The sequence below is a fragment of the Eriocheir sinensis genome, unplaced genomic scaffold (genome assembly GCF_024679095.1).
Source record: "Eriocheir sinensis breed Jianghai 21 unplaced genomic scaffold, ASM2467909v1 Scaffold564, whole genome shotgun sequence".
Taxonomy (NCBI): Eukaryota; Metazoa; Arthropoda; class Malacostraca; order Decapoda; family Varunidae; genus Eriocheir; species Eriocheir sinensis.
This window is the reverse complement of record NW_026111903.1, coordinates 42,703-95,000: the sequence shown is the minus strand read 5'-3', so window position 1 is coordinate 95,000 and position 52,298 is coordinate 42,703. Positions and strand designations below refer to the sequence as shown.

Below are 52,298 nucleotides of genomic sequence, written 5' to 3'. Positions count from 1 at the left end.
AAATGAGAAGAGAGAAGAGAAAGAGAGGAGGAAGAGGAGAAAGAAGAGGATGATAAAGAGATGAAGAGGAGGAGAAGGAGAAGCAAGAGAAGAGTTGAGGAATTATCGTCTAGTTATTTTATTCTTTAATTTCTTTATTTCTCTTTTTCTCTTTCTTTCTATTTTCTTTCTTCCCTTCATCCGTGTCTTTCTTCCATCTTCTTCCTCCCTCTCTCCTTTCCTCCCTTCCTCCCTCCCTCCCTTCCCTCCCTTCCTCCCTTCTCTGCAGGACGTAATGAGATCGGCTGCCACCCATTGTCCTCGCCCTCCTCCTCCTCCTCCTCCTCCTCCTCCTCCTCCTCTTCTTCTTCTTCCCTGTTGATGGTCTTCCGTGAGAGGTCCTCTTCTCGACTTTTCAAATTAGAGAGAGAGAGAGAGAGAGAGAGAGACAAAGGCTATACGGTTTTCAACATATATTATCTCTCTCTCTCTCTCTCTGTTTTTCCTCTTCATGTTGTTTTGATCCTCCCGGTGTGGAGAGAGAGAGAGAGAGAGAGAGAGTCAGCTGAAGAAACATAATTTTCGCGTTTAAGCTTGATCGTCACACTTCACACACACACACACACACACACACACACACACACACTAAGTAGAACACCAGTTATATACGTTTCATCTAAATAAAAAAATCTCTCTCTCTCTCTCTCTCTCTCTCTCTCTCTCTCTCTCTCTCTCTCTCTCTCTCTCTCTCAACTCCTTCTCTCCTTTCTCTCTCCTCCTTCGTGCCTGCCCAGGGATAGGAAACCACTGTGTGTAGTTATGAGGGTGTGACGAGGAGGAGGAGGAGGAGGAGGAGGAGGAGGAGGAGGAGGAGGAGGAGGGAAAGAAGTAGAGAGGGAAAAGAAAGATGAAAGGGAGAAGGGCGCAAAAGGATGAAGAAAGAAAGAAAGAAAGAAAAGGGAGTTGGAATTGATGGGGAAGGAAGGGGAAGGAAAGGGAAGAGAGGGGAAGGGAGGGAGGGGAAGGGAGGAGGAGGAGGAAAGAGGCAAAGAAAAATGAAAGGGAAAAGGGATGTGAAAAGACGAGGAAAGGAAGAGAGAGGGAAATGGGAGGGGAAGGGAAGAGGAAGGGAGGGAAAGGAAGTAGAAGGGAGGGGAAAGTAAGGGAAGGAATGGGAAGGGAGGGGAAGGGAGGAGGAGGAAAGAGGCAAAGAAAAATGAAAGGGAAAAGGGATGTGAAAAGACGAGGAAAGGAAGAGGAAAAGAGAGGGAGAGAAAGAGGAATGAAAGAGGAGAGAGAGAGAGGGGACTGAGAGGGGAAAGAAGGGAATGGAAGGAAAAGGGAAAGTAGGAAAACATTTTGAAAGGTGAAGAGAAAGGAAGGAAGTAAACAAAAGCGGGAATAAGAGGAAAAATAAATGGGGAAGAGGGAGAGGGAAGAGAAGAGGAAGATATGAAGAAGGTGATAAGGGTGAAGGAAAGAAAGGGAGGTGATGGGGAAGAGAAGGAAAGGAGATGGGAAATGGGGAAGGAAGAGAGAGGAGAGGGAGACTGACTGACTGCCTAACTAACCAACTAACTGACTGACTTACTGACTGACTGAATGACTGACTGAATGACTGACTGACTGCCTGCCTAACTTACTCACTGACTGACTTACTGACTGGATGACTGCCTAACTTACCAACTTACTGACTGACTGACTGACTGACGAACTAACTAACAAAAAACATGAACTCAACACGTCTCAAAAAAGTTGTTGTTGATGTTTTTGAGTTTAATTTCGGTCTTAAAGAAAAAAAGAAAAACACTGTCGGTGAGATCACATGTAGACACGCCTGCACACACACACACACACACACACACACACACACACACACACACACACACACACACACACAAAGAGGCAGTGTATTTGAAAGCCATTGACACCTCCTTCAGAAGTTTCCGACTCTACCTCCTCCTCCTCTTCCTCCTCCTCCTCCTCCTCCTGCTTGCCTTCTCACCTCCCCCGTCACTAGATCTTCTTCTCTCCCTCCTCCTCCTCCTCCTCTCCCCTCTTCTCTCCCTTCATTTGTACAGTTTCTTCCCCTCTTCCTTCTTCCTCTTCCTTTTTTTCTGCTCCTCCTCCTCTTCCATTTCTTCCTCCTTTTCTCCCTCTCTTGCTTTGGTTTACCGTTTCTTTTGATTATTCTCTCTCTCTCTCTCTCTCTCTCTCTCTCTCTCTCTCTCTCTCTCTCTCTCTCTCTCTCTCTCTCTCTCAACATACCTTTTTATGGTCCAATTTCTTCCTTTTTCTACCATTTCCAAATCTACAACTCTCCCTCTCCCTCCCTCTCTCTCTCCCTCCCTCCCTCCCTCCTTCTCTCTCTCCCTCCCTATTTCCCCTCCCTTCCCTCATATCCACTTACCCTTTGCTCTCCTCTCTCTCCCTCCTCTCACTTCACGCCTCATCTCGCCTCACTAACTCCTCCTCCTCCTCTTCCTCCTCCTCCTCCTCCTCCTTCTCGGTCTTTTCTTCAAATCTACCGCACACTACCCTCCACTCTATTCATATTTTCCTCCTCCTCCTCCTCCTCCTCCTCCTTCCCCTCCTTCATGGATAGTGAGGATAGGATATGATAGGATGGGTTGATATGTTTGCAGGAGCTGTCGTGTGATGTCCTTCCAGCCTCTTGCGGACTCCTTATGCTCCTTTGATCTTATTCCTTTACTCCTTCTTTTTTTACTCCTTTATCATTCTTTTTCATCTCCTTAATTCTTACCTTCCTCCTCCTCTTCCTCCTCCTTTTCCACCTCGTCATCGTCATTATCTATTCCTCTTCCTTCTTTTATCCTCCAATTTTATACTTGTCTTCCTAATCCTTCTTTTTCTTCTCCTCCTCCTCATCATCATCATCCTTATCCCTCCTTCTCTTCCTTCTGTCTATTTTTCACTCTCTCCTCCTCCACCTCTTCTTCTTCCTCCTCTTCTTCCACTCTCACCTCCTCATCATCATCCTCACCTTGTCATCCTCACTTCTATCCCTCCTCTCACCCTCCCTCTCCTCCTCCTCCTCCTCCTCCCCTGTATCGCGTGGCTTCCCTCCATTTGGCTTCATATTTCTTGGTGTAACGCCCAGAGCAGCGGCGTTAGTCTTTTGTCAGCCGCGTGTTCCCCGGGCTGCCTTTTGGCCCGCCGACGACACCCCCCCTACCCCCTTCACACTCCCTCACGCCCTTCACCCCTCATCCCCCCTTCTACTCCCCCTTCATCCCCTCTGCACCTCTCTTACCCTTCCTCCCCTTCCCCTTTTGGCCTGCCGACGACGACCCCCTCCCCTTGCATCTCGCTTACACCTCACACTTTCTCTTGCACCTCCTCCTACTCTCCTTCCTCCTCCACCTGCACCCTTTCCTCCCCTTCCCCTTTCCTCCAGTTCGCTTGCTCTCCTTCCCTTCACATCCTTCCTTCTTGTTCAACACCTCCCCTTCCCCTCTAATCCTACTCCTGCCCCCCCTGCACCTCCCCCTTCCCCTACCCCCCCTTCTACTCAGGGATGGAGTGAATACAAGAATTGTGTATTCGAATACGAATACTTCATATACCAACGAATACGAATACTCCATATACCAACGAATACGAATACGAATTCGAATACATTGAAATTGTTTTAATTCGAACACAAATACGGACACTTCTTGCAAGTCTTCATGAATACATTCATGAATACTTTTCATTGAAAAATACCTTCTCGACGCAACTGGGTGTAGAACTGTTCTGAAGTTATGCAACAGTAAAACGAGCTCATGAACACACACTCAGCGTCCAGTGACTCCAGTCTGAGTCAGCCGCGCTGTCACAGTCTGCGAACCCTGTACGATACACGACGATTACACGTCCGCCCAGCAGGCGGCTGGAGTTGTAAGGAACAACGGCTGTTATTTATGATAATAAATTTTGAAGTATTCGCCAGATATTCGCAGAATACGAATACTTCCCCGTTGTATTCGAATACGAATGAGAATACTTTGATCTCTATCAATATTTATTCTAATACGAATACGAATACACCCAAATACGGTATTCGAATGTATTCGGATACGAATACAGAATACGACTACTTCATCCCTGCTTCTACTCCCCGCTCCCTCCCTTTTTCCCTATCCAGACCCATTCTTCCTCTCCTCCCCTCTGTTTCCCCTTCCCCTTTATCCCCGTCCCTCATCTTCACCCTCTCCCCTTTCTTCTCAGGCCCACTCTTATATCTTACCCCCTTGCATTCCCTCCTACTCCCCCTTTCCTCCTGCATCTCCCCTTCACCCTGCACCCTTTGCTCCCCTTCCTCTTTCTCTTCCACCCCTTTCACTTCACCTCATCTTCCCTCTCGTTTTGCTCCCAACTCCCCTTCCCCTTTTCTTTCCCATTCCATTCACCTTCCATACCGCTTTCCCTCCCCCCCTCCTCTCTCTCTCTCTCTCTCTCTCTCTCTCTCTCTCTCTCTCTCTCTCTCAACTCCTTCCAGCTCTCCTTTTTCAGGGTTTTCTCCTCTCCTCCCTTTATGAGAGAGAGAGAGAGAGAGAGAGAGAGAGAGAATCACATACGCCACGTTCGCCATATGGTATATATTTCAGGGAAGGTGATCGGGAAATAATCTTATATAACTCTCTCTCTCTCTCTCTCTCTCTCTCTCTCTCTCTCTCTCTCTCTCTCTCTCTCTCTCTCTCTCAATACATTAGGAAGAAGGAAGGACACAAAGGAGGATGGAGGAAAATTAGGGAGGAAAGAGGAGGAGGAGGAAAAGGGAGGAAGAGAAAAAGGAGCAAAAAGAGGAGATGGAGAGAGAAAAAAAAGATGATTGGAAGAATTTTGACAGGAAGAGGAAACGGGAGGAAAGAACAAGATAGACAGATAGATAGATAGATAGACAGACAGATAGACAGATAGACAGATAGATAGATATAGATAGATATAGATAGATAAATAGATAGATAGATTGATTGACAGATAGGTAGATTCAGAGAGAGAGAGAGAGAGAGAGAGAGAGAGAGAAGAGAAGAATTAAGCAGCGCGTGGCCTCAGTGCTCTCATTCTCTCTCTCTCTCTCTCTCTCTCTCTTCATAGACTCTTACTTAACAACATAACCAATTTCTTTTACAATTTATTAACATCATCAATTCCAACTCTTAACATATATTATAATCACATTTGTATAATTATTTGATATATTTAAGATACGAAAATAGACCATATATATAATCCTATAAACTCGTAATAACAGATCATAGTATAGTTATAATTGTCACATATATGGATAGCAATGAAGGTATTAATATGTGTAATAATGATAGGTATTAATTTAAATATATATGTAAGTTAATTATGTTGTGATTTTGAGGTTTAGCGTAATTAGGAAGCTGCCATGGGATGTGTTAGTATTGCACACACACACACACACACACACACACACACACACACACACACTCTTCCTCCTCTTTTTCTCTCTTCTTCCTTTTCTTCCTCGTTTTCCTCCTCCTCTATTACCGTTTACTTCTCTCTCCTCCTTCTCTTCTTCCTTCTCCTTCTTCTCCTTTATGCTCCTTCACACACACACACACACACACACACACACACAAGCACCACCAGACCGTATCACCACCACGCCGTCAAGCCCTTTCATCATCTCCACTAAACTTTTATTGGTTTTTCACTTTGCCTTTTTTTACGTCAGTCATCCCCGCAAGGCACCAAGGTCGCTCCGTTTTCCTTCTCTCACTCTCGCTTTTTTTCTCTCTCATTCTCTCTCTCCTTGTAGCTTCTAGAAAGGTAATGGGATGACATGATCTGACAATATTATTTCTCTCTCATCTCCCCTTTTCTCCTCCTCCTCTTCCTCCTCTTCTTCGTTTTTTGCGGTTTCTGTTCTTCTTTTTCTCGTCTCCCTTCCTTCCTCCTCCTCCTTCTTGTTCTTGTTCTTGTTCTTCTTCCCCTCATTTCCTTTTCTCTCGCTCTCCGTCTGTCATCTTGTTTAAAACGTGTTGTCTTCCTCCTCTTCTTCCTCTTCTTCGCCTTTTCTTCTTTTTCTTGTCTTTTTCTTTCTTCTCCACCTTTTTTTTTCTTCTTTCACACATTTTCTTCTTTTTCCATCTCCTTTTATTTTTATTTTTACCTCCTTTTCTTCTTTTTTTTTCCTCTTCCTTTTCTTCTTCTTCTTCCTCCTCTCTTCTTTTCTTCTGTTTCGTATTATTTTCCGTCCTTTTTTTCAATTCTCTTACTCTACTACTACTACTACTACTACTACTACTACTACTACTACTACTACTACTACTACTTCTACTACTGCTGCTTCTGCTACTACTACTACTACTACTACTACTACTACTTCTGTCTATCAATTTCTCTTTCTCCTTTTCTCTCCATGTCTGTCTCTCCGATATCCTCTTCCTCCTCCACTTTTTTTCCTCCATATTTCTTGCTCTTCCTCCATACTTGTCTGCTTTTTTTCCTCCTCTTCCTCTTCCTCCTTGTTCTGTCTTATTTTACTGCGGACTTTTTTCTCTCCCTTTCTTTCTCTCGCTCTCTTTCTCTCTCTGTCTTTATATTGAGGTAAATTATTTTCCTCTATCAATTTTTTTATCTTCGTTTTTTTTCGTTTTTTGCTCTAATTTTAGTGATACTTTTGTGATCATTACATTTTCCATCTCCTTTTCTTCTTCCTCCTCTCTCTCGTCTTCCTTTTCCTCCTCCTCCTCCTCCTCCTCCTCCTCCTCCTCCTCTGTATTCCACCCGTGTCTTGTCTGTCTGTCTGTCTCCTCCTTTTTTTCATTTGTCTATCATATGTGTCTTTTCCTTTTCTTCCTTTTTCTTCCTCTTCTTCCTTGTCGTTTTTTCTTCCTTTTTCCTCTCCTTATCAAATAGTCATCCTCCAGTTTTCCTCCTCCTCCTCCTCCTCCTCCTTTCTTGAATTATTTCTATTTCACTACATAACACCACCATTACCCTTTTCCTCTTCCTCCTCCTTCTCTTTCTTGTCATCTTCCTCCTCCTCCTCCTCCTCCTCCTCCTCCTGTTCTTCCTCTTCTAATCGTTTTATATCACCAATATCACTCCCTCCTCCTTCTCCTCCTCCTCCTTCTCCTCCTCCTCCTCCTCGTTCTCTTCCTTCTCATATTACTTATCTTATCATCTTCTTGTATCACTTTTATCACTACCTTCTCCTCTTTCTTCTCTTCCTTAATTCCCTTTATCACCAACACTTCCTCCTCCTCCTCCTCCTCCTCCTCCTCACACGGAGAACCTGAAGGAGTGGATGAAGTCCGGGCACTTGGTCAGCAGGTGTTTGAACTCCTCCTCCGAGATGCCGCCGCCGTCCAGATCCGTGTCCTCCAGGAGCTGTGGGAGGGAGGGAGATGTGAGAGGGAGAGGGAGAGAAGGAGAGGGAGAGAGAGGAAGGGGGGAAAATTTGAGGAAGGAAAGGATAAAGATAGAAGGAGTAAAAAATAATGGAGAAATGAGAGGTATTGTTAGAGCTAAAAGGAGGGAAAATTGAAAGATGGAATGAGAGGGAGGAAGGCTTGGAGAGAGGTTGAGAGGGAGGGAGTGTGAGAGGGAGGGAGTGAGGGAGGGTTAGAGCTATACTAGAGGGGGAGGGAATGAAATGAATGAGTGAATGAGAGAGGGATATAGTGTGCAAGTGAGGCATTTTATTCATTTATTTATTTATTTATTTTTTTTTTTTTTGTGTGTGTACGCCTATAGCGCCAGTAGGCTTGCTTGAGGGGCCTGGATGGTAGTTGGCCCCAGCCCGTCATGGTGCAGGCAAGTGTTTATAGTGGCGCCATCATCTCTTGTATAAATATGCATGTATAATCTCAAAAGGATGAACGTGCTTGTGTCATCTTCACCACATTTTCACTGCATGTTCTTCCAAATTTCCTCACAGTAAAATACATCAAATACACAAATACATCAGCTCAATAATATTAATCGGAGTTACATTCACACACGATACATACTTATAGAGAGGGAGGGAGTGTGAGAGGAAGAGAAGGAGAAGAAGGGAGAGGAAAGGAGAAGAGAAGAGCATTGAGGCAGACAGACAGACAGGCAGACAGACGATACATACGTGTAGAGAGGGAGGGAGTGTGACTGGAAGAGGAGAAGAAGGGAGAGGAAAGGAGGGAGAAGAGCATTGAGGCAGACAGACAGACAGGCAGACAGACAGGCAGACAGACAGACAGGTGTATATGATTGAAAATAACGGAAAGAAAGAGAAAATTAGGGTGAAGGGAGGAAATGAGAGTGAAAGTCAGTGATGGAGAGAGAGAGAGAGAGAGAGAGAGAGAGAGAGAGAGAGAGAGAGAGAGAGAGAGAGAATAACCACTCAACCTCCTCTTCCATTTGTTCAAACCACATCCACCTCATGACTTCTTTTCCTCTTCCTCAAACAACCACCCAATCACCTCTTTTTTATTCCTATTCCTCATAAATTTCTAACTTCCATTGCATTACGTTTTCCTTATTTCCTCCTCTCGCTTCGTCCCCAACACCTTTTCTTTATATTCTTTCCTCTATTGCTATCATGTTTCTCACAGCTTCCATTTGTAACCCGCTCGTCAAACATCTCTGCCTCTTATATCTTCATCCTTCTCTACACGCACAGTAACATGTCATATCCATCTCATGCTAACCTCATATTCATCATCATACTCATCATTTCATCATCTGCATAGAGCTGATAACACATGAGTAGCCAAAGTAACAGAGTGGCAACCTGGTAACCGTTGAAATCGTGCCAGACTGAGAACTAGATGGAGAGATGAAATTAGAGCTTATGTCGGAGCAGGATGGAGTATAGACGGACATTGAGGTGGAGAACGTTGAAGGGAGAGGAATTTGTAATGCCTGGAGATAATGGTAATGATGGTGAACTTGTATATCATAACGTGTTCCCTTCTCTCCTTCTCACCGCATTTTCTTTCTTCCCTTCTTGAATTTGGATATCATAACGTTTTTTCTTTCCCGGAATATCATGACTTTTTTTTCCTCCTCCCCTCACCATCTTCTCCTCCCTCCTTCCCTTCCCTACTCACCCTCTCCACCACCGACTTCTCCCTTCCTTCTTTTTCCCTTCACCCCCTCTACCAGCATCTTCATCTCCCTTCCTCCTAACCCTATTCCCTCTCTCCAACCGCTTATTCTTCTCCCTTCTTCTCTACTCAACCCCTTCATCACCTCCTCCCTTCCCCTCTACTAACCCTCTTCACCACGTTTTCCTCCCTTCCTCTCCTGCATCATCTCCATTCTTAACCTCACCACCATCTTTTCAAAACTTTACCCTCCTCCTCCAATCACCCTCACTCACCCTTTCCGCATCTTTTTCCCTCCCTCTCTTTCCCCTCTCTACTCACCCTCTCCACCAGCTTCTTCTTCTCCTCCGGCAGCAGTCCTTGTTCCCCCGTCAACCGCTCCACAACCACGTCCAGGTCCTCGCTGTCAAGGATCTGGTCTTCGTTATAGTCTGCCATGAAAGAAACAGCTTCGCGTCATCAAGCCGCCATAGAAAACGAAGGTACGCCTGTTACTTATTATGGGAAACTAAGGTATGTGTCATTTATTTACCTATAATTTTATGTTTAGTTATTATTTTTGCATGTATAAGTGTTTTGTGAAGGTTAGTACTGAAGGTAAACAGGTATGATAGAGAAAAAAAATTTAACCGTTATCTCTCTCTCTCTCTCTCTCTCTCTCTCTCTCTCTCTCTCTCTCTCTCTCTCTCTCTCTCTCTCTCTCTCTCTCTCTCTCTCTCTCTCCCTCTCTTCCCTTCCCCCCTCCTCACCGAAGATGTGGAAGGCGTAATGAGCCTTGAGCTGCAGGGGCGCCTTGCTGCTCATGACGGAGAGCAGGTCCAGGAAGTCCTCGAAGCTTAGGTGAGAGTCCTTCAGGGAGGAGAAGACCCGGGTGATACGCTCGCGGAAAGGGTTGTGCTGCAGGAGGAGGAGGAGGAGTGAGGTGAGGTGGTGTGAGGAGGAAGCAGAGGAAGTCAGGAGGGGAAAAGGCATACGGTGTAGATAGGAAAGTCTTGAAGTGGATCAGGACGTGTCGAAAAGTACAAATCAATGGTAAAAAGTCTGACTGGGGCTGTGTTACGGGTGGGGTCATGCAGGGGTCGGTATTGGGTCCACTGCTGTTTATCATTTATATAACGATTTGGCCAGGGTGTTAAGGAAAGGGAAGGGAAGGGAAAACAGGAAACTAAATGGTAAAGGGAAGGAAAGGGGTAAGGAAAGGGAAAGAGAATAGAAGGAAAGCAATGAGAGAAACAGGAAAGAAAGGCGAGAGGAAAAAGGCAGGGAGTAGAGGGAGAAAAGCAAATACGAGGAAGGAAAGAGAATAAGAGAAATAAAGCTGGTGAGGAAAACGAACCAAGAGATAGAATGAAGGGAAGGGAATTAAGGGAGGGATGATGGGAGGCGCAGGGAGGAAAGGGGAAGGAAAAACATGAGGGAAAAGGAGGGAGGTGATACAGCTAACTAAACTAACTTACTAAAATAAAACAAGCAGGTTGACACACTTACCTGTAACTCCGGCAGCTTCTGAACCCTCGCCTCGGGATAGCGGGTCACTCTGTCCACGACCCCGCTGCCTCCCACCAGCCCCCGCCACTTGTCCCAGGCTCTGAAGGGGAAGGAAGGGTCGTGAGGGAAGGCACGGAGGGGAGGAAAGGGGGAAAGAAAAGAAGGCAAGACTTGAGGAAAAGGGAAGGGATTGAAGGGGAAGTAATGAGGTGAATAAGTAAGGAAGGCGTGAGGGAAAGGAAAATGAAGGAAGGGAAAGTAAAAATGATGAAAGGAAGGGAACGTGAAGAAGAATGATAGGAAAAGGAAGGAGAGACGTGAAGATAAGGGAAAGGAAGGAAGGGATAGCAAAGATGAGGAAGGGAAGGGAAGGGGGTGAGGGGAGGCACAAGGGAAGGGAGATGAGAGGAAAGAAAGGGAATGAAGGGGAGTGAGGAGAGCCAAGAAGGGGAGAAGGAAGGAAATACGTAAGGGAAAGGAAAGAGAAGTAAAGGAAAAGCGAATACGATGAGGAAAAAAGAATGACAGAGTTAGCGAAAATAAAGAAAGGAAAAGGAACATGAGGAAGAGTGAAGGGAAAGAAGAGGATGATGGGACGTACGGCAGGGAAAAAGGAAGGAAAGGCGAGGAAAAGGGAAGGGAATGAAGGGGAAATACAAAATACTAAATACAGAAGAGAAAAAAAGAAAGAAAAATGATAAGAAGAAAAATTTGCAGTGTGTGAGAGAATATATATCAAAGATTGTTCACATTTTCATCTATCAGAACTCCTCTTCTTCTTCCTCCTCCTCCTCCTCCTCCTTACAGCAGAATCTCCTTCCGTGTGAGGTAGGTCAGGTCCTCATAGTCCTCCAGCTCCTCCTCCGTGAAGCTTGTGTTCTTGTTACCCATCTTTGACCTCCTCTTCTTCCTTTTCTTCTTCTTCCTTCTTTTTTCCCTCTTGTTTATTCTTTCTTCCTTACTCCTTCTCTTATGGTTATTTCTTCTTCCCTCTTATCCTTATCTTTTTTGTTTTTCTTGTCTTCTTCCTTTCTTCTTCCTCCTTTTTTCTTCTTCTCTCTATTCCTTTTTCTTTACTCTTTCGTTTTCTAATTCTTCGTTGTTATTCTTTTCTTTACTTATTTTCTGTCATTCCACCTTCTGAAAACACGAAATAGATTAAAAAATAGCATGTAAATAAATGGTATGATAGACAACATGAGAGAGAGAGAGAGAGAGAGAGAGAGAGAGAGAGAGAGAGAGAGAGAGAGAGAGAGAGAGAGAGAGAGTCAGTGCAATATCCGTATAAGTAGAAAATGCTGATCGCCGAAGATATGAAGAGAATTTCACAGTATTATGATAAGATACACAAAAACTTGCATCACCTCTACACACACACACACACACACACACACACACACACACACACACCTGTTCATTAGTCAGCCAAGCAGGTGTTCTCAGCAGATAACCCGTGTAACCAACAACCAACACTACTACTACTACTACTACTACTACTACTACTACTACTACTACTACTACTGCTACTCTGATATATGCGCATTGACTACCTTGGTTTAGTATATTTACCACCATCATCTTGTAGTAGTAGTAGTAGTAGTAGCCTTCCCTCCCCCCCTTCTCCCCTCCAATATATATTCTCTCCCCTTCTTACCTGTTTTTCCCTCCATTTTCTCTCCGTTTTCCTTTCCTCCTTCTCTTCCTTCCATCCCCCCTTACTATTCCCCTTCATACCATCCTCATCTTCCCCTCACTATCCCTTATAACCTATTCTCTTCCCCCTCTTACCTTTTCTTTCCCTTCACTTTCCTTCCCTCTCCATCTCTTCTCTTCCATCCATCTTGGCGAAAAAACATTAACAAATATATGTCTTTAAATCACCTTACCTTAGCTTCCATCCAGGTGTAAACTATGCCTTGTGATGCGGAAGAGTGGCTTTCAAAATCAAAACAACACACAAAAAAAACACTCACCAAGAAAGTTATTGTATGTAAATGAAGAAATGGGGAAGAAATGGATAACCGAGGGAAGGAGAGTAAGGGAAAAAGTAAAGGAAGGGAATGGAGGAGGAGAAGCGAAATATTATGACCAGGATGTGTGTGTATGTGTGTAGAGGAGGGAGGTGGGCGCTAGACTGCTCTCTCTCCTGTGTGTGTGTGTGTGTGTGTGTGTGTGTGTGTGTGTAACGCCTGCCCGTATCTTATCAATGACGTGTGTGTGATATTTACATTATCACGCATTCCATTTTCCGGTGTGTGTGTGTGTGTGTGTGTGTGTGTGTGTGTGTGTGTGTGTGTGTGTGTGTGTGTGTGTTGCAGTTATTATCCTCTCATATCTTCACAGAGTCACGCACAGAAAATAATAATAAGTTAACTATGTCACTTATGATACACACACACACACACACACACACACCCCTTATCACGGCTCACAGGTAACTAGTCCACCAAATGAAACAGGTAAACCAATCACACCTCCTCCTCCTCCTCCTCCTCCTTTTCACCCCTCCACCCCAAGTCTCAGAAAAAGGTCTCGAGGCAAGCTTCATTGAGAGAGAGAGAGAGAGAGAGAGAGAGAGAGAGAGAGAGAGAGAGAGAGAGAGAGAGAGAGAGAGAGAGAGAGAGAGAAATAACTAATGAATACGTGAGAAAGACAAACAGAAAGAGAGAGAGAAAGAAAAAGGAAGAAATAAGAAATAAATAAAGTAGATGGGCTGTTAAGTAGAAGTACATATGCAGTAGAAGAGATTAGAAAGTGAGATAAAGATATGAAGAAAGAAGAAAGACAGAAAGAAAAAGAAAGAAAGGAAAGGAAAAAGAAATAGAGATAGCTAGCCTTTTTATCTTCCTTTCATTTTATTTATTTTTATTTTACTTGCCTTTAATTAACTTGCCTCCTATGCTATAAACAAACAAACAAACTAACTTCTTTTCTTTCTTGTTTTTTTTACTCTCCTTTAAGCTGCCTCCTATACCACAAACAAACGAACAAATGAGCTAACTATTAATAAAACAGACAAAAAATAACAGGTGCAATAGGACTGGTTAGGGAGAAGCTTGTATATTACGGTTAGGTGGTAGGTGGTATAGATCACAGTGGTATAGGAGAAGCGTGTATATAAGTTAGGTGGTAGGTGGTGTAGGTCACAGTGGTATAGGAGAAGCGTGTATATAAGGTAGGTGGTTGGTGGTATAGGTCACAGTGGTATAGGAGAAGCGTGTATACAAGTTAGGTGGTTGGTGGTATAGGTCACAGTGGTATAGGAGAAGCGTGTATATAAGTTAGGTGGTAGGTGGTATCGGTCACAGTGGTATAGGAGAAGCGTGTATATAAGTTAGGTGGTAGGTGGTATCGGTCACAGTGGTATAGGTTAGCAGTGTTTCTCCGTCACTTATACCTCGTGTGTGGCAGCAGCGGCCTTGATGCCTCGCCAAGGACGCCCGAAAGGTTACGAGCACGCGGACACAAGAGTAGAAAAAAAAGTTAAAAAGTATTGTATAAAAAGCATTGACTGAACATATTTTTTTATTATCGTCCTTTTGAATCTGGTTGTCGTAATAGTAGTAGTAGTAGTAGTAGTAGTAGGAGGAGGAGGAGGAGGAGGAGGAGGAGGAGGAGTTTTTGTTGTTGATATTGTTTGAGACGAAAGAGGAGGAGGAGGAGGAGGAGGAGGAGAAGGAGGAGGAGGAAGAAAAGAAGTAGCAGTTAGTACTCGTAATATGGTAGTAGGCGTAGCAGGAAGAGAAAAAATGAAAGAAGAGGAGGAGGGAGGAGGAGGAAAAGGAGGAGGAGGAGGAGGAGGAGGAAAACCAGGAGAGGGGCAAAACAGTAGGAGGAAAAGCAGGAGGAAGAGGAGAAGGAAAAGCAGCGGGAGGGGGAGGAAAAGCAGGAGGGAGGAGGGAGGAGGAGAAGGTACTCAGGTTATCTCTTACGTCCATTAAACGCGCTTAGATTGACGAGATAGCAGCGAGATGAGGCTGCGTTCAATATAGATAAGCAATCCATCAATATAACAAGCAAGGTTCTGTATAGATAAGCTACCCTTCAAACTAACAGGAAAAGTACAGTTCTCTTTATATTTGAATGGCAAACTCTTCTAATATCAAGGCTACAGAAGACCGCATTTTATTTTAACGACATATTGTTTAGCTTTGTAGAATGTAATGGAGACTTGCATAGCACGCTTAGTAAGAGAAATATGTGATGTTAGGAACATAAATGGTGACTATGCTAAAAAAAAGTAACGATAGAAGACCATTACTTAATATTAGACCTCATTTCATACTCGCTAACGACGTTGAATAATATCTAGTAATATCTAACTTCCCTACAGAGTGACAGTTTAAAATTGATGAGATTCTTATTATCATTATTGACATTTTTCTCTTATTATGGTTACCAAATACAAATAACAGCTGTCTTCTGTATTTAAAGGAGTCCTGATTCTAATTTATCTTATGCTTAGTTTTCTCAGCCATTCAGATGTCATTTATTTGCTACTTTTTCACCTCGTGTATACTGTTTTTCCACGTTTAAGGGAAGGAAAGATAGCATAACGCCCTTGTCTTTATTTTATCTTCATTGGTTTAATTCTACATTTCTTGACATACCTTTCATCAGTTTCTCACCTGATCAACTGCTTGCTACCTGGCCACAATACCTGTGCATAATATACCTTTCATTTAATTAGTACGTGAAGGTCTGTCTATGTAAATTTAAATTGTGTATGTGCATGTCTGTATGTCTGACGTCTGCGTGTGAGAAAGAAATATTTATGTATTACTTATTATTTGTATATTACTGAAACTATGGTAATTGTGAGATACATTTTATCATCATTATACATATCATGATAGATGCAAATGGAAGTTGTTTACACACACACACACACACACACAACAGGCTCGGCGCGCTGAGCAAGGAGGAGACAGGCAGCAGGGAGGAGAGGGAGAGGGAAGGAGGAAGGAGGAGGAGGAGGCCGAGACAGTGCCTCTGGGAGCGGCCTGGACACTGGCAAACATTTCAATCTTAATCATTTTTGCCCGGAGCTTGAAAGTCGACGCAAAGTGTATCAACCTGTTGCAGTGCGGTCCGATTCCACGCGGCAATCGCCAATGCAGTTGCCATACTTAATATGCAGGGATGCTTGCTCAAATAGGCCGTGTTTTGAGCCGTTTGCGAGGCTTGGCGGCGACGGCTGGCCTGTCCCAAGGTGGCCGAGGCCTCTGACTACGAGAAGGCGGCGGCGCTAAGTGTGAGCTGGCTTCTAGTGCCACGCAGAGGGGGACTAAAACTAGAGGAACAGGATTCTAGGACGACGAGAGTGGTAGCCTGTGACTGAGCCTGGCGATAGTGACGCATAAGCCCGCTGCGTTGTGTTGGGCTGGAGCGGAGTTTAGGCGAGCGTCGAGACGGGCTTGAGGGGAAGGGTGGCTGGGGACTTGAGTGGAAGGGAGGATAGCAGGCCGAGGGAGGGCTGACGGAGGGGAGATGCGAGGTGGTGCGGGTGTTGATGACGGGGGGAGAGCTATGAGATGGGTGGGAGAGGAGTGGAGGTTACGATACGGTAGGGAGGGAGAGACAAGGGTGAGGTAGAAGTCTAAAGAAGGAGGACGGGAGGGAGGAAAGGAAGGGGGAGAGAGAGCCAGGTGCAAGACCGGTATGTAGAGGGAGGGAAGGAGGGGTGAGTGAGGGGGTTAGAGGGAGGGAGGGAGGGAGGGAGGGAGAGATGAGAGGCAAGCTTTGTGAGGTCGTTATAATCTGTTATTTCACGCCTTATCTCCCGTCCTTACGCACATACACAGCAAGAGAGCGAGGCGAGAGAGGCGGGCTATAGGGGGTGCACGCAATGTCATTATATCTTGGGCCCTCGCTACTCCTCCTCCTCTCTCTCCCTCTCTCCCTCCTCCTCACCTCCTTCTTCCTTCTCTCTCTCTTTCTCTCTTGGCACGTGCCGACAACGTGCCAGAGCGTTCGCCCGTTTAGCTTCGAACTAAAGCCAAGAGGGAGCGCGCGACCAATAGCATAACATGAGGCGGGGTGTTCCTCAGGGCCCGACTCCGCGCCTCACGCCCTCCTTCCTCTCTCCACCTCCCTCCTCGCTCCGTTCCTTGCTCCCTTCCTCCCTCCCGTCCTCCCTCCGTCCCTCCCTCTCTCTTTCTGGAAGATCGGAGGGTGAAAGGGAGGGAGGAAGAGGGAGAGGGAGTGGAGGCGTGGGAAGGGACCGAGGGAGGTTGGAGGAAGCCTTGTGTGTGTGTGTTGTTATCGCGTCTCCCGCTTACCTACGCATTCCTCTCTAACACGCGCACACACACACACACACACACACACACACACACGTCAGTGATATTATACTTCCTTTGTCGTTTTTCCCATTCTTGTTTTTTTCTGCTTTTCCTTCCCTTGTTTTCTCAGAGGATAAACTTAACATTGAAAAAAGTAAAAGTACTAAAATTCTTAAAACGGAAAATGGAAGAAATGATAAAGGAAGTGAAAAGCGAAGAACGGGAGGAAAAGAAGGAAGGAAGGAAGGAGGGAAGAGTGAATACAAGAAGGATGAGAAAGTAGGGTAAAAGATGAGAAAGTAGAAATAGAGAGAGGGAGAGATAAAGATAGGTGATAACAGGGAGAGGGAAAAAAAGAGAATGGAAAAAAGACGAGAAATGGGAGGAAAGAGAGAGAGAGAGAGAGAGAGAGAGAGAGAGAGAGAGAGAGAGAGACCTTCGAAGATGGAGGAATAGGTGAGCGGAAGGTGGAGGAGAGGAGGAGGAGGGAGAGTATGGAAAGGTGGAGGAGAGTAGGGAGAGGTGGAGGAGAAGTGGAGGAGGAGTAGGAGTAGGAGTGGGGAGGAGGGAGAATAGGGAGAGGTGGATGTGGGTGTAAGGGAGGGAGTAGAGGAGGGGATGGAGGGAGAGTAGGGAGAGGTGGAGAAGGTGGAGTCGGAGGAGATGGGTGGTAGGGAGGGTAAGGGTGGGTAAGAGGGGGGTGGAAGGGGAAGGGGGGGTTGCCCTAGATCCCCCGGAGGCAGGTGTCACGCCCACCTGCCACTTTATGAGACCCTGTTCACTATACTCTGGTTTTAACCCTTCACCGCATCTGTCAGAGTGCTTGCCTGGCCCTGGGACCATATAAAGTACTTCACCGCTTATAGACTCACATTTGATAAGGTTTTCGTAGGAGTTTTGGCCATTTCCAGAGGTACTATTATGACCCTGGTGTTAGTTGGGCTCTTCATCTGTGCCGTGAACGTGAAAAATCAGTCATGAAAAGACGATTAATCACTTTTTCGGCCTTTGGAAATAGTTGACATGAGTGGTGGAAGTGAATACCTGGGTCTGCCCTCCCGCCCGCCTGCCTCGTCCGTCTGTCCGTCCGTCCGGCTGGGTTGGTTGGTATGCTCACTCTTCCGCCGCTCACATCAGCTATTTCCAAAGGCCAAAAAGAAGATCAATCGGGTTCTTTTGTGTGTTTTCTTAGGTTCATAGTACAGAAGAAGGGTCGAACTATCACCACGGTCAATAAACTACCCCTGGAAATGCCCCAAACTCCTACAAAAAGTGTCAAATATGTAAGTTTGAGAGACGAGATATTTTACGAATATTATCCCTGACTGGTCCCTTTTTCAATCCGTCATTTTCTTCGTAATTTTGTTTTCTTTATTGTTTTATTATTTATTTGTCCTGTCTGTCTGTATGCGTGTCTGTTCATGGGTCTGTCTACATGGGTGTGTGTGTTTGTTTTGGTGTGTGTGTGTGTGTGTGTGTGTGTGTGTGTGTGTGTGTGTGTGTGTGTGAAAACAACCTAAAATATGAAAACAGTAGGTAAAAAAAAAGTACAGGTAATCATAATACAAGCAGTCATAGTACTTTGACAGGGTTGAGCATAATAAAACCAGGACAGAAAGATAGAAATGCAGCATAATACATGGTCATTATATCTAAAAGTCAGCTGTTTAGGAAGGAGCAGAGTGGCGCAGTGGAAGCGTGCTGGGCCCATAACCCAGAGGTCCGTAGATCGAAACTACGCTCTGCTAACCTCGAATTTTTTCCATGTTTTTATTTACCTCTTACTCGCTTTCTGGTGTTTTAGCGAGTATGTTTAAGCATTGACGGAGCAGAGTGGCGCAGTGGAAGCGTGCTGGGCCCATAACCCAGAGGTCCGTAGATCGAAACTACGCTCTGCTAACCTCGAATTTTTTCCATATTTTTATTTACCTCTTACTCGCTCCCCCCTGTTTTAGCGAGTATCTTTGACCAACAATGGAGCAGAGTGGCGCAGTGGAAGCGTGCTGGGCCCATAACCCAGAGGTCCGTAGATCGAAACTACGCTCTGCTAACCTAACATTTTTTTCCATCTTTTTATCAACCTCTTACTCGCTTCCCCGTTTTAGCGAGTATCTTTGGCCAGTGAGAGGCCGAGAACATGCCTAGTTTACCTGTATGCTTGCCTCAAAGTGTAGTAATATTATGGTGTCTGGTTAAACAGCTATATTTTCACATCTTTTCATTTACCTCTAACTCGCTTCCCCGTGTTGAAGTGAGTCTCCTTGGCCAGTGCCTCTCCCTCCCTGCCAGCTGGCCATCACCACTCTGCCCTGCTTGCTAAAAGTGTGACAGATGTATAGGGACAGTCTTGTAGTCTAAATATATTCACATGTTTCTTTACCTCTTATAACTCCCTTCCCCGTGTTGTAGTGAGTCTCCTTGCAAGGCCAGTGAAGTCTCCCCGTCAAGCCATCCTCACTCGGTCATGCTTGCTAAGAGTCTGAGAGAGATATATATATATAGAGAGAGTCAATCTTGTAGTCATTTAACCGTCTTCTAAATCTGACAAATCAATGACAACGGTCTCCACTTTGCTGAGGTCCAAAGATGGTATTTTGACAGCTGAGTTTGGTTTGTTTACCGCCTTCCTCCCTTGGGGTATATCCCCAACGAAAAAAAAAAAGTTTGTGGCATTATTTCTTGTTCGGAACGTGCCATCGAAAAAAAAAAAGGGTTTGTCCGCATTCGTAAAACCATTGAGTATTTTGAAGAGAGAGAGAGAGAGAGAGAGAGAGAGAGAGAGAGAGAGAGAGAGAGAGAGAGAGAGAGAGAGAGCGTTCACCACCATCAAGTCCTTGTCATAACCAGTACAAAAAAAAAAAGAGAAATTCCCATCATAACAATAACAATGCCATTTTCTCTAGTCAAGGCGCGAGGAAAGCCTGGTGGAGTATCGACACGCTAAAGAATGTCAAGGTCCTAAAAAAGAGAATCACATCCTTTCAAGACCAACTATAGACGCGAGAATGTCAGGTTGGCGATGCTCTCCTGTCTTCATCTCCCTCGTCGGCCGTTGTAACTCGGCGTTGTCCGATTATCGTACTCAGAGCATCATATTTCTTGGTTTTCAGCTCCCAAACAGTCGCACCCACACACTCTTTTCCGTTCTTTATTTTGCAAACGTTATTTAATTATCTGCATAACATACTCCTTACAAATTTATTCATAACATTATTAAAGTATATGGGCGAGAGTCGGGTTGGACGTGAGAGAGACCGTCCGCTGCCTGTCTCATTCAAGTCTAATGTCTATAATGACTGTATATATATAATCAAGGTTGTTTCATTATTGTTTTATTCCCCGTACTCGTGTATTAGGGCGATCGACGTACTTTAATTACTTCAGTGGCTAGTTAATTTTGTTTTCTATCATATAGCACCCTATACAAGCCATTATTTTGAAGCTGTTTTACGATGTAGGTTTACTCATAACGTCTTCGCATTTGCCCGAAAGATGAGCAGAGGAGAGATGCGGGGTATAGCGGGATAAGGATATGCTGCAGATGGGTTAGACATGAGTGGAGGAGGAGAGATGCTGGGTATATCGGGATAAGGATATGCTGCAGATGGGTTAGACATAAGTGGAGGAGGAGGGATGCTGGGTATAGCGGGATAAAGATATGCTGCAGATGGGTTAGACATGAGTGGAGGAGGAGGGATGTTGGGTATAGCGGGATAAGGATGCTGCAGATGGTTCAGACATGAGAGATTTGTCCGTGTGTTAGGGCGAGATTTGGCAGTGAGTGGGCGAGACTTGGCTGTGAGTTATGACGAGATTTGGCCGTGAGTGAGCGAGATTTGGCCGTGAGTGAGCGAGATTTAGCCGTGAGTTATATAGATTGAGATTTGGCCGTGAGTTAGAGCGAGATTTGACCGTGAGTGGGCGATATTTGGCCGTGTGTTAGGGCGAGATTTGGCCGTGAGTGAGTGAGATTTGTCCGTGAGTGGGCGTGATTTGGCCGTGAGTGGGCGAGATTTGACCGTGAACTTAAGCGAAATTTGACCGCCAGCTTTTATCGCACAGCTGGCAGCCTTCTCCGCTGTTGCACCGTTGCCAGAGTATCGTACTCAGAGCCTCGTAGTTACCGGTTTCTGAGCCATAGCTATATCCAGAAAACACCAATAATTAATCATTTTAACGATAGCTCTATATGAAGGCAGTTATTTGGGTCGAGGAGGCAGTTTTTGGGTCGGAAATCAGCTGAGTACGACAATCTGGCAACGTTGGAAGAAGTTCAAGGCGTCTATAGCTGCCTCGGCGTCTCGGGCTTTGTTGACGTTTCTTGTGGCCTCTGAGACACCTGTTGGCGGGGGGGCGGTGACAGGTGTGTGGCAGGTGTGTGACGGTTTGGGTACGCATGTGTGGAGGTGTGGGCGTCAGGGTGTGCAGGTGTGGGCAGCTGTGGCACCCTGGGTACTCATATGTGTGTGGGTGTGGGTAGGTGTGGCCCCCTGGGTACTGTGTGTTTGTGTAGGTGTTTGTGTCTTTTTTTATGTACGTAGGTTTGTGTCTATGTACGTAGGTTTGTGTGTGCGTCTGTGTGCAGGTGTGGCGGCGTGGGTATTCGTGTGTGTGGGTAGGTGTGGGGCCCCGGGGTACGAAGATGTGTGTGGTAGGCTGGTGTGTGTCGGTGTGTTTATGTACGTGGGTTTGTGGGCGTGTGTGTACTTGTGTGTGTGTGTGTGTGTTCATGTGCACCATCAGCAAGGGAAAAGGTTCAAGGTTATGTGGAAGGACATAACCGCGCCTTAGATATATGTGAGTTTCATATGTGGATCAATTTAAGAGTGGAACAAATTGTGAACTGTGAATCATGTTACAGCCTCAGCCATACATTACTTATATTGTCATGAGGTTCAAGATTGTGTGGAAGGACTTAATTATCGTGCCTTAGATGTGTGTCAGTTTCATGTGTGGATCAATTTAAGAGTGGAACAAATTGTGAACTGTGAATCATGTTACAGCCTCATCCATACATTACTTATATTGTCATGAGGTTCAAGATTGTGTGGAAGGACTTAATTATCGTGCTATAGATGTGTGTCAGTTTCATGTATGGATCAATTTAAGAGTGGAACAAATTATGAAGTGTGAATCATGTTACAGCCTCAGTCATACATTACTTATATTGTCATAAGGTTCAAGGTTGTATGGAAGAACTTAATTACCGTGCCATAGATGTGTGTCAGTTTCTTATGTGGATCAATTTAAGAGTGGAACAAATTGTGAACTGTGAATCATGTTACAGCCTCAACCATACATTACCTATATAGTCACTTGGGGAAAAAAACACACACAAAAAAAAACCAGGGCAGTAATTGTAGAGAGTCACTCCGCGCCTTCAAAATACGATATTACGCCTCCATATTATAGTTAAGGGACGAAATATATGTCCCTCAACCATAGTATGAAAGCTCAAGTACTTAAACATAAAGAAAAAGGCCTAATCCCCTTCCCCTAACGATTTTTGGGGATCTGTGGGAAATCGTTTTTTTGGGTGGGGGAGCATATTTTAACTACCCCAACTGAACTTTACATAACCTAACCTCTAACGACAAAAACAAAACAAAATAGGGTATGTTGGTGTGAAAAGAACTGAGTCACTAAACATTTTTATTGGACCATATTTTTATGATTTTTTATTTTTATTTTTAGATAGGTCATTCCGTCCTTTAACTGGACTGTGAAAAGCACGTTTCTATGTTCTTGTATTTCAGAGTAGGAGTACGCAATACGAAGAGTGCAAATTTCACTGTAGAAAACTTTTTGTCATGTTTATATTCTTTCCCTGATACATGATTGTCTTTCATTTTGTAATATTTAATTTGCTAGGTCTAAGAGCAGATGTATTAATCTCCAAGGTTTGTAGGCAAGCAGAACCATTTTACATGTAAGATATCTTTTACATTGTTATAAGAATATTGTGTTCAGTCCAGCATAGGTTTAGTTATGTAAGATATGAAACAAAGTGATAAAATTGCTCAGTGCTCTGTAAGCTCTAAATAAGTTTATAAGGGGCAAAGGCTTTCAAATGGGATGCTGGCTCTATTGATCTTACTACTGCCTCTATTTATTAATTTAGTGTTATTATTTCATTTTTTATGCAATGCGCCTCCTGACATATGCTACCCGTTAGTTAATGTGTTTTATTATTTAATTATATACATTTCATTATTTTATTTATTTGCTTTTATATTATTGGGAGCAGCTCAAGGGCACAATAGAAAACCCACTTCTTAAAAAACATTGTGTCCTATATTCCTTGATAATATCGTGAATCAAACACCCGTAGTAGGGAGTGTCTGATCTGTAATCTTAAACAATCATAGGTAGAAATAGCGTGTGTTATCTTATCTCTCAGTCTCACAGCCTCCATTGTGTTAGCATTTGGCGACTTGTGGTGAATGGCTCTTATCTCCCATTGCTCTTATCTACCAGGTGTTTTTTTAATCTTTACTCCTGTCTCACTTGCTGATAAGGGAAGGTGGTACGCTGTGTGTGATTGACAGGCTATAACTCTCTCTCTCTCTCTCTCTCTCTCTCTCTCTCTCTCTCAATATTACCCTCAGTTCAATTACTAATTTTGATATATTTTCCTTCAGGAAATACTAGAATCTCTATATGGGCTTGTAGATATTATTTAAATGCTTATTGATTTATATTTAATTATAGGAGCATGAAAAGGGAGGAAGGGGATAGAGCAGTGAGTGGGAGACAGCTCATAAGCATACTAGAGAGAGTTATGAAGGGAAGAAGTGTGAGCATGGGGGTAAATAATGGAGTTAGGAATAGCATATAAAAAGGTTAAGAGAGAGAGAGAGAGAGAGAGAGAGAGAGAGAGAGAGAGAGAGAGAGAGAGAGAGAGAGAGAGAGGTTAGCATACAGTAAGAAGAGATAGTGAATGAAAAAAAAGGAAGAGGGAGGAAGCAAAAGGGATGAAGGGAGAATCTGGAAGTGCGCAGGGAGAGTAAGGAGAGATGGAGAGAGGAAAAAAAGGGAGGAGGAGGAAGCTGATCAGTTGAGTGAAGGAAAACCTGGAAGTGAATAGCAAGCAGAGAGAGAGAGAGAGAGAGAGAGAGAGAGAGAGAGAGAGAGAGAGAGAGAGAGAGAGAGAGAGAGAGAGAGGTCATGGGTATTGAAGGGGTGGGTGGGGGGTGGAAAGGGGAGGTTTGGTGGATGAACTGAAGGGTGGTGGTGGTGATGGTAGTGGTGGATGACTTGCAGAGAGAGAGAGAGAGAGAGAGAGAGAGAGAGAGAGAGAGAGAGAGAGAGAGAGAGAGAGAGAGAGTACATTGAGTTAAGTGAATAGGGGCTAGCAAGAAAGTGTGAGAGAGAGAGAGAGAGAGAGAGAGAGAGAGAGAGAGAGAGAGAGAGAGAGAGAGAGAGAGAGAGAGAGAGAGAGAGAGAGAGAGAGAGAGAGATGATGATGACTAGTGAAAATCCTCCTATTTACATTGCAAGACATGTCTCCCTACCATGTGTGTGTGTGTGTGTGTGTGTGTGTGTGCATGTGTGTGTGTGTGCATGTGTGTGTGTGTGTGTGTGCTTGCATGCGTTCCGGCTTAATATTCCTTCCTGTTTGTCATTCCTCCCTCACTTTTTTCCTCCTTCCTTCTCTCATTCTCTCCCTCACACAGTCACACAACCACCACCACCACCAACAACAACAACAACAGCACCCATTACAGACTCCATAACATCAGAGGAATTTCTTGCATCAATAACCGTCAATATATCAATAAGAGCAAGTATGGAGGCCCCTTGCTTGTCGCTGGGAGGGAAGGAGGAGGAGGAGGAGGAGGAGGAGAATGAGGGTTGAGGGAGGAGGAGATATGGTTGGAAGAGGAAGGCTGAGTTAGGTAAAAGAGAAGGAGAAAGGAGGGACATGGTTATTAGTTAAAAGAAGGAAGGGGAAGAGGAAGAGATAAGGGTAGGAGAGGGAGGCTGAGTTAGGTAAAGAGAGAAGGGAAGAGAAAGAAGGAAGATGGATAGGTAAAGGAAGAAAGGAAGGAGAGAGGAAAGGAGAAACAAGGGGAGAGAGAAGGAGGAGGTCAGCATGATAGGAAGGAAGGGATTATGAGAAGGGTAAAGGTATTGAAGGAAGGGGAGGAGGAGGAGGAGGAGGAGGTGTATGAGGTAGGAAGGAAGGAATTATAGGAAGGTAGAGGGAGAGAGGAGGGGAGGGAGGGATGGAGAGAAGGAGTAGCTTGTTCTCTCCAGCCAACCTTCTCAGTGGTAAGATTGTTCCTCCTCTCTTCCTTCCTCTTCTCTCCTCCTTTCCTCTCTTTTCTTCACTCCATTTTTCCTCTCTCCTCTTTGTCTCTACTTCTCTCCTTCTTTGCTTTACTCCTTTCCATATCTCTCTCCTCTGTTCTCTTCTCTTGTCTTTTTCTTCATATCTTCTCTCCATTTCTCTGCAGTTCACTTTTCCTCTCCTCCATATCCTCTGTTCCGTAACACTCATTTCCTCCTCTCCTTCTTTATTTCTTTCCTTCACTCCACTTAACTCTTCTCTCCTTCTTTTCTACCTTTCAATTTTCTTTTTTTCCTTCAATACATGTTTCTTTTATCTCTAAGGCAACCAGTGTATATTATAAGACCATGTAAATTACTACTGACTGCATTTTTTCTTCCCTTCCGGTACAGATGTGAGGGTGTACTGTGCCAATGAGAGAGAGAGAGAGGGAGAGACAGCCAGAGAGAAGAGGAGGGAGACACACAAAGGTGGAGAGAAGAAGAAGGAAGTGAGAAAGGAGAAGGAGAAGGAGAAAGAGACCAGGATGCTGTGCTAGAGAGATTCAAAACAACAATAATAATAATAGTAATAAAAGAAGCAAGCGTGTGAAGTAAATAAGAAGGAAAGAAAAGAAGGAAGGAAGGAGACCAAAACACCACCGCCCCAAAATGTTGTAAATAAATAAAACAAAGGAAACAAAAACTCCACCACCACCATCGCCGCACCACCACCATGCCGTCCCTGCTGGCCTGCCTGGGGTGCGGGGGGCGGGGGGAGAGCGACGACATCACCACCCTAGACTACACCCACGCCTCGCTCACCGATGTACCTGCCGATGTGTTTGCTTGCGAGCGGACCCTTGAAGAGCTCTATCTCGACTCCAACCAGGTGTGTGTGTGTGTGTGTGTGTGTGTGTGTGTGTGTGTGTGTATTTACCTAGTTGTAATTTTATAGGGTCTGGGCTTATGCTCGTGTGGTCCCGTCTCCATATCTGTACTTCTCCAGTTTTTCCTTAAAGTTGTGCACACTCTTCGCTGATACTACATCCTCACTTAGTCTGGTGTGTGTGTGTGTGTGTGTGTGTGTGTGTGTGTGTATCTAAATAGAAAAACAAATCAATCTAACAGTCAACCAATCCATCCATCGCCTTATTTCTCACTTAATTGTTTCTTCCTTTTTTGTGACATACCTCATCTTTACCTTTTTACCAGCTGAGGGAGTTGCCGCGCCAGCTGTTCTACTGTCACGGGCTGCGGGTGCTGGGCCTCAGCGACAACGAGCTCACAGCGTTGCCGCCGGCCGTCGCTTCGCTCATCAACCTCACCAACATCGACCTCAGCAAGAATGGTGGGGTTTGGGGGCTGTTAGTTGTTGGTTTTCCTGAGTCTCCAGAGTAATGCATGCTGACATCCTTCCTCTTCTTTTTCTTCTTTTCTCTTTCATACAATTTTCTTTTACCAATCATTTACTCCTTTTCTCATATTATCTCCTGTCTTACCTCCTTTTTGGCAGCCATCTAACCTAACCTAACCTACTTTAACCTAACCCAGAATACCGAGGGTTGTTATCATATCTGGAATAGTCATATTATGTCATATTATTTAGTCGTGTGATGTCTTATTTTTAGTCTACCATTTACCATTCCTCCCCTTATATTAACTGTCTTACCACCTCCTCCACAGCCATCTCAGACATCCCAGACAACATCAAGGGCTGCCGACATCTGGCGGTGGTGGACGCCAGCATCAACCCGCTGTGCCGCCTTCCCGAGGGCTTCACGCAGCTGCCCACCCTCACAGAGCTCTACCTCAACGACACATTCCTGGTGGGTGGAGGGAGAGAGAGAGGAAGGAGGGAGGGAGGGTTTGGTAAGGCTATTGTACAGTTCACATTTATTATTATCTACTGGGTAATGGAAAGTAAAGTTTGTAGAGAGAGGGAAGGAAGGCGAGAGGGAGGGAGAGAGTGTCTGCAGAGGGTGTTGTACAGTTCTCATTTACTATCATGGACAAAGGTAAAGTTAATTTGTAAGGGGCAATGAAGGGTAGGAGAGAGAGAGGGAGGGTCTTGTTATTGTAATGCACAGTTCACAAACACTATTACTCACCTCACACACCTCATTACTCCCTTAACCCTTCTTCCATCCCCTTCAGGAGTATTTGCCGGCAAGCTTTGGCCGGCTGTCTCGCCTCCGCATCCTTGAGCTCCGGGAGAACCAGCTGAACACCCTCCCCAAGACCATCATCCGCCTCACCAACCTCCAGCGCCTCGACATTGGCCAAAATGACTTCTCCGAACTGGTAGGTGGCTTCCTCCCTTCTCTATTTCTTGCATTTCCCCTATCCTTTCTATCCTCCTCCTCCTTCTCTCCTTCCTTCTTTCACTTTCTTCGCTCAGTTGTTCATCATCACCATCATCACCACCACCATCTTCTTCATGTTTCCCTCTCTCCCTTCCCCCACAGCCTGAGGTGATTGGGAGCCTGGGCAACTTGACGGAGCTCTGGTTTGACAACAACAAGGTCAAGTCACTACCGCCGCTGCTGGGCCGCCTGAGGAAGCTGGAGCACGTGGACGCCTCAAAGAACAAGGTTGATTGGGTGGCTGCCGAGATAGAGAACTGCACCGCCCTCACCGACCTCCACCTGTCATCCAATCATCTTAAGGTACTGTGTGACGATTCTTCCGGCGTCGCTCTCTCTCTCTGTTCCCTGTGTAGATGTTTTAGTCATTTGTTTTCTGTTTTTTCTTCTGTTCTCTTATTCTTCCATTCTTTTTCTTTTGTTCTCCTCCAGTCATCTTAAGGTACACTGTGACGATCTCTGTGTTCCCTGTGTAGAAGATGTAGTAGTTATTTGTTTTTTTGTTTTCCCTTTCTCATATATTCTTCCATTCTTTTTCTTTTGTCCTACTTCCCTCGCTTTCTGTTCCATGTAAAGAAGCAGATGTAGCAGTTTCCTTTTTTCAGCTTTTTTTCTCTCTTTCTCACCTCCACTTCTTAGTTCTTCAGATAACTCAAAGATACTGTGCTGTCCTACTTCTCTTGCTTTATGTCCTTTGTATAGAAGCAGATGTAACAATTATTTTAGGCAGAATCTAGTTAGTTACATGTTAGCGAGGATCCTCTTTTTCATACCATTGTTGCTTTGTCCCTCGTATCATCTCTTCTTTCCCCTCCAGGACATGCTAGGTACATTTTGGTGAGGCTCCAAACTCTACCATTGTTGCTTTGGCCTTTCATATCATCTTCCATGGGAAACACTCCACTATCCACCACAGAGGCAGAGAAAGACCTGGGAGTATATGTTATCAGGCTAGCAGTGAAAAGTAAATCCGTGCCAATCACAATGGATGGGTTAAACTCTACCATTGTTGCCTTGGCCCCTCATATCATCTCTCCTTTCCCTTCCAGGAGTTGCCAGAGAAGCTTGGAGGGTGTCGGCAGCTGCAGGTGCTGAAGCTTGATGACAACGCCCTCACACACCTGCCGGAGTCCATCGGGGGCCTGGCGGCGCTGCAGGAGCTGGTGGTGACACAGAATGACCTGGAGACACTGCCCGCCTCTATGGGACTCCTCAGGAACCTTCACACACTCCACCTGGATGACAACCTCCTCACTGGTGGGTGTCTCTGTATTTACTCTCCTTTATGTGGCATGTCTTCAGTTATAGGCAAGTTAGGTATTGTTTGTGGGATTATTTTGGGAGCGGCAAGTGTCGGGCTTTTTTTTATTTATTTTTTTTTTTTTTTTGAGCCGTATCCTTTGATGTCAAAAAAAGAAAAAAAAATGTTCTCTGATGTGAGTATATAGGTTATTTTATGTGGTCATTGATGTGAAGAAAGCATTTGGCTAATTATCTAACCAAGTACAGAGTTGCCATGCCTTCCATTACATATAAGTTAGGCATTGAGTTCATGTGATCATTACCATGTACTCTGGCACAAGTATATGTTAATTATTTCACATGCTAATTGATGGTAGAAAGAACAGTCATTACCTAACCTCACCCCACCCAGAGTTGCCGCCGGAGCTTGGGTCGTGCTCCAACCTGACGGTGCTGACGGCGGCCTCTAACCGCCTGATCAGTGTGCCGGCAGAGCTCGGCCACCTGCCCCGCCTGGCTGTGCTCAACCTGTGCGACAACCTCATCCCGTACCTGCCTGTCTCCCTCACCAAGCTCAAGGTGGGTGTGCTGAGGGGCTCAAAGGGTGAAGTTCAGTGCCAGAGGACTCTTCATATTCTCTTGATTCTTAATTATTTTTTTTTATTTATTTATTATTTTTTTTTTTTGCATAACTATGGCACTGGTAGGCTTTCTTGTGGGGTTTGGTGGTCAGCCCCAGCCTGTTGTGGGGCAGGCAATGTTTTATAGCGGCATCATCTTGCTTGACTCAGGGTGTCTCCTGGAGCTCATCTTTCATCCTCTTTTTATAGAGAGAATCTAGAGTCTTGGTTGATAGGTGGCCTTCAGGACAGCATATGGGTAGTCTTAGGTCACTTGGTGGTGACTGAAAAATCCCAGCTTGTGGCGGTGGGCGGGACGCTAACCTTGGTCATCCTGGACGGCATACTCAAGGGGGAAAAAATATCCTGTGATGTGTATACTTAGTCGTCCTCCTCCTTTGCTCCCAGTTGCGTGCATTGTGGCTGTCAGAGAACCAGAACAAGCCTCAGGTGCAGCTACAGTCCGAGACGCTGCCGGAGACGGGCCAGCGTGTCCTGACCTGCTTCATGCTGCCGCAGCAGCCCCGGAACCACCAGACAGGTGAGTCGGGTAGGATAGCATGTGGTGAGGCTGGTGACTAATACATAAGAAGTATAAGGAGTGGTTGGTATTTTTGTTACTATAAATACTATGAATTGAATGAGCTAGGCACTCTTAGATGGGTAGAAAAACAGGCCATAAGGCTGATAGTGAATGCATAAGAAGTAAAACAAGCAGTAGATGGCTCTATTACAAATTTTGGTTACTATCAATTCCACAAGCTAGGGACTTGGTGGGTCAAAAAGCAGGTTGTGAGGCAGTTGTTTAATGCATGAGAGGTAAAAATAGTATAATGTATAGAGAGTGTAAAGCATAAGGAGTATAAAGTGTCCAGTATCCTCAAAAACACACTCCCTCGCACCAACAGAGACAGTGGTGGAGGCGGACACCTTTCCGGGTCAGGGGTGGGACGAGCAGCGGAGAGCCAAAACCCTCATAAAATTTGCCTTCGACGGGGATGTGGACAAGCCGGGTCGCCTCACCCGAGCCCCGACACCCTACCCTAAGGAGCTGAAGGCCCTTGCTAAGCATGCACGCAACCTACACAGCCTGCAGAAGGACCCCACGACAGCTGCAGGACGCCAGTTTGTTATGCCCAAGACACAGGACGCCGCCAACAAGACTGCCGCTGCCCCTGCCACCTTGTCCTCAGCCTCGATCACTCAGCCAGGGAAGGGAGAGGCTTCAGAGACGGATCTGGGCAGGAAGGTGAGGGATTGGGAGGTGGTTGAAAGGTGTAACGGAGTGAGTGATTTTGGGTGGATGAGGAGGTTGGCCAAGTCAAGACCCCTCACATATTTCTTTCCTTTGCAAACTTACCTACCCGCTTATTAACCTAACACAAACCTCCCTCTCAGAGCCTCCCGTCAGACCCCTCCGCCCCCTCCCACATCCTGGACAACGGGCGGAAGAGGGAGGACAAACACGTGGAGGAGGAAGACGATGAGGATGATGATGCAGAAGGCCCAGCACCTCCCTTGGCCGTCATGGAGCTTCCGGCAGAGGAGCGACCCCTTCTGCGTGAGGCCAGGAACGTGAGGAACCTGACGCCCTCCTCCTCCTCCTCAACTGGGGCTCCTGAGGGCGGTGAAAGGATGGTGAACGGCACGGGCAGGAAGGCTGGAACGGCGCCGGTGGGAGATCAGCCGTATGCCATTGGGGACCGGAATGTGTTTGGTCTGGCACAGGTTAGTTAAGATTTAGTTTGATGTGCACTATAGTCGGTTTCATCCCATCTGTCCACTCAAGGAAATTGATGTGGCCCTTATGCATTGCTAGTTGGTGATTTGGTCAATATTCTTAAATGCATCAGGACACCTCTCCATCGGAAATTGACCTCTCCTTTGACCACTCTATACTTATCGGTATATGAGAGCAACAGTAATTTTTGTTTTCTTTTTTTACATATTTTTGTTGCCCTTGAGTTGCTCTTCATGCTGTAAAAAAAAAAAAAAAAAAAAAAAATCTTCAGTGTGCTTATGTATACAATAGAACCTTGATGCCTTCTTGCATAAATCCATAACATGCTGGCTTGCATTGACAATAAGCCATACATGCACTCGATAGACGAACTTGTATCGCACATCATTGTCAGATCAGTATTACGAATGCTTAATGGCCTTGATTTATCTTATTTTAGGTACATAAAAAGACATCTGGCTCTCAAAGTGCGAATAGAAGCCATTTTAACACTCCCGACCCCCACCTCCAGGTCATCACCACATCACCACCAACAATGCAAGACAAACCAATACCACCACCCAGCGAGCCAGGAAGGGGAGGGGACACAACACCGCCACCACCACCACTGCCAACCACAGCACCACCGCCCCTGACCGCACCCACCCTTGAGGCCCCCCCCACACCTGCCTACGAAGGGGACGCATCTTCCGATCCCCAGGACAAGCGCATCAAGAAGCCGCCACCTTACCATATAGCGGCCGTGATGTCCCGGCACGCCTCGGACTTTGGGGGCGAGGGAGTGGCGGCTGAAGGGGCAGTGGCAGCCGTACCCAACAGCAGGCCTGGGCAGGTGTGTGTTTATGGTATGAGTGTGGGGTGGGGGGTGATCAGAAGAGTTCGGTTGTGGTTGTTATTACTAAAATCCTGAGTCCCTTTCATAAGCAGACGTAGATATAAAAAAATAAGAAGTAAGAAGAATACATTAGGGGGAACAAAACACAATGCCCAATGAGTTAACAGGTGGGAATGAAAAGTGTATTGATTATAGCAAGAAAAATAAAATAAAAATGAAATAATAAGAGGTGATTCATGTACTCAGTGTGTGTTTACATGTCACAGGGCACAGTCAGCAGCCATCTCGGCCCAGCAGCAGGAGCAGGAGGGGCAGCAGGGGGTGAGGATGAGACCAACGACACCACCAGCAGCTCCAGTGACAGCGGCTATGGGAACGGCAAGGCCTCCGCGCAGCCCAGTGAGTCCTGAGGGTGCTGTGGGGTCTGTTGTGTGTGGTGTGTTGTGTTATGGGAGTGTTTGGTGTGTGTGTGTGTGTGTGTGTGTGTGTGTAAGTAAAGGTTTATTGCCAACATATTCAAGGTAAAGTTTAGCAAATATAAAAATATGTGTGTGTGTGTGTGTGTGTGTGTGTGTGTGCAATCATTAGAGGCCTTTTTCTCTTAGTATTATTATTTTTTAGTTTTTAGTCGATTTTTGTTTTTGTTTTATGACGCCGATTATTTATTTAAGATCAGTTTGAAAGATGCAACTCAACATTAACAACCTGACACCTTTTTTATGTCCTAATTAATACTTCTTTATTCCTTCCAGGTGACGAGCAGGTGTGCAGCGAGAGGAGCAGCCTCACCACACCCTCCTCGCCCCACACCCTCACCGACTCCGCCTACTCCATGCCCTCCACGCCCTCGTCCCCGCCTGGCAGCCTCAACCTGGCCTCTCCTCACTCCACATCCAGATCCTTCATGGCCTCACTCTCCACAGCCTCCCAGCGACCCTCCTCTGTCTCTGTCCCTCCCACAGCTGCCTCCCCCTCATCCCCTTACTCTCCCTCCACCTCCTCCTACTCATCCCCTTACCCAGCATCTGCCAACAATGCATCACAGAGGTTGTTCCCCACGCAGCATCCGCCACACAACCACTTGGCCAAACCCAGCGCCAGACCAGCATCCATCGCCACAGGGACACAGCTGGAGCCTTCAAATGGTGCCCCAGTGCAGCGTCCTGGGTCCTTGGCACTCGGGGCACTCGCGGACTCGGCACTGCTTAACCGACTGCCCCATGATCACCGGCCGGGTTCACTAGCAGCCCCGATCAACACGCTAGGCATTCCCCCGCCACCTGCTAGGGCCGTCTCACATATGGGGCTCAATGTGGCAAGTTCATCCCGTCCGCTTGACCAGTCCATGTTCCGCAGCCAGGATCTCGCGCGCACCAGCAACGGAGGATGGGACCACAGGGGAAGCAACCACCGTCAGGAGAGTAACGGCCTGGTCTCCATCATTGATCAGGTATTGTGGGTGTTAATTTGGTCACCTGGTAATGTTATGTATTGTATTTTTTTTCATTTTATTTTACAACAAAGACGGCTCAAGGGCAACAAAAAGAGTGAAAAAAAAGCAAAAAAATCCACCACTTGCTGCTCCCATAATAGACAGAAGTAAAGAGTAGCCAAAAGAGAAGTCAATTTCAGGTTCAGAGGTGTCTTGATGTCTTCATATTTATCTCTACTTTGTCTCCTTTCCAATCTCCTTTCATCTCTACCTTATCTCTTTTCCTCTTTATTTTATTCACTCTCTTTCCCTCTCTTTTTGTTTTACTCTCTTTGTTCTGGCAGCTGTATTAAGTCTCATTTCTCTCACCTTCCCTTTTTCCCTTTTATATATATATATTTTTTCCTCTCCCTCTCTTTACTTTGGTAGCCGTATTAGTAAGTCTTTTTTCCCTCACCTTCCCTCTGTCCATCTTATTTTTCCTCTTTCTCTCTTTCTCTTTCTGAATATCTCTTGACTAACTTGATGTGCTGAAAGAATCCTAGTTGTAAATACTCAGTACTTGTGTAACCTTCATTTCCAGTCACCAGAATGTAAACTTATGGAGCTCGTGTATTGTGTAAGATTTCTCGTCACTGTGGTATTTTTTCTTAACAATTCTTTCATGTGGTTTGACAGGTGACGAGCAGCTTGTTGGAGCACGGGGACAGTCCACCCCCGAAGACTCTACCCAGCGACGTGACCAGCCCCAGCACACCCTTACAAGCCAACAGCAGTGCAGCCTCAATGGGGTACGGAGGGAAGGACCAACAACCACCTCCAGTAACAGTGACGGCCAACTCCAGCGTCTCCTCTCACACCTACCGCACCACCACCAACACCTTCGCCGCCACTAGTCGCTCCGTGGGGCCGACCAACTTCACTCAGGATCAGCCACGCGGGGAAGTGCTTCACCCTACACCCCACCGCCCCAGCCTCATGTCTCCCTCCAACTCGCGTCCTAATGATATCCTGCAGGACTCCACGTCAATGGATGATGAAGAGGGAGGGCAGAGTGATAATGACCTGAATAATAGTCACTCCGAGGGTTCTATTGCCCCACAGAAATCCATACCAAAGCTCCCGTCCAGGATTCCGGCTCTTCGTGGTAGCTCAGAGGCAGCTTATGGGGGTTTGAAGGGCCCTTACCGTGACCCACACTCCCCTAGTCAGTCTACACCCCACGCTGATACCAGAGTCCCTACCACCTCTCCCTCCGCCACCATGTCACATGATAACACAAGACGCAGCCCGAACAGCCTCATCGCAGAGCCTCAGTCCCATTTACACACCCCATCAAGGCTACAGGCTCCTGGCAGCATAGCAAGAACCCCAGGGATGACCCAGGAGCATAAACTTACCCCAGACTCAAAGATCCCAAGCCTGAACTCTTCTGCTCACCCCCAGGACAGGCCAGGACTGGAGACAAGAATACCAACCCTGGGGAACATTGGGCGCTCCCCCAGTGGGCTGACCAGGGATGTACACTCACCACCTCAGGAGTCGCAGAAACCGGTGGACTACCGCTCGTCAAGTGAACAAACCGAGTCCAGAATACCAATGATGGGTGCGCCAGGTCACACCCCAGTGGAGCCATTTAGCAAGGCAGTGCGACCAAGCCCGGGCGACACACCGAGAGGGTACGCCAGCAGCCACGGTAAAGCCTCCACCTCAATCCCACAGGCAGGAGGTGGAGGGGGGTCAGGCATACCTACACTAGCCTCACAGGGAAGAAGCAACAGTGGGCTTGGGGCTAACCACTCTGGAGGCCTGGCAGGGAAGACACACCCCAGCACCCCCTCCTATGGGTACTCTAAGATGCCCACTGCAGCACCCACCACTACAGATGGTACTCACATTCCTCACTCCAAACTCCAGTCCCCGGCGTACTCCACTGGCATCCGTCCCCCCTCCATCCACCCCACACAGTCCCCACCTAGTCAGCCGCCATCACAGCCGCCGTCACAGCCACAGACGCCAAGGGGATACAGCTCTGGGATTCGGCCGCCAGCGATCAACTCCGCCATCAACACCCCTGGCATCCCCATCCCCTCCCCTCTGGCCACCCCCGGCTCCCGAGGCTCTGTCACCTCCACTGGTTCTGCCTCGCGCATTCCACACGCTGCAGGTAAGGAGTTAGGGTCAAGTGTGTGTGTGGGTCGCCTTACTTCACTTTTTCCATTTATTATCTATTTTTACAGTACAGGAGATTGTTCAGGGTCAAAGCAAGATTATATAAGAATGCCCACAGTGCTTTATTTCCATCTTGGTTGTTAAGTTATGCATTTATTCATTCATTTACTTCTTATTTATTCATTTATGCAGTACAGAAGACAGTCTAAGGGCAGAAGAAAATTATAAAGACTACCCCAAAACAGTTACTTCCTCCATTAAAAGAATATAAAGGAAGAAACAGAAAGACAGTATTAGTTTTGTGGGCTTTTTTTTCCACTGTTTTATATGTGTGCCCTTGTCTGCTTCCTATCAACCCTATTTACGTAACAGGTGAACATACGATCAAAACCTTCCCTACAGTGACAGAAACCCATTAGGAGGCACATTTTTATATATTTGTCATGTTAAGAAAAAAGAAAAAGCATAATGGTCAGGACTTACAATGCTTAGAAAGTATAAAGACTAACCTGTGATTCCTCAATTCGATAAACCCTGTAGACATCCTCACTCACCCTCCCTCCCTTCACCTACAGCCAGGCGTAGACATCCTCACTCACTCACCTTCCCTCCCTTCCCCACACCCAGTCTATTAACTTTGTAGACATCCTCACTCACTCACCCACCCTCCCTTCCCCCACACCCAGGCTATTAACTTTGTAGACATCCTCCCTTACTCACCCATCCTCTCTTCCCCACATTGTAGACATCCTCACTCACTCACCCATCCTCCCTTCCCCACATTGTAGACATCCTCACTCACCCATCCTCCCTTCCCCACATTGTAGACATCCTCACTCACCCATCCTCCCTTCCCCACATTGTAGACATCCTCACTCACTCACCCATCCTCTCTTCCCCACATTGTAGACATCCTCACTCACTCACCCACCCTCCCTTCCCCCACACCCAGGGCTCTCCTCCAAGATCCCAGCACCCGGCGGCAGCAAGCACCGGGTGTCCCCCTCGCCCGGCTCCCCCACGCCCCAGCAGCAGTCACCCCTGGACCCCGGCAAGGCCAACCACCACCACTCGGCCTGGATGTTTGGCCAGCACAAGAACGCCCGAGTGGTATGTCACAATGTACGTACGCGCCACTAACACATTAACAGGCTGGATACCCATGGATGGCTTGGCGTGGGGCTGACTTATGTGTAATGGGTGTGGGCTGCCGGGCTGAGCTGATGAGGCTGAGGCTGTGGCTGTTTGTTTTTGTTGTGGATAGTGATGCTTGTGATGTTTTTGTTTTTGTTTTGTTTTGTTTTGTTTGTATATAGTGTTGTGTGTGTGTGTGTGTGTGTGTGTGTTTGTGGATTTTTTTGTATATATTTTCTTTGTTTAAAAGTTGAGGTAATGCAGTTTTTATTTCTTTATTTACTTCTTTTTACTTAGTTTTTGTATATATATTTATTTCTTTATTTAGTGGGTTAAGTGATGTAGTTTTTTTTTTCTTTTTAGTGTATGTTTGTGATTTTTTTTCATATTCAGTGACTTATTCATTAATTTTTATTTTTGACTGTTTATCCGATAATTATGGCCATTGATGCTTTGAAGTTTGCATGGCAGCAGCATTACCGTATCAATATTATTAACATCATTCACTACTTGTCAGGTGCACATAAATCTAAAGACACATTATAAACACCTTTACATGCATCTCTAAATGTTAAAGTAGGTTATTTCCATGCTTGGCTAAATTGCAAGGACTGAATGAATTTGTATCACTTAGGCAAGTAGCGGAACACTTATTTTCTGCTTTAGGTAATACAAGAAAACTATTTTTTTTCCTCCAATGAAATTTTAGTGCATAGGCAAATCACCGAACACTTATTTTCTGTCTTCTCTTTTTTTTTCAGTGAATTTTTAGTACTTAAGCAGATTGCATAATGCTTATTTCCTTTCTCATACTCTAGTCAACTGGTGGACATCTTTATTATTTTATTTCCTGCTCTGATAATGAGCGGCAGAATGTGTAGTTTGTATATATTTTTCTGCACCGCAGGAGGGGGAGGATGATGCGCTGCGTAATGCTAGAGTTGTAAGGAAACCGCCACGGAAGGCCCGGGGAGGCGGCAGTGTAGGGTCTAGGCAAGTGCTGAGTGTGGTGTTGGTAGCGTACAGACCTGGGTGTGCAGACGTTTTGAGTACAGTGTGGTGGAAATAGAAGTAGAATGTGTAAACAGGGAGTTGGTGTGTATTTATGAAGGGGATGTTAAGTAAGGTTTTGCCAGTATAATTATGGGGCAGCTTTCTCTCCTCTACTCTAGTGATTTGTGTATTTAATGTAGGATCTGGCAGCTGAAGTAGTGTGTGTAAACAGGGAGTTGGTGTGTATTTATATAGGGGATGTTAAGTAAGGAAAGTTTTGCCAGTATAATTATGGGGCAGCTTTCTCTCTTCTACTCTAGTGATTTATGTATTTGCTGTATGATCTGGCAAGTGAAGTAGATGTAGAATGTGTAAAGAGTGGGTTGATCTGTAGTTTCAAAGGTGGTATTAGTAGTGGAAGTCTTACCGGAATAGTCTTTAGGACAACTGCATCTCCTTGGATGTTGTCTTATTTAGTTATTCATGTATTTATGGTGGGATCCATAACTGCAGATGAAGTAGAAATAGTGTGTGTAAACAGGGAGTCAGTCAATGCTGGCAAGGGTGGTGGTATAAGGTGATATTAGTAAGTAAAGATTCCCCAGGGTAATTTTTGGGGGCAAGTTCTTCTCTCTCCATGGATGTTGTCTTACTTAGTGATTCTTGTGTTTAGTGTGGGATCTGTGGCTGCCGCTGAAGTAGAAATAGAGTGTGTAAATGTGCGTAAACATACACCTCCCCCATAGACACGCAATATTTTCGTTACATTTATGGGAGTAAGTTATGTATAAAGGTAGATATTCATGTAGCTATATAATATTCAAAGCATTTGCCTCCCCATACACACACAGTAGGTATTTAACACATAACAATGGTGCTGTGATATAGCTCTTAAACTGGCTGATGCCTATACAGCTAAATCAGTCTGGCTGTTCTAAAGCTTTTTAATCTTCTAACTCACACAGCCTTCCTATGCTAATATTAGGCTCCTCATAACTCATACTATTACTATTTCAAGCTTTGTGTCGTAACATTGTGAGTACGAGGACCATGTGGAGCTCTGAACTAATAAACATATTCTCATTACTTTTGTTCTAAGCTAATATGAAATGCCGCAACACTCTCAACACATCATTTACTATTACTGTATGCTACTATTTCAAGCTTCGGCTCTTAACATTGTGATTGTAATGACCATCTGGAGCTCTGAACTAATATACATATCCTCATTACTTGTGTTCTAAGCTAATATAAGATTCTTCATAACTCTCAACACCTCATTCAATATTACTATATGCTACTATTTCAAGCTTCATAGCATTGTGATTGTGATGACCAACTGGAGCTCTGAACTAATATACATATCCTCATTACTTGTGTTCTAAGCTAATATAAGATTCTTCATAACTCTCAACACCTCATTTACTATTACTACTCCAAGCTTCATCTCTTAGCATTGTGAGTGTGATAACCAACGAGCTCTGAACTAACAATACGTAGCCTTGTATCTCCGTGTTCTTGCGTGTGTGTTTGTGTTTCTCACCTCACTCACTCGGCCAACTCTCTCTCTCACTCTCCCCTCATGCCTCCATCCAGACCAGGAAGGTTTGGATCCCTGAGCGCAGAGTGTCCAGGTACCACCTTAAATGGTAAATATCCTGGGCTAGATCTTGTGTTTCTGGTGCTTCTTGGTTTGAGAAGGGGTTTTGTTTTGGCACCTATTGTTTTCTGCTGCTCTTGATTGAGAAGCCCGGGTTATGTTTTTTCCCTCTATGTTTTTCCTATTATTGATATTGATTTGTCTTTGGGATGTCTTGTTTTATGTCTTATTTCTGTCTTATATCAATGCTAAGCCTAATTTGTCATTGGTAAGATTTTTGTTTATCATTTATATTTCTCCTACTATTAATTTGTTCATGGGAAGCCTTTGATGTCCTTTATTTTATCTTATTTCTGCTCGCCTTAATTCGTTTTTGGGAAGCCTTTTGTTCCTTTTATTTTGTCTTATTTCTGCTACACTTATTTGTCCTTGGGAAGCCTTCTCTTGATGTCTTTTTTTTTATTTTATTTTTTTATTATTTTTTTTTTTATGAGAATGTGAAGTGTCTGAATGTGGGCTGAAGAGTATGGGCTTGGTAGTGGTGAATGGTTGGGTGATGGCTTGGGGTAATGGTGGTGAGGAAAGTGGTAATGGTGGTGGCGGTGGTGGTTGTGGTGGTGGTGGTGGTGATGGTGGTGGTGGTGGTGGTGGTGTGCCTCTTACATGTTCAGGGGGAATGCCAAAGTTTAAAACGTCCTAATTTTTTTTTTCGTAATTGATTGCTGTTATTCTTCTATTTCTCTGATTTTTCTTCTCTTTTATTTCCTGATTTTTTTTGTTATTTTTGGGTTTTCTCTTTCTTTTATTCCCATTTTTATATTATTGGTGTATTTTTTCAACTCTAATTTGATCTTTTGTACTTTTTTGGTCTTGATTTTTAGTGTCAGTTGTTTGCATATTTCTTTTTGGGGGATCTTTTTGGACAGCTGATCTTTTCTTGGTGATATAAATTTATTCTTTTGGCGATGAATTTATCTCACTGAATTTCATATGTTTATACCTTTTCATTTTATCCTCTCATTCAATCATCCCTTTTTGCTCCTTATTTTCATTTAACCCCCCTTCTCTCTTTTATTTATTTCTCCCCTTCACGTATAGACACAAGGCAGTTACATATAAGTTCTTTGTAAACCCTCTCATTAATCACCCCTTTTTTTTCCTTATTTTCATTTTATCCTCACTAGATTATCCCTCTCACCTCACCTTAGTTTTCCCCCTTCCCTCTTTTATTTACTTCTCCCCTTCACATATGTACACAAGGCAGTATATATAAGTTCTTCATAAACCCACTAATTACCTCAGCAGTCCCCCTCTCTATAACCCCAACAGAAGCCCTCACCCTCTAACCTAACCTAACCTAACCTCCGCCTTCTCCTCCAGTTCCCAGTGATGATTGAGAAGAATCCCGACCTGGGCTTCACGATAGGGCAGTCCAATGCAGACCCTGATGATAAGGTAAGATGATGCTGGTGCTGCTGCCCTTGGTGGTTCAGCTTGTAGAGGCGGGAAAAGATTGAAGGAAAAGTGGAAAAGAAACTAATCAGTCTCATTTTCTTCTTCTTGTTCATTCTTGTTCACTTGTTCTCATTTTCACTTGTTTTTCTGTTGTCTTCTTTATTTTCATTCTTATTCTTGTTTATTCTCATTCATTCTCATTCTCATTCTTCAGTCATCCTTCTCCTTCATTCTCATTTATTCATTCATTTGCATTCATTCTCATTCTCACTTCTTCTTCAGTCTTTATTCTCCATCAGTTCTCATTCATATTCTCATTCTTCAGTTTTTACTCTCCTTCATTCTCATTCATATTCTTGTTCATTCTCATTCTCATTCATCCATTCTCATTCCTTATTCATTCACATTCGTTCTTCATACTCCATTCTCCTGCATCATTCATCTCCCAACTTTTACCCACCGTCACCTTCATCACCTTCCCACAGAGCATTTACGTGATGAGCGTGGCGGGCGGCGGGGCAGCCTCGTCGGCCCTCAAGGTGGGGGACAAGCTGCTGCAGGTGGACGGTGTGGACCTACGCCAGGCCGACCTACACAAGGCCATGGCGATCCTGCACAACACACACAGCACCGTCAGTCTCATGGTGTCCCGTCTGCAGTGAGGGAAGGGGCGTAACTATACCACATGAGAGAGAGAGATGCATACTACAGTTAAGCTTGCATACATACCACATATTACACACCTCTTTTACCTTCTCAGCACTTGGCATGGACAGTCTTATGGTGTCTTGTTTACAGTAGGAAAGGGACATTACGATACCACAAACGTACCAACATAGCATATCTACAAACCATATATATATATCTCTTACATATACACACATATTTTACCTTTACAGCATTCAGCACCTTCAGTCTCATGGTGTTTTGTTTTCAGTGGAAGGAGGACATAATAATACCACAAACATACCATGAGGGAGAAAGATGCATAGTATATTTAAGCATATCTACAAACCACATATATATACCTTTTACATATGCACACATATTATACCTTTTCAGCACTCAGCACAGACAGTTCCATGGTATTTTGTCTGCAGTAAGAAAGGGACATAATTATACCACATATATATATCCTGAGGGAATGAGATTAATACTACACTTAAGCTTCCATACATACCACATATAAACACATATTTTACCTTCATACCACTCAGTACAGACAGTCTTATGGTGTCTTGTCTGCAGTAGGTAAGGGACATAACAATACCATATATATACCATGAGGGAGAGAGATAGGTATACATAAGCATTTATACATTCCACATAAGAGCATAAGGAGCCTGCAAGAATTCACACTCCTCTCATATTTTCAGCACAGTCAGTTTCATTGTTTCCACAGTAAGCAAAAGGAACAAGAATACAAATAGCACAGGCATGTCATGAGGAAGACATATATATATACACCTTCAAGCATACACTCTTACCACTTAAACAGATCTTTTTGCACTGCACCTCTCAGCACCATTAGCTTATATATATACAGACACACCCTTCTAACATGCTCACAGCCACAGCCACCAACCATACCGCAAGCAGGTGACAAAAGTAATGATAGGTTTAAGTAACATAAACGCCTGGAAAGTATTCAGAATATTTATATACAGACCTCATTTTGTAAACAGTAGAGATATTTACAGATACTGACAAACACAGAGGTAATGAGACAAGCTAACCATGAGACACATATGTAGATGAAGACACATAGAGGCATATAGAGAACAGACATGGCATTAGAGAAATACAGGAATACAGAAACACAGATGGGAAGGTTACAAGATTACCCCAAACCTAATTTTTTTCCAAGCTTTAAGAAATACATAATAACAAACACAGACAGGTAGGTTACAAGAATATCCTCAACCTAATTTTTTTTCCAGTTTTAGGAAATACAGAATAACAGAAACACAGGCAGAGGCAGGTTACAAGATTATCCTCAACCTAATTTCTCTCCAAGCTTTAAGAAATACAGAATAACAGAAAGACACAGACAAAGGCAGGTTACAAGACTACCCACACCCAATTCATACCCCGTTCCCCCCCACACAACTCCTCACTAATTTTGCTTCTTGGGTTGACTCCGTTCCCTTCTCGGAGTTGCTTCAAAGGAATCTCAACTCATAATACGGCACAGAATGTTTCCTCGCGTGGGCATTATTACCTTTTTTGTACGTTCCTAGTGATCCAGTGAGGTTGTTTATCACCATGAGAATCGTAGCACAAAGTCTTCAATTGAGTCGTGGAGGAATTGATAGGGCATTGAAGTACATTATGAGGTGCTCTCTACTCCTTCCTCTACTTGCCTTGTATACAGCAATGGTCGCAGAGATATACAAACATGCAGCACAAAAGTATTATCAGTCTTAGGAGGGACATTTACGAGATGATGTGTGAGTCCTGTCCTTGTGTTTGGCTGGTATTTGTTTTATAATTCAATTTTTCTTCAGTTCATAGTTTTGATATTACAAGTTATTCAGTCAGTTTTCCCTTCGAGGGTTTAAATAATGTTTATCAGGAATGTTTCAAAATGTATCACTCAATATCTTAGTCTCTCTCTTGCAACATATTACTTTTCAATTTTTCCACAGTTCATGGTTTTAGTATCACAAGTTATTCAGTCAATTTTCCTTTGAGTGTTTAACTAATTATCTATTGTGAATATTTCAAAATGTATCACTCAGTATCTTGGCCTCCTGTTAGGGCTAAATGGAGTATTAAAAATGACTGTGTGTGTTTTGAAAGGGAATTTGATGTGGTTCGTGTGGACACAACTTTACATAACATTATGCAAACTTTGATGAGCACAGGGATCAAAAGTATCAAGTTTCTCGTGCCTAATAACTGTGCCTTGACTGTGAGAGTGGTGATTGTTTTTTGTTATCCTTTTTTAGCTGTGGTTCATGGGGTCATATTCTTCAACATTTCTGCCCTCAAGCACACATATTTAACAAGGGTGTCATAGGAGATTGGGTCATTTCCAGGGGCAGTCTTATGATCCTGGTAGTAGTTTGATCCTATTTGTGCATCATGAGCCTAAAAACCACTCATGAGAACTGGATTAATCTCCTTTTTTAGCTGTGGTTCATAGGGTCATATTCTTAAACACTTCTGCCCTCAAGCACACATATTTAACAAGGGTTTCATGGAGTTCGGGTCATTTCCAGGGGCAGTTTTATGATCCTGGTAGTAGTTTGATCCTATTTGTGCATCATGAGCCTAAAAACCACTCATGAGAATTGGATTGATCTCCTTTTCGTCCTGGCAATGATTGATGTGAGAGGCAGAAGTGTCTGAGAATACCAACCACCCATAATGTTTTGAGTCCCTTGTAAAGTGGCGACTATTATTGTTTTTGCCGCAGCTACGTGTTACTCTTTTTGCAGCTTCTCTCAGTATTGCAGCGTTTTTACCACACCATTTTATGCAGCTCTTGTAACGTTTCCTTCCAGTGTTTTATCGTTACGTCACATTTTTGTATCTACAGTGGCAGTCTCATTTATGCAGCTACAACGACATTCCTTAGTATATTTATTCCGCCCATCTCAGCACTGTAGCATTTGTCAGTGTTTACCATTTAATTAAGGCTGATTTTTTTTCTATTGCAGTTACTCCTATTTTTTTGCTACGTTTTTAATTTTGGGGATTTTTCTGAGGTCCATTTTTAGTGCAGCGACAGTCCTCATACTTTTTCTGCTACATTTTTCACTTGGAGCCTTTTTTTCTCTGGGTCTGGGCTGTTTTTGCTGCTCCACAGTGCCACACGTGATGCCTTGTCCAAGTGCCGGGCTTTGAGTAGGTGCCATAGCAGGAGGTGCCTCTTATACCCCTTGTGTAGCTTTATATCCAGGTGCATGTTTGTAAAATCTGCACACTTTTCATGCATATATATATAAAAGGTCGTGTGTCGAAGGCTTATAGGGATTTTTACGGAGGAGATTTACTCATCCTCTCTTTTCTCTAGGATTCAGAATCACAACGAATAGTTTTATGTTCTTTTCTAACTCGCTATCCAGATAAATGAAGCGGTGAATGGTTAGTTTGATGTGTTTGGTGTGGAGATGAATGGGAAGTGCAGTTTGTTTCTCCAGTGTCCTTTCCTCTCTCACTACCGTCGTAAATGGAGCAGAAAGTAGAAAGTTGTTGCTGTCGTAACGAAGGAGTATTGTAGTTTGCATTTGTGTCATGACCAGCTTTCACAGATTAGCACATACCCAGCGTGTTGTATGCTACAGTGTCTGACCCATAACTAATGCAAAACCCCTCCATCAATAATGATTTTAACACTAACTTTAAATGAGTATCTGTGTTTGTGCAATAATTTTTAACCTGAAGCTGGCAAATACGATATGCTGAGTATGAGGATCTGGCAGTGTTGGTTATTAGCAATGAAGGATGAGGAGAAAAGGTTGAGTGAAAAGTTTATATTTCTTGATGTCAGTACCAGTGGAAGGAAGATTTGAGACTAACGCTCGATTATGAATTTTTCTGAGGTTGGTGTTGGTAGCTATTCCTTTTTAACATTCCATCTTTGGGGTTTTGCGAGAGGTGGGTGTCAGGGTGTCATAATATTCACCCTTTTCCACTTTCTCTCAAGTTTTGGGTGTTTTTTGTCATCTTCAGGTGCATGTTTTGGTGTTGTCAGGGGGAAGTTCATGGTTTGCAACAGAGCTCGGTGTCCGGCACACTCTATGCATATTACTGAATGCACTCGTGTGATTCCCTGCATATCTGACGTGCCTTTTGTAGGAAGTGTCGCGGTACAAATCTGGCACGAGGTGTTGGCGTGTTGCTTTCCAAAGTGACACGTTCTGAAAATATTTTTGTATTTATGCAATGACTATTCTTTGTCTGTTGATGTGAAACCAAAGTACGATTGCATTGGAAGGATCTCTCCATGTAATAGCTTAACCCATGGAAATTTTTGTTATGATGTAAGGTAAAAAGTATAACATAGTGTGTACTGTTCTCGTAGCTTGTATTCTTGATGTGAAACCAAAGTATTGTAACTGAAGGCACTATTTGCAGCATAATGTGTTTTTAGATCTAATTTAAAAATATTTAATTCCATACACATGACCACCAGTTTTAATCAATGGAGATAAGCAAGTACAAACGCTGAACAAATGGCGCAACATTCCATACGCTGTAGAAGGGATTGTGTTCTCATGATGTTGGCTGCAGAGTTAATGTTGGCTGCAAAGTACTTGGGTTGGTGGGGTGGGGTGAGGTGTGAGGGACAGCATGTTAACACCCATCTCAGAGCACCGGTGTAGTAGACAGGAACTAGTAGGTACCAGGAAGGAGGTGTTGGCCTAGGCACATGCACCCTGCCAGTTAGTCCTCGTGCCAGGAACAAAACTTAGGGAAAATTTAATAGAAGATAAGAAATTAAATAAAAACAGAAGAAACAGTAAGAAAAAGGAAAATTAAGCTGAAATATACAGATTAACTTATTGTCTGGAAATTTAGGGGAAGAAGATAAGAAGCTAAGTTAAATGGAAAAAAAAAGAAGAAACAGTAAGAAAAAGGGAAGATTAAGCTGAAATATACAGATTAACTTATTGTCAAAGTATGGAATGGTGTTTATCTTGACAGTAGCTCATTTTTATAACGTTGCAATTTCCCCAAGTGTTTCTGTGTGCTATGAGTGCTAGTTGGAACAGTGCATAGGACCTGGCAAATGCTCCCTCCCATATGCATGATGTAAAGTAATGATATATTTGATCTCACTGGTAGATGCAAAGTACTATAAAGATTTAAGGCATATGTAGCATTGCATTAGGGATGTGTTTAAGAGACTTGGTGGGTTGTAAGGAAGGTGTCTACTGTAGGACGTCAAGAAACTCGCAATTGTAGATAACCTCACAAGAGGCGTAGGTAGGTTTGCACGGCTAAGGAGGAACAATGGGCGTGGTGGGTTGTAATGATGCTGTTGTACAATGTTGAACTACACAAACTCAGTGGATGAATGCAATGGATAAGGCTGTAAGAGAGGAGAGGCTTGAATGGTTGTAAGGAAAGTACCGTGGAAGAAAAAGAATCTTAGGTGTTACTGAAAAGACACAATGAAGAGAGGGGAACTTTTTCTTCAGTGGATAAAGGTACATAATGGATAAAGCTGAAAGAGACGATAAGCTTGAATGGTTGTAAGGAAAGTACTTTAGGAGAAAAAGAATCTTGTGTATTACTGAATAGACACAATGAAGAGAAGGGAACATTTTCTTCAGCTAGTTTGATAGAATAACAAACTCAATGATCTAAGTGGTAAGAGAGGATAGGCTTGAATGGTTGTAAAGAAAGCACTGTGAGATGAGAAGAATCTGATGTATTACTGAACAGACACAATGAAGAGAAGGGAACATTTTCTTCAGCTAGTTTGATAGAATGACACTCAATGATCAAATGTGAGTGGTAAGAGAGGATAGGCTTGAATGGTTGTAAAGAAAGCACTGTGGGATGAAAAAAATCTCATGTATTACTGAACAGACACAATGAAGAGAAGGGAACATTTTCTCCATCAAGGCGTTTGTTAGTTTGATAGAGTAACACAACATGCCTTCCGTGTTTGACGTGTTTACCTCGGGATTATATTACGGTGCAACTATTTTATTCAGAGTGCATTTGATGGTTCTTTGTATCAGTGTGTGTTTAGGAAGCCGAGATAATGATGGCACAGGTTCGTATAAAGTAATGAAGGCGTAATCTGTTGTTTCCTATATCTTACCGTATGGAATTATAACTCGTATTACCTTTTCATAACTGTAAGGCAAACATTCTTCGTCTATGGTTGCTATAATGAGGTAATAATGGGAGATATCAAAGGCACAGGTTCGTATAAAGTAATGAAGGCATAATCTGTTGCTTTCCTCAATCTTACAGTATGAAATTATAACTCGTACTACCTTTTCATAACTGTAAGGCAAACGTTCTTCGTCTATGGTTGCTATAATGAGGTAATAATTGGAGATGTTAACACAGGTTCTTATTATGAAGGAGTAAACTGGTGCTCTCCTCAATCTTACAGTATGGAATTATAACTTGTACTACCTTTTCATAACTGCAAGGCAAACGTTCTTCGTCTATGGTTGCTATAATGAGCTAATAATTGGAGATATTAACACAGGTTCTTATTATGAAGGAGTAAACTGGTGCTCTCCTCTATCTTACTGTATGAAATTATAACTCATACCACCTTTTAATAACTGTAAGGTGAACATTCTCCCTCTATGGTTGCTATAATGAGGTAATAATGGGAGATAATGGCACAGGTTCTTATAATGAAGGAGTAATAATCTGGTGCTTTCCTATATCTTGCAGTATGGAATTATAACACTACCTACCTTTTTTTTCATAATTGTAAGGCGAACATTCTCCCTCTATGGTTGCTATGATGAAATGTAAGTTGTATCTCACCAAATGACTCATATACACAATACACTCTTGGCTGCTGTTTTTATTATACTGCGGAGAACAGTCTGTCCAGCGGGTGTGGCTGGTACCAGAGGCTTTCAGTTACTCTAAGGCTAAGGCTGCTGTGTCTAGTGTTATTGGACCATAGGTAGGCTTTAATAAATACTTAATGTGGTGTGTTGGGCCGCACACGGATGCACACACATACACAACACGGCCTTGCGTGTGTGTGTGTGTGTGTGCATGCCTTGTTTCGTTGCGGGTAGTGCTGCTTTAGTTTGTGTGCTGTTTAGCTTTCCTCTCTGCGGCGCGTAGGCTTGGAGGCAGCGTGTGGCGGTGGCGTAAGTAGCTTAGGCTCGGTGACATGCATTCCAGTCCCTACTCGGCTGTACCCTCTGTCGATCAATTTGTGGACGTGCGGAGAAAAATTTATCTGTATGCCAACACTTAATATATATATATCTATATTTTTGTATTAGTGAACGATGGCTATTAATTAGGAATAGATTATATATATCAATATTTATTAGGAAGTAGTTAATGGTAGGGAGAACAGCCATTTTCTCTAAAAAAAACTGAGAAAAGTATAGTTTTTGAAAATGTGGAACACTCAAACCACCCAGACTAAAGACTGGGTGTGCACAGACATCTCAAAATTACTCAATATTAACAGATGAACTTGAGAATTTGTAGATCAAAGACTTGTGTACCTAAGGAAGTGGTGCTTGCTTGTTCAGAATTAATGTTAAGTGCATTGGCAAGCTGTACAAGTGCTGGGAACATGAAGTAGTTGACAAGGTTGATGATAAGTTAGTTATTGTAATCTTATGCACTCATGTAATTGCCATAGTTGCCCTCTTGTAATGCCATAGTGAACGTGACAAATTAGTTCTTACCCTGGGAAGTAGATAGCGGGGGTCCCGGGCCCCCAACAACTAGCTACATAGTGTTTGAACGGTTGTTGTCTCACGGTGACCTGCAGTCTACCTTGCTTGAGGGGGTGCACAGACTCAACCCCTTGTCATATCGTAGGATCATTATGCAAAGAGGATTTGAGACAACTATAATTTCCTGACTTAGAATCTGTTGGGTGAGTTCTTGTCACTCATTAACCATTTAGCACTCTATGGCTCACTGATTTCCCCTAAGAGCTGAGATCAAGTTTCCTAGCATGCAGCTGTGCCCTGAGGTAATGGCAGCCGATAGATTCACTTGGTTTTCATATAGTAGTTTTAACTTTGTGAATCTTCATTGTTTTCCTATTTCATGTTGAATATAAAGCTTCAGCAAGTTTTAATCTTAGTTCTCTTATTGTTTCTGAATGTTTTGCTCATCTGAGTAGTTATGTATATGTATTCAGTTCCAGATAAGAGCTGTGAGTAGTCACTAGGTATAAGTACATGAAGGTAACTACTAGAGGATATCTGCTGCAGCTTTGTAACTGTGCTTAACTAGCGTGTAGTTGATGTGGCAGGGTGTTTTGTTGGCAACTAACCACCACTCAACCAAAATATTCTCAACACGACAGCTCCAGCAGGCATATGAGTCAGTGAGAAGGGGGGAAGGGAGATGATGAGGTATTTTAAGTCAATTGGCAGAACAGAAAGTAGGAGAATGTAGATGTTCTCCTATCACTATCTTTGACCACCGTTGTCCGGCTAAGTTGGTTACTGGTCCATCTGCCCTTTGAGCTTTCCTGAAGATGAGAGATTAACGATAATGTAAAATGAGTTAAACAGCAGTATGAAAAGGAGAGAGGGAAACTTAGATGCTGTCGTATTATGTGTACGACCTCAGCATATTAATCTGTCTGCCTGTCTATCCATCCATGACCCTGAACTGACCTGCCTTGACCTGTTGCATTATGTACCTGTAACCTGCCCGCACCTTTCCATCCCGTGGCGTCAGAGTCTCGTTAAGGAAATGTCGCAGCGTGGAGTGGCATTTCCATAAGTGTGCTCTGTGGGGGTGGCTTTGTTGACCCTTAGACGGCGATGGAACTATATACATACAGTCCAAAATTCAGTCAGTCAGTTTTATGTGGCAGAAATATAACAACACTTCCAGATTGCGGTAGAATCTATATACAGACGATAGTTAAAACACCCCTTGTGCGGCGTAACTGTCTTCATGCTATGTTGCTAAGGGCGGCAGTGACTGTATATAGATGATTCATTTTGGGGAGCTACTCTTCAAATACTGCCGCCGTCTAAGGGTTAGGGGCCATCCGAGGTGCCAGTGTAGTCCGTACGTTGTAGCCTGAACTAAAGAGTGCTAAGAGAAGGTTGCTGCTGAGGTGCATGGTAATGTTATCCTTACCTTTTTTGTACATACACATTCCCATTTTTTTGTTAGTACACTTATTGCACATTTATTTAGATTTTTCACTTTTATGTATTCCTCGTATTATTAAAAATTCACCCCTATTTGCAGTTCTTTTTTTAATGGTTTGTAGATATTATTACTCCTTTTTTTTATATATATGCTGCCCACAATGTCATTCATTTTCTGATATATTATAATTTGGTGGTGTTTGATTTTTTTTTTGTTCCCTCCAGTGATAACTATATGTTTGTCAGTGCATGATTGAATATATTATTGTGTATTTTTTGCTTTTGTTTTATTTCTTTCTTTTGATGTGAGTTTTTATAGCACAGAGAAGCACAAAGAACATTAATAGTTAACCTGGTAGCAGCGACGGGCCAAGTTTGTGGCTTTACCGTGTACCAGCGATGGGCCAAATTTTTGCCATGATATAAACCCCCCAAAATAGATTATGCATAAACTGATCACAAATGCGTTGATATATATTATGAAATGGTTTGCACGAGTGATGATTTTATCTCATTTTTCTCGCTAAGAGGGGCCTTTGAGAAACATGATCCCTGCAACTACTGGGTTTAATACATAAAAGCTAAGAAGGTGAGTTTGACTGAAAGTGTGAGAATACTTTAATTTGGGGCACCAGGATGACGAGGATAAATAGAATGAAAAGTATGAATAGGATCTGGTCGAAGAGAATGAACCGGAAGGATAGGATGAAGAAGATAAGGATAGATAGGATGAACAAGAACCAGGATGATAGGATGAATAAGCTTAAGAAAATAACAGGATAGGATGAAGAGGAGAAGGATGAAAAGGATGAACAGAAGAACCAGAAGAATAGGATTAATCAGGTAAACAGGATAAACCAGAAGGACAGGATGAGTAGAATGAATTGGATAAATGAAAAGAACAGGATAAATTGGATAAATAGTTAGCCTAATATGAAACAAAAACATTCATAGCTAATCACTAAAGTTCCTGATTGCTAATGGAGAGCGAATTATTGCAAAAGACCAAGGCTGGAATGTTCTCTCTTATATTGTTGTAGTTTGTATACGGTCTGCCAAGAAATAGTTATTGGCAAGAATATAAATTTAAAATGCCCCAAGGCTTGGCTCGTGACATTCCTCACTGCCCATATAGTATTTTTGTGTATCGAGTAAATGTAAACAAATAAGGCGGTTTCGTATATGTAGTTATTGAGGTTTGAAAGGGAGAAGTCCAAGTCCGTTATGAGTTACTGTTTAGCTTTATGGTAAGGGACTGACTCCTAACATATTCATCTATAGAATATTATTGATTTTATGAAAGGAAAAAATCTACAAATAATAATAATGTCCTGAAGAGAGAGAGAGAGAGAGAGAGAGAGAGAGAGAGAGAGAGAGAGGGGTCACGTGACTCTTACAAGTAAACATAAACAACCCGGAGGAACGTTATGAGAGGCTTCCTTCACTTTGCAAATTTGACTATTTTACGCGCCCCGAGACGTGACAGGGGTTCAGAGTGCTATTTTCTTACACTTATCGACATGGTGGTGCCCCTTGTACTGGTGTGAAGGCTTAGTGGTGCTTCAGTGCGTCAGGAGAGCGTTCAGTGTTTGTGTGTTTGTGAAGGAAACAGCGGAGGACCAACGTGACAGGACACCAACAGGGAGGTAAGAAGCAACAAGTCTGGCCCTCACAGGTGACACGGGAATGCCAGCAGGGTTAGGATAGGACCCCATCGACACCCTTAACCTCTCTGTCTCTAGAGTAGAAATGCAACGTTTTGGAGCCTTCTGATTAATGTAAAATCACTTAGGTTTAAGGACAGACCACCTAGTC

The 52,298-nt window shown here is 43.9% G+C and overlaps 2 protein-coding genes across 15 annotated transcripts; one reads left to right on the top strand and one right to left on the bottom strand.

The window, feature by feature from the left end:
* Window positions 1-5,401: 5,401 nt before the first annotated feature.
* Window positions 5,402-12,693, bottom strand: LOC126993122 (calcium and integrin-binding family member 3-like). Of its 5 annotated transcripts, none has more exons than XR_007747425.1 (7): window positions 12,422-12,693; window positions 11,341-11,675; window positions 10,536-10,635; window positions 9,797-9,944; window positions 9,369-9,478; window positions 6,272-7,350; window positions 5,402-6,232 (listed from the first exon to the last, which is right to left on the bottom strand). XR_007747425.1 is itself a non-coding variant. In XM_050851981.1 (6 exons), the coding sequence occupies exons 2-6, from the start codon at window positions 11,424-11,426 to the stop codon at window positions 7,243-7,245; spliced, it is 552 nt and encodes a 183-aa protein (XP_050707938.1). In that variant the 5' UTR covers window positions 11,427-11,675; window positions 12,417-12,693; the 3' UTR covers window positions 5,402-7,242. The 5 variants fall into 5 exon arrangements, 3 of the variants coding, with proteins under 3 accessions (XP_050707938.1, XP_050707936.1, XP_050707937.1); XR_007747426.1 differs by having other exon boundaries at window positions 6,275-7,350; XM_050851981.1 differs by having other exon boundaries at window positions 5,402-7,350; window positions 12,417-12,693.
* An 8,379-nt stretch (window positions 12,694-21,072) lies between these two features.
* Window positions 21,073-50,578, top strand: LOC126993123 (nascent polypeptide-associated complex subunit alpha, muscle-specific form-like). 10 transcript variants are annotated; one of them, XR_007747428.1, is made up of 19 exons: window positions 21,187-21,209; window positions 25,505-25,982; window positions 26,306-26,441; window positions 26,777-26,919; window positions 27,248-27,394; window positions 27,559-27,759; window positions 28,506-28,713; window positions 29,111-29,277; window positions 29,727-29,859; window positions 30,227-30,567; window positions 30,717-31,046; window positions 31,571-31,891; window positions 32,161-32,293; window positions 32,647-33,344; window positions 34,005-35,493; window positions 36,451-36,620; window positions 40,606-40,680; window positions 41,166-47,540; window positions 47,839-50,578. XR_007747428.1 is itself a non-coding variant. In XM_050851984.1 (18 exons), the coding sequence occupies exons 2-18, from the start codon at window positions 25,827-25,829 to the stop codon at window positions 41,340-41,342; spliced, it is 5,025 nt and encodes a 1,674-aa protein (XP_050707941.1). In that variant the 5' UTR covers window positions 21,073-21,182; window positions 25,505-25,826; the 3' UTR covers window positions 41,343-50,578. The 10 variants fall into 10 exon arrangements, 6 of the variants coding, with proteins under 6 accessions (XP_050707941.1, XP_050707940.1, XP_050707942.1 ...); XR_007747427.1 differs by having other exon boundaries at window positions 41,166-47,693; XR_007747430.1 differs by lacking the exon at window positions 47,839-50,578 and adding an exon at window positions 39,222-39,274 and having other exon boundaries at window positions 36,451-36,608; window positions 41,166-41,239.
* Window positions 50,579-52,298: the final 1,720 nt, after the last annotated feature.

What these genes read in the sequence shown, in the direction of transcription:
- LOC126993123 (XM_050851984.1), top strand. Translation starts at nt 25,827, where the DNA reads ATGCCGTCCCTGCTGGCCTGCCTGGGGTGCGGGGGGCGGGGGGAGAGC. An exon ending in AAAATGACTTCTCCGAACTG is followed by an intron (nt 27,395 to 27,558) that starts GTAGGTGGCTTC and finishes CTTCCCCCACAG; the next exon opens with CCTGAGGTGATTGGGAGCCT. An exon ending in TGTCATCCAATCATCTTAAG is followed by an intron (nt 27,760 to 28,505) that starts GTACTGTGTGAC and finishes TTTCCCTTCCAG; the next exon opens with GAGTTGCCAGAGAAGCTTGG.
- LOC126993122 (XM_050851981.1), bottom strand. Translation starts at nt 11,426, where the DNA reads ATGGGTAACAAGAACACAAGCTTCACGGAGGAGGAGCTGGAGGACTAT. An exon ending in ACACGGAAGGAGATTCTGCT is followed by an intron (nt 10,636 to 11,340) that starts GTAAGGAGGAGG and finishes CTTCCCCTTCAG; the next exon opens with AGCCTGGGACAAGTGGCGGG. An exon ending in TTACGCCTTCCACATCTTCG is followed by an intron (nt 9,479 to 9,796) that starts GTGAGGAGGGGG and finishes CTTTCATGGCAG; the next exon opens with ACTATAACGAAGACCAGATC.